This window comes from Rhagoletis pomonella, unplaced genomic scaffold (genome assembly GCF_013731165.1).
Source record: "Rhagoletis pomonella isolate Grant_MI unplaced genomic scaffold, Rhpom_1.0 Rhpom_scaffold_00468, whole genome shotgun sequence".
Lineage (NCBI taxonomy): Eukaryota > Metazoa > Arthropoda > Insecta > Diptera > Tephritidae > Rhagoletis > Rhagoletis pomonella.
In genome coordinates, this window is record NW_023459022.1 from 19,793 (window position 1) to 81,257 (window position 61,465).

Genomic DNA, 61,465 nt, shown 5'->3' on the forward strand with positions numbered 1-61,465 from the left:
CAATCTGCTCGCATACATATGTATGTGCATTAGGGTGGTCCAAAAATACACGTGCAAAAGTAAAGTCGGAATTTTTATGCTCTCACCCCTAGGATTGTTCTATACCAAAAAAAAATATATCCCAATTTTTTTATTTCAAAATTAAAAAATATTTAGAGGTCGCTCAAAGCGCCCAAAGTTTTCCATGTATTTTGTATGGGGAAAAAACAACTTTTCGTAGAAATGGTATAGAATTCTTAAAAATCAATATTTTTCTATGAGAGAACTCAATTTGTCTGCAGCAGATTCCCAATAATAATACTCAAATTTTTATTTAACCATTTTTTAATCGCAACTTTAATTTATAGGTCCGCCAAAATCCCACAAAATCCCCGAAAAATTCAATGGGGGGACCAATAAAAAATCGTTAGTATTAAAAAATGATTAAATACATAATTGGGTTTTATTACGAAAAATATTGGGTTTCAAGAATTCTATACCATTTCTACGAAAAGTTGTTTTTTCCCCATATAAAAATACATGGAAAACTTTGAGCGCTTTGAGCGATCTCTAAATATTTTTTGATTTCAAAATAAAAAAATAGGGGTATATTTTTTTTCGTAATAGAACAATCCTAGGCGGTGAGAGTATTACAATTCCGAGTTTACTGTTTTTGGACTACCCTAATGTACATACATGCATACCCACATAACCATGTACATACGAACCAGCCTTCTGCCAACGGATTCAGGTCAATAGTGGAATTGTTTTTTTTTAAGTTTCATTGACATAAAGTGTTTGGAGCGAAAAAAAATAGTACGTACCAAAGCTTTAGATTGAATTAGCTTAGCTTTTTTAATTAAATTGTATACAGAGGGCGAAGGTGTGAGTGATGAAATCATTTTCTCTGCCATCTGTTATAGACAAAATAGAGGAAATTCGCAGAGACTTAAAGCCTGAATTCGGGAAGCTTGGGATAACTGGCAAAAATTACAAATTTTATCAAAAAAAAATAATAATTAAGCAACAATCAAATAATTTCAAAACCGGGGTTTGCTCTACGGAGACGAAGAGTGGAATATTGTAACAGAGCACCAGGCCTGTCGAGATCGAGGAAAGAAAGCAGTGAACCCCTCTGGGCCCGGTCTTTTTAAGCAGACTCAATCCCTAAAAGTCTTATGTATTGCCAGTCTACAAGAAATTTAATATCTACGGGGTTCCTTCGATATACATATTTAAATAATCGATCCTTAAAACTGGTCGTCAAAATAATTTGGGGTTTTTGTTATCAACTCTCTTCTTAGCTGGTGTGATCACATTAACTTTGTAGTGAGCAAAGTATGTGGGATACTTAGAAATCTGAGGCTTTCTGCATGCTTCACTCCAGTCGGCACAAGACGAATGCTAGTAGGTCAGTTAATTGTACCTATAATAACGTACTCAGAGTTGGTATACAGCAAAGTTTATGCCGCCTCTGCCCTTAAAATTGACATTTTATTTAATCATGTTTGAATCAAATTTGACCATATACATATCTGCCTGGAGGTCTCGCTTGCTGCGGTGTGAAATCTCCGACTACATATGTACATAAAGGCCAGAAACTGCATTTTCCTTTTGCGACTTATGAATACGAAGACACCTTATTACCTATTTGAAAAAAATATCTTTCCTAAATCGGGGCGATCATGCGTTTTAATCTTACCTCTATACAGTTTTAACAATTCCACAACACTGTTTTTCATTGACGCTATACGAATCTGGAACTCCATTCCAATTAATGTTGGAAGCAAACTTAAGAAGAGCAACCTTAAAGCTATTTTCTCTTCACATTGATGAACCAATTAGAATTACTCTCGATTTTTGTGATAGATTTAATATTTTATTGCTAATAGAATAAGCCTTATTTTACTAATGTTTTCTCTGGACGGCGCTGCAGAGCAAACTTGAAATATGGTGGCAAAGAGCTTATAGGACACATGGTCCAGCTTTAAGGTAGACCTTGCTCTGATAAAAAAATGCCCAAAGAGGATTTCAGTGAATGAAAACATTACAAAGTGCCTCGTAGCAGAACACCCATTTTAAGACATAAGTCATTTTTAGCGGTCTACTACTTGCGAGCGTACCAACCTACTACGCTTTGTTTGCGTGGGCGACGGGTACCAAAGAATATAGAGGCTGAATTTCTTTATTGATTCTGAACGTTTGGAATAAACTTTTTTGTTTACTTATTCTTTAGAACGTTCCTGATTATATGTTAACGTATATTTCAAAAGCATTCTGTTCATTTCGGCTGTGAAATGGGATTATCCGGAATGTATAAAGAAACGCAGCCAGAATGAAAAAGTGAGAGGCGGAAGTTGAAGAAGGTTGTAGTTTAAAAATATTTTAAAAGAAATTCAGTGAATGAATGTCGATCGATTTTTGTCCCCGAACATTTTGTATGTTGAGCTCAGACGAAGTCTGTGTGTTTGTTGTACATAAGTGAGCCAAAGTGAGCTACAGTAATGCTGTTGTGAGCCAATTGAGCTTCGGGATGAGCACGCCTGGTTTAAAAATCAAATGCTACTCGAATTAAGGAAATTTTTTAACAGAATGTAACACAATATGGATGTCAGACGAAAGAGGTTAAAGAGGGTCTTAGTTTGAAATTGTTTTGCAGAGGCTTGCCACGAGCGTGGTACCGGATTAACTCGGACTTAATCCGGATCAACTGCAGTTAATACCCGAGTTGATCCGGAGCAATGCTGCCGTCTGTTTATGCTTTAGCGTGCAGAAGTTTCGAATTGAGTAAGGGTGAACTAGTACTAAATTCTTCAATTTTAACTAAACGAATTCAGAGCACTTGTATTATTGTTCGGTATTTCCGAGAACGTTTATCACCTACTTAATAAATCAGTACATTCCGCACATTTTTAACAATAATGACGAATATTTATTTTTATTGCATGTATGTATCTCCTACATACCTTCAACATGCACACAATGCCAAAACGTACAAATATATTTATGTACATATGCTAAGTTATTGTTAGTAAAGATATTTTTTAAGTCTTTCTGGCCTAAGTTAGTGCAACTAGCAGCCACTAATGAATCGATACAGATATATAGCGTTCAGTTGATATTAATAGTCAATAATGCTTCGGTTTCTTTTGTTGTAGTTGCCATCGTCTGCTACTAGTGTTTACATTTAAAATTCATGTCTCGATCAGCTGCTTGTTGGCCACCGACGCGGCCAACATTGTGGCTGCTGCCGTCGCCGTCATCGCTTCAGGTTTACAGCTGAAGGTCTCTAACCATAAACTCAATCAAGTATCCACTTTACCGCTCAGCTTTTGGCTAAAAAGACCAAAATCAGGCAATAGCAGCAAGGCAAAATTATCAAGCGATCAATTAGCAACAACAACAATACATTGAGACCAGCTGGTATGCAGAGGAATGCAAGAAACTGATCGAAAATGGCAAAAGCGAAAATTCGAGAGAGGGAGAGAGAGTGAGCAAAGGTATGGTTACCTTTATGAACATAAGTATGTATGTATGTCCACATGTATTAAGTGCCGGCTATGCACTTAGCCGCGTTTGTATGTACGTGTGTGTGTGTGTGTGTGTGTGTAGTTGGGGCAACCTTTGGGACGCTGAAAAGAGGCAAAATGCGCACAAAGAAAATCAAAATAGAGACTCCCACTGACAAAGGTAAGCAACAACAAAATTAGAAATTATTCATTTTCAAAAGGTATGTAGGTTTGCACATATGTATATGTAAGTGCGTTTCATAACTAAAGCACATAAGCTAAGCAGATTTAAATGTCTTATAAATCCAAATGCAATCCTGTATCCCCACACTAAAATTTTAGGTAAGAATGAGCAGGCAAGTGGAAGTTTAAAGAGGTAGAATTAAATCAGTTTCACAATCACAAGATTTCGAGAAAAGGGGTATACTAAACTAAAATCTAAACATATGGACCTGATTCTCAATGAATTGGCAGGTGTGGTTTGAAAACAGTATGACAAGAAGAGGGAGGAATAAAAATTTAATAAGGATTTTACGGCGACTCAAGGGCAGCTTAGCTGATGTGCTATAGTGACGAAACACGGTATAGTTTGTGGCTTTGCTGCTAATGAGTATTGTTGTTGTATTTGGAACTTACAACAATTACCTTTTTGTTTTGAGACATTTTGCTCTTACCTTTTCATATTATTTTGTATTTCTATACAGACATATATTTTTTTTTTGACATTGCTTTAGTGCAGTAGCTGTAACAGCAGTAGCAGCAGCAGCGCAGCGTTTCGCGGCATTTCGGCACTTTGCTCAAATCGTTTCAGCTTGGCTTGAATGTTTTTTAGTTTGGCAGTTTTAGTTTAAATTGAAGCTCAACTCTAGTCGCACACGCAAATGAGATGTTAATAAAGTGTTGAATGTTTAAGAAGAAGAAGAAAAAGACGTGGAAACTTAGTCTCAAAGTGACGAAGTGGTGCACATACGTACATAAATACATATATTTTAACGCGTAAAACGCAAAGCAAAAGTAAACGGTATGCAATACGATAGTATGTAGTGCGGTTGAGTGTTTTTTATGCTAAAATAATATACACACACACACACAAATACATAAAATCATAAAACAAGGTTAATTAGTGTAACAAAAAAAAAAGAAAAAGAAAAAAACTTAAGTGGCAAACCAAAAAATTGTGTGTTTGTCAACAAAAAAAAAAATATTTGCATGCAAACAAAACTTCCTTTCCTAGTAGTTTCAATTGGAACAAAGCGCCTCTTTCATTTATTAAAATTTCAAGTGAAATTCTTTGTGAGGCTTTGGAACTTTTAGTGAAACAAATTGATGACTGAATTAACTGGCACTTAAAAATAAGCCTTCAAATGGCTCATAGCACCAAAAAAATATCTACATACATCTTAAATGTCTATGTATGAACGTATAACGGCCCTTAGAAGCCTATGCATTAAGGCGGATCACTTAGCAAATTAAAAAAAAATTGCATTGTTTTTCCAAGGGACTAAAAGTTTTTACAAATTTTATGACTTCCAGAATAAACACTTTCGTGAATTGGAACAGAAAGTCAGTTTCAATGACAAACAATGTAAAGCGTGATAACGATTCTAAAAAAATCGACCAAATTAGTTTGAATGGATATAATGAGGAGTATTCTGGTTTTCATACGAATCGAAACTTTGAATTTTTTGTATAGAAAATGATAGGAAAATTTCATGATTTTCGATTCGTACGAAAACAAGAATACGCCCCAATCAATCTTCGTGCAAGAAAAAACAAAACGAAAAACATTATAGTACCTACTATCAACAGATATTTGTTAATAGACTACTTGTACTGCAAGCTGTGTGTTTTACTTTGTACTAGGCAGCCATTGAATGCAGATGCGAAGATAGGAAAAAGTTTAATTAAGTGGGGTTATCATAACCAGGGCAAAGAACTGCTACCCTATGCAGGATATTCTCCCGATTTAGATGAGCATTTCCTATTTCAAAGCCTAAAGGATCTGCGGTGAAAGATTGGGGTCGAATGAAGAGATCTCTACTGGAACTCCCTTTTGGAGAGCTAGTATTTGGAAGGGATAAAATAATAGAAAAAAATAGACTCAGTAAATGTATCCAGCTAAGAAAAAGTTCTGTTGAGAAATTAAACGCTTTTTTGTCCAATATAAGATATATATATCTTAGCAAGTTATTTTCTTGTATCGATGAAAAGTTTTATATAACAAAAATATTTGTGAGGCACACTCTTCAGAATATTTCTCATTAGAAATGGTGAGGTGAGGACTAACTTTCTAATTTGGTCGTAAAACCACAAGCACTCCTACTTTCGGTGACGCACCTTAATGTATGAACGTATATTTATGTACCTACTCATTGTAGGTGTAATGAATGAGAAATATTCTGAGGAGTGTGCCTCGCAAATTTTTTTTGTTATATAAAAATTTTCATCAATACAATGAAATGGAAGTTATTTAGAAAGCGGTGAGGTACTTCCTGTCGCTCAACGCTCTGATTCACAGTACTCCCGCAGCTACTACAACTTCGACACAATAAACCAGGTAAACGTTTCCATCAAGCTTCAGCCCGTCCGTGAAAAAGCTCTTTGCTCTCTTCCTCCAGACACTTGGCACCCTCAATCACCCGTTGAGGGAGTGTGCGTTGAGAAAAGGTAGCTTGGAGCCATTTGTGTGGCGTAGTGAACCGTGTAATCAGAGTGTCCAGGCGAGGAACTTGCTGAGCTGATCTCAGCCCGCGCCTGCAATATCAACATATGAGAGCAGCCCATTTTACGCGTTCTAGCCATTTAACTATTGTAGCTCTTTCACAAAACATGATTGGCTTAAATATGGTGTGATAGAGCCTAGTTATTACCTTGGACATGAGACCCAATCTCTTGGCAGCGGACAACCTCTACAGCAATATTAAGTAACTTCCATGGTCCTCAATGTTAGATTTTCACTACAGCTTCATATTTAAACTCAGGGGAAGAGTTGCTTTGGGGCTCTGGTATTTCCAAGTGAATACAGACACTCCTTCTGTCATTAACGCCGGGGCTGAAGTTAGCCGCCCATTTACTCACCAGGTATGGGTAACCTCGTAGCAGATCATATGAAAGTCTTTGTTTTCCACCTGCTCTAGGAAGTCTTCACAAACTCGAACCAGGGAAACGTCATAGTCCAAATTTTTCATATAATACTAAAATATGACACGATTTGGAGATGTTATTCATTATTGAAAAAAACATTTGCGTAGTTTTCATATCACTCTATGATCAAGGATAAATAATTAAATTTGGGTCAATATAAATATGTACTGAAAAATACCTTTCAAACACTTTGAAATTGATTTCAAATACTTCGAAATGTTTTTGTCTATGCTGAAATTTTTGTTGATGCCGAAATTCAGTTAAATAAACTTTACAAAATACGATTTTTTCGCGACCAAGCCTAATGTATGTATGTACATTCGTGCTTGCACGTGGCCACACGACAATTTGTTGTTGTTATAACTTGTGTGTTGTGTGTGTCCACATGAATGTAAGTAACTTGTGCGCCCTAAAATTGCATGCAATTAATCACCGATGTTACTCCTCATCACATGCCAGTGATGAAAAATTAGGTATTACAAGATAAGAACACAGAACAAAAACAACACAAAATAGAATTAGAATCAATAAAACTATGTAATGATGATCTGTGATAATATCTAACAGTAATTGTTGCACAGCACATGCAATTTTTCGCCACCAAAGTATTTCAACGCAATAGCCATTATAAATACTAAGCTGAAACATTCACTGCTGCTTAGTGTATTTCAATGGTCAGTTATGTGGGCAAGCGTGTTCTGTGGTCGCCAAACACTCATAGCTACTAGTAACTTTTCTACAAAAGATAACACAATCCTTACAACTTCACATTGGCCGCGCGACCACCAATTCGGAATTCAAGTTCAATTAACATTTCATTCCGTTTCAGTTAGTTTCATTTGAAGCATGCAACAAGCTGGCCACGTCTACTCGCATATAATACGCGATTCAACGCGTCCACTGCAACAACCACAATATCAGCGACCACCTCCGCAACCGCGTCGAGTTTTTGTACAAGATTTTCAGGTTGATGCAACGGCGGCACCAGCTTTCGATTCGAGTGCATACAAGTGTAAGCAAAGTGGTGTTTAACACGCACACACACACACACAAATTTTGTGTGTCAGCAAGCGGCCGCTGCCGGAGTAGGGACAAGTGCTTCTCGTTTTTTCTGCATTGCCAAATGCAATCAATTGAAAATCATCATTGAAAATCAAAAAGCCGAAACGAGCACACACACTACACCATGCGAATCGAAATCGAAAGTGTGCTGCAATATTTATGCCAATAAAGTAGTATTTTTGTCCGATAATCAGCAAGCAAAGATGGTATTTGCGGTGATGGCAATGGTTGTGTACTCTCAAACAAATTTCTTAATTATGATCAGGCAGCAGTGTGGCCAGAGTTCAAGGGAGCTCACTATTTTTTTTTTTTTGGCGAGAAAAAATTAAGTAAAATTTTTTGATATTGCAGCATAGCTTTAATTCGTGACCACACAAATAAATTGTTTTTGTGGTTTCAAGTGTTTGAGTTTCAAAGCAATAAAAATTGTAGTGAAGAGTACGGGCATACATACACATTTACATATACATATGTGGTGAAAATAAATAATTTCGATGTTCTTTTGTTCCTTCAACGTGAATTGTAAATCTGGTATAACCATGCCAGCAGAAGTCGCGCGATAGTGATGCGCCCTGTATTAAAAGTCGGTGCGTATCAAATGGCTTGGTAAAGCCATTCCCAGTGCTGACGGAGCTGCTGCTGTCATTTTAGACAGCTGTATTACTTTCGCCTGGATACCAAATTCAGTAATCGCGATTTAGTTTCAACTTATTTGCCTGCTGTTGAAAGCGGCTTCAAAATCACCAAAAAAAAGGTCATTTACATGAATTGTGCCTCATCCTGCAGGTCTTTTACAAAATTTCGCGTATGGTGAATACTTTGTCTATATTGGATTTACTATGGCTAAATAAAGCCTAATCAGAAGACAGTCGACGATGGACTTCACCTTTCACATCATACGCTCTACAATAGCGCATACACTGTTGGAGCATGCGTCGTTCTTGTTGATAGGGCAGACCATTCTTACAGTTACTTGAGTAACTAAGCCGGCAGGGCATCAGATCCAGCGGCCTTGTGGATATCTAGCCACAAAATGCTATTCTTAATTCATCCCAGTCGACTGTTAGGCCATCGACTCCGTCATTTTCAACTGTGGATTCATCTCCTCTGCAATTTTCTCAGCAAAGGGGATAAGATTTCCCTCCTCCCCCCCCATAATTTTAGCATGGACTGATCTTGGACGCCCTGTTTGTTTCTACAGCAATTTGTACTAGCGTATAAAATTGCCAGGCGTATCTCTTTTTTTGGCAGCATTTCTAAATTTCCTCACTTGTCAAATTCAATGAACCTCAAGGAAATCCGTGAAAAACTGACTGTAGCATTCTTAGGCTAAAATTACGAGCTTAGTTCGTTAACGTAAACGTCACCGTTAATCTGCTAATGGCATACATACATCTGTATGTACAACATCCATGCAGCGGCCTAGACATTCAACAGTATCTATAAAAATTAACAAACAAAAAATAATAAAAAATAAAAATAAAAAAAAATAAAATAAAAACTGGTTTTCAGATCTCTGACGATAGATATATGTATTTCTTTTTGATATTTTTTACTGTACTTTGATTTTTGCTTAAATGTTTTTTTTGTTTTGTTTTTTTTTTTTTTTTGTATTACGTCTCTATTGCTTTTATTGCCTCTTCTCTTTGTTTACCGCCGCTTTGACCTCTTCCTTAGGCACGTCTGTTCGATTCAGTCATCTATTTACATTTCTGCTAACTCTTATTTTGTTTTATAGATTTTTTATTTTCTTTTGTTTGTTTCTTTCACCTTTTTACTACTTATTTATGTGTCAAAATGTAAAGTAAGGGCCCATCTAAGCTATTCATTTGAGCGGCATAAAAAAGTGCGAAAATCAACAACCGATTTAAAAGTTTAATAACCCACCGCCAAAGTGTTTCCATACTGTTTTCTAGAACCTGCTCAAGTTTAGTCTGTAAACCTGTAGACAGTGTCAGAATGAAATAAGCAACGCCAATAAGAGGTGATAATATTTAAACAGTGACAATATAAATAAAATTAATGTGAAAATTAAAGCAACCACCAGTGCAAACAAATGTAACCAACGCTTACTCATAACGAAGAGACTTTTTCTGTTAAAGTAGTTAAATGTATTCTTTATTATTTCACAATCCATAATATTTATGTGTCTTCTTCATCATCTTCATCTAAGTGTTTTTTTTTTTTACATAGTTCTCGTTCATCATTAGTGTCTGTGCTTTTGTGTGTTAAATACATACTTTTTGGTGATACTGTAAGCTCGCCAGATTCGATTTAGTAACTTTTCGTCAATTTGCTTCTTTTGCTGCTCCCTCATGACAACAGCAAACATTGCGAAGAGTCTCTTCCCTGGCTCTGTACCTCGGTGCTCGTCGAAGATGCTTCATTGGTCGTTGATAGTCAGTTTCATTGGATTGTTAACAGCTGCTTTGGGCGCCTACTGCGGTTGGTTCCTGTTTCCCAGCATGGTGGATAAAAAGGTCGAAGAGGTGAGTATGTTTCTACATAATTTATGTATTCCTAGCACCAATATTAGTAATATTTTAATTACATATGAAAGCAAAATGGCACATCTTTGGTATATACCTACCAAAAAATTCCTCTTTTGGATTGCCCATTTCTCTGCTCCCGTTCGATTCTAAAATAAAGGAAACCTGTGACATAATTCTGTGTTCATTTCATAATCTAGTAAGGCGAAATAGAACACTCTCTATCCGTTAAAACTTTGTCGGGCGAGTAGATGGCATTGAAACCCAAATGGTTGCTTAAAACGGCAATTTAGCCACCTTGGTACACGATTTGTTCTGTTCTGGCCTTACTAGTAGCTTCTCTGCAAACCTTTTTAGGATTTAGAAGTCAGTGAAATTCTCGCTATCCACTTTTGAAGACTTTAACGTACCGCGGATATTTTCACCACAGTGGTCCGGTAAGATAAAACTAAAAGCTCAGTTAGTCAACGACGTAGCGTAATATCAAATTTACTGTTGATAGAGAGAGAGAGAGAAGCAACGGCAACGTCACCGCCATGCGGTGGTGAGTTTTCGTTAACACGCGAATCCCATAAATTTGTCCTTTTTTCTCAGTGCATACATAGGAAGTAAGAATTTTGAAATGAGCTTTCCGTAACTTAATCGTCTTCAAATTCATAGATCTCATCTAATAAGGTCAGTTGAGGGGAAGATATTTAGTTGACGTAACTAAACTCTTTTCTCAGTGTAACTTCGTCGTCGGGAACGTCTGAACTAAGTTTACAGCAGTATCTCAATTTTATTTAAGAGTATTTGTAATACTTTGGAGCTTTTCAATGATTTACGGACCAACATAGCACTCACAGATCCAAAGGTATTGGATTGAACATCTTGAAGGCCATTTCGAATACTCATGTATTTCAGCTCGTCATTGCAAGACTTAAACTTCGTTTGACCTTCATTAATTGTTGTAAAGTTTCGTTAAGTATACTGAGTTTAAACAATGAAAACTTAAGTTCAAGTTCTAGGAAATAAACTTCGTAGCGGCTTAAAACGTTGTATTTTTTTTTTTTTTTTTGAGAATATCAAATGCATTCCAAAGTTCACTTGGCTCAGTAGCAGGCGGAATATGTTTGCCTTAAAAGTTCTGAGCGAATACAAGGTACTACAAAAAATTACTTTTCATTCACTTAAAGTTACTTATTTTACTTTTTAAAACAATTAACAAAAGCAAACAATTGCTGCTATTGCATGGAGGCACTCTATCATTGCGTATGTATGTATGTATATAAAAGCACATGAATGTACCTTATAATAAGGTCCAAAAGTATTTAAAATTAAGTACATTCATCAGTTGCCATTGAACCATTTTCAAATCAGGCAATAATTACTTTCCGAAAAAAATAAAGATTATCTTCTTGGCGATGGCCTCTGCCTGACCGGATAAATCTGACTTGACATGGCGACTACAGACTAAAGTGATTGAGCATACTATGTATTTCTGGGTGTGTCAGCGGCTGGTAAACAACTTAAGCGCTAAGAACCTTAGCAATGCCCAGTGGCAGTAATTAAGTAACACCTGTCGAAAAAAAAAACAATCATAATAGCCACAAAATCTAGGGTCATTGCAAAGCAGCAAAACAAAAATTAAAAAAACGAAACAGAGGAAGCGGATGGCGCTCATTTTAAGCTGTAATTTAACGCAGACTGCAAATGTAATGTCAACGAGAGTGCTGGCAATCCCATTGAAGACAATTCAAGGACAGCGTGCGTTTTATTGCCTGTCACAATGAACAAAAAATAATAATGGCAATAGTAAATAATGATTATAAAAATATAATCAACGCAAAATTTGCAAAAAAATGTACAAACGTACATACATACATACAAGCCAAGTGGGGGAAAAATGCAAAAATTTTGCGTGCAAAAACAAGTTCATTGACAATGGCCCCAAAATGCAAGCAGACCAAAAATCATTGACTATGGAGTGTTTGGCTGAAAAAATAAACCGAGCTTCTATTTTTTTATTTACCTTTGCGAACAAAAGAAAAGCCAATTTCAAGCGCTACAACAACAAACAAGCCATAAACTTCAAATAAAAAACTAAAAAAATGCAAATTTAAAAGCATGTAAGTTCGGGCGAAACCGAATTTTCTATACCCGGCGCAGGTATCAACTTTCGTCGTTCCAACTTTCTTTAAACTACCTAGAATTCTATAACAGTCTTATTTAACGTAAAAATACTGTTGTAAGTATTAACTTGGATTAAATGAACGTCCTCAGTTATTGAAATATCGGAGTTTTCATATATCCGAAAATTACCGTTGTACGGTAAGCCGGTGCAATTTTAGTCCGATTTGAATAATTCTCAACGAATTGCTTTTTCGAACGAAGGTTATTAAATACACCGAGTTTAGTAAAAATTCATAAATCGGTTACCGAGATACACATGTGTGGTCATAAGTGGGCGGCGCTACGCCCAAAATCCAAAAATTTATAATAATCCAACTTTTTGCTCAGTGGTCATTGCAGTAATCGATTTTGAGTCAATAAACTTCAGTAGCTACTGATTTATCGCAGTTTTCGTGTTTCTGTAAATAACCGTTATATGGGAGGTGGGCGTGGCTATTGCCCGATTTCAAAGACTTTCAACAGATTTCTTAGCTAGACCCTACCCAAGCCTCGTACCGAGTTTGGTAAGGATTGGTGAAACGGCTACTAAGATACAGTATGTCATCATAAGTGGGCGGGCTGACGCCAATTTTCCAAAAATTTCATAATAATATTTTGTTGTACCAAAATTCTACTTCACATACTAATTTTGAACAATTTGGATCGAATATTTACTGAAATATCACAGTTTTTGCATTTTTCAAAAGTACCGTTATATGAGAAGGGGGGCGTGGTTACAGTGCGATTTCGCCCATTTTCAATAGCAACCTACCTTGGATAAAGGGAACCCCACGTACCAAATTCCGTTGAGATATCTCAATTTTTGCTCGAGTTAGCGTATACACGGGCGGACGGACAGACATGGCTTAATCGATTTCTTTTTTCATCCTGATCATTTATGTATACATTTGTCTATATCTATCTCGATTCGTTTTGGCTGTTACAAACAACCGTTATGCGAACAAAGTTATAATACCCTGTGCACAAGTGCGCTCGGGTATAAAAATTCAAAAACAAACCAACCTACCACAAGCATAAATGGCTGGCTAGCAGCGCCACCATGTTGCGCAACATTTGCTTCAGGCAAACGTGTTGCCAGCGTCATCGCCTTTGTTGCTGGGCTGCTGGTACTACTTTTTTTTTGTTGTTTTCTTGGCTTGGCGCGTTAATGCTTCGAAGCACGCGTTGACTACCTTTGAGCGCTACCGAAACGTGCGAAAAATTTGAATTGGAAAACAGTTACAACAACAAGAATAACAAATTTGCATAATTAGTACATATTTAAGTGTGTACAAGCAATGTGTTATTAAGTGGCACTAACCTACAGCAACATTTTGCTTTTTTCATTCCCCTTTAGTCAACCGCAAAATGTGAAGAAAAGCTATTGAAAAAAAAATGCAAGCGGTACGCATGCGCGACAAATTTTCGTATGAATTTGTTGAAAAGAAGAAAGTAAGAACACGTTTACAAATACGCATCTATAAAATGGGGAGTTAGACGGGAAATAAAAGCTCCGTGTACATTTTTAGCACATAATTTCAAAAATTACACATTTTTAATTGTATCACTTTTGAAGATCGTGTGCGATGTGATGACCAGTTTTAAGAGTGCATTGATATTTTTGAAATTCTTTTTGGTTTAAGTATGCCGCAGGGTAAAAAAGTTCCTATTTTTTACAGTTTTATGTCCTTACTTATGCATAACTCCCTTGAAAAAAAAAAACTGAAATTAATATCTCCGCAAGATCTATGGGAAGAATCATTCGCCCATACATATATGTACGTATATTGCACTGCATCACTCCCCATACAAAAACCAACAGGGTACTGTTTTTCCATTGGAATTATAAAATCTATTATATTTTAAGACGTCCACCAAAATATTTCGGAAAAATATTAAGATTTAAGCGAGCTGGACCGATTTCAAAATACCTCCAAAAATGGAGTTTTTTATGAATCGAAAAAATTTCTCTTAATGTCTTTTCAAAAAAATCCCCTCAAATGGCAAAACGGTTTAAGCTTAAAAGCTTTGCAAGTTTATTTTTAAGCTTCTTGCTATTGATCATAGGTCATCATCATCATTTTTACAAACCCGAAATCAAGTAAAGAAGTTCTAGAAAAATCCGATGCTCTTGAAATACTCCTTCAGTGAGTGTTCAAAAGCGTTTAGAACAAATTTAGTTTTTTTTTGTGATACGGTCTAATATACATTCATACATATGTACTTATGTATATACTTGTGATTACTTATACTTAAAGCAAACTTAATTTTTTTTCAAGTCATTACTGGAGTACTTAAGTAGGTGTAAATTTTTAATTGAAACTCAGCGACTGTATCGGTGGTGGTGGTGCGTATAATTTCCAAACCCTAACTCTCTATATGTATGCAAATATACAATGTGCATGTGTACATAAGTACATAAATACCTACATGCCTTTGAACCAAATCTTAACCAATTTTCAAAGTGACACCATTGCGAAGAAGCAGCCGGCAGCGCGTGTAAGTACATAATTGACTCACTAACTGTTTGCGCTTTTTTTGTATTAGGAAAGTCGCACCTTAAACTTCCACAGTCCACAGCAAATGCCGCCAGTCTGTCAACTCGACTCAGATTCACTTGTTTGACAGCCAGGTCATTTGTTGGCGTACTTTAAATAATGAGCTTTGTTGGTAGCTACGTTTCTCAACGCGTTGTGTACAAACACTATAAAGAAATATAACGATAATAATATTCCGTTAAAGTTTTTTGTGATAAGTACATATATACATACCAATGAACATAAATATGCATGTCGTTATGCATATTGGTTTATTTACAAACAAGTTACTTAAACAAGCAATTTTTAAGCAAACAACAAAACCGACTACCATTCTCATATAAAAATTTAAGATTATCGTTAATTTTTTCATGATCCAAATTAGTATGGGACCACCTGTGAGGTAACACCTTTCCTTAAAAAAAAAAAAAAAAACATTATAGAAATCGGTTAACGTGTTCCAAAGTTATGCGGTAACATATGTGCATAAAAAAAATATATTCCGACGAATTGATAACCTTCTCCTTTTTCTGAAGTCGGTTAATTAGCTAAAATAAAACGTGTCGTCAATTGTGGTATATAGTTCATACATATGTACACATACATATGTATGAACGAAAGTTACGAAACTACCAGCATACCCAAAATTTCGAGGTAGTTTTTAAAATTCCAAAATAGTCCCGGAAATCCCGCTCTAGTCCCGAAGATCCCGATATAGCCTCGAGAACCCTTCAAATCTCGAAGTACTCCCGAAAACCCTAAAAATCCCAAAGAAGTTTATAAAACTCTGACGAAGTCTGACAAATCCCCAAGTGCTCTTGAAAATCCCGAAGATTCCACGATAGTGCCGAGAATACCGAAAATCTTCAAGTAGTGTTGAAAATCCGGAAATAGTTCAAAAAATCTCCATACAGTCCCGCGAATCGCGAAAATTTCGAAAAGCCCGGAATATTGCCAAAAGTTCCAAATTAGTCCCAAAAATCTCGAAATCGTCCAAATATCCTAAAGTAGTCCCGAAGATCCCAGTATAGTGCCGAGAATCCCAAAAATCCTGATGTAGTCCTGGGAACTCCGAAAACCCCGTAATAATCTAAAAATCCCGAAGTAGTCCCGAATATATTTATAATGAGCCGAGAATCCCCGAAATATCCAGGTCGCTCTCAGAGAATTTGACAGAAGCGCTGTTTGTATGACGTCACACTTGTGCAACTTGTTTACGTTTTGCTTGCAATATTTTTTCTTCTTCTTCGATTTTTGCTCGCGTTTTGGCACTTCTCTCTCGTAAATGCACCAGTGTGACGTCGCACAAAAATTATTCTCAAAAATCCTCTCTGATGGGCGCAATCTTGTAATCTATCATTCTTGAGAGAAAAATCTCTTAAGAACAAAATTCCAGTGAGAATCAATGTGCGTGTACACACGCATGAGAATTCTCACACCAACATGGCGAAAGTCTCATGAGAGTTCCTCTTGACGTTTATGAGCACCTTTATGCAGACTACTTAGCATGCTGCACACGAACTCGTACCACACTTCGACAAACATTAATTTACCGCCTAGCTGCCAGCAATTGGCTATTTTACCTGCCTTAAATACACAATTGGTAAATGAACTTGGACTTGAAGTGTTGTGCATGATCAAAATTTCAAAATAAGTGCTTCCAATTATTCTTGTCAATTACATTTTACCTTCGACTTGATTACTGAAAATGTCTGCGAAACCTATCATAATTGCATGAATTACTTGAATTTTCTATATGCCAACCTTCTAAGTACAGTTTTCATCTGTATTGTAATGATTTATGTAACGCTTGGATCACGTAAATTCTGTCAAACTTAAGGCGCGTTCATGTCAAAAGGGCTCACCTGAAAAGCATATTAAATTATTTGTATGCCAAACACAGAGCAAACTACTGATAACGGGTGGGAAAACAAAGCTATATCAATATTTGATTTATAACTAAAACAAAGCTTGGGGTATAATTTAACAATCCATACATATTAATACCACTCCGCAGGGCCTGGGTTCAAGCACTGGTCAAAACAACAACGCAAAAAGAAAGGGAAAAGGTCTTTTCTTAACAGCGGTCGCCCCTCGGCAGGCAATGGCGAACCTCCGGTTGTATTTCTGCCATCAAAAACAGCTTCCCATTAAAACTACAATCGCGGTTTGTTTAACAACATCAAAGCGCACGCTTCAGATCGGATTAGAAGCTCGGCCAAAGACTAACACATACATATGTGTAAGCGCCAATCTCTTATTATTATTGGCCGAAAAATACGGTAATTGTGGCAAAATAAGTCTGGAATTTCTACACACAGAAACTGAAACTAATTCAAATTAAAAATTTTGTTCTCTCGAAATGAATATTCATGCGTTTCCAGTTGAAATTTCTTTAGTATTGTCTTGTGACTTCAAAGCTATTGATTTACAAACTTATAAAATAATGGCATCAATTATTAGCTGAAACCCCCAATAAAATGTATCTACATTTATTTCATATACAAATTTAGAATACTCAATAAATTCAAAGTGCTGTTACATTTACGAAAACTTAAATACTCGCATATCAGAGTATGTATGTATATGCCCGCATGTGCTACATATATATATGTATATGTATACCTAAATATGTATTTATTCACAATTCAAAAGCGCCAAATTGTAAAAATTAATTGTCTGAAGTATTTTATGCCATTAAATTATTATTATTTATGCATGTTTTGCATGCGAACAACCTTAAAATACCTTAACATAAAACTTTAGTTTCAATATTTTACACTGGCTTCCGTTGCTAACTAAATAAAAAAAGAGAGATACAACGCCCGAATAAAAAAAAAAAAAAAAAAAAAAAAAAAAAGCACCGATCGCTAAAATATACGGCAACAGAACAAAAGTGTAGGTAGTTCCAACTAATTGTAAATTAGTCAAGTTGTCATTATAATGGGCCAACAACGTGCATACATGTGTATGTATTGTTGCTGCTTCATCCACTTCTCCTTCAGGCCAGCTGCCGTGGCCCCAATTTGTATGGCTCAACGCAGACAGAATTTTAATTATGAGCATTGAGAATGCATTTGGCTGCTACTTTTGGAGTGCTGACACCTGAATTTTGTATATTTGCTGGTGTTGTTGTTTTCAATTTTTGACTGTCAATGCATTCTTGCGTCCTAGAAGAACTGAATTGAAGTCGAGGTGACGACTACACATTGTCGATTTGGCCACAAATTTGTTTTTGATTTTTATTTTTTTTTTGTTTTGAGTCACATTCGAATTGACTGCGAGGACAATAAAATTTGATTGGACATTCTTCATGCAAAGAATGTTCAAATTGCCTCATACATTTACGCATAAATTTAAGCACACATTCTTAGCCAGGTGAACGCGTAACTTATGGAGGCCTTGGACGCATGGTTGTTGAAATAAAGCAGGAGTCGACTTAGAATATTATTTTTGGACAAGTTCAGTAGGTTTTGCGACCAAAAAAAAAATGCTGTTTGTAAGTAAAGTTTAGTCAGCGTAGGCGGGTACGGTCTTTTCTAGAAACACTTCTACTTTCTAGAAAGACTAAGAATTTTCCATTTTGTACCCAAAACGACCTTTCGAATGATTGCTCTCGAAGTACTGCATTCCCAGTTATCGTCTTCATTATCATAATGCATATTATTTATATATGAAATGAAGCGCCAGAGCAATGACATCAAGTAACTCTGATGAGCGTTTTGAAAAAAAAAATAAATATTTATCACTTTTAATCAACGCAATCCAAAGTTGACAGTTTGCGTGACGTCGTTGATATACTTTAAATTAATTCAAAAGTCACTGTGCTACGAGGTCAACAATTTGACCCTACTTACTGTGTAATTAGGGTGCAAAAATATGATAATTAGTCCCATAATGATTGTGTCGCAATTCCTGCCGATATCATTTTTATTATTTCGCGTCAAAATTTTAAGCAAATTGCATTATTTATTACTTATATCGGAATGCAATAAAAGTATGTGAGAGGGTGTGTGCATATGTGTGTTAATATATTCGCCGTACATTAATTTTTTGCAACATTAGGGTTGCTCTATTAATTGAATTCTGAAAGTAAAACTTCGTAAAACAACTTTTGCAATACATTTGGGCCGTTGTTTGCCTTTGTCTAAAATTCTTCGCCCGATCGACGCGGCGCACAGTGGGCTGAAACGAGACCCTGCGGTCAAAATAAGATGCCCACTATTGGGATTAACCCTTGGAGATTTTTTTATTACAGGTAAATAAATTTTTTTCCAGGGGAAAATTATGTAAAAGGACTGACTGACTCAGAGATATCGGTTGGCCTCCGGAGTGACTCAGCGTCACCCGGATGCAAAGACTATTTTCTTTCAGAAAAGTGGAAATAGCCGGGAGGTCTTAAATGCAAACACCGTAGTAGGCTCCCTGCCATTTAATGAATAGCTGCAAGAGAGGATCATCTTTTAGATTTGTGTTAGAGTCAAGAACTTCACCTTCTAAAACCACCTACGGAGCCACCTCGCCGATCAATGGGGGATCAGGAAGACGGAAACGTTCTTTGTGCTCGAAGAGTTTAACTCAAGCATACCTAAATACTGTTGCAAAATATTTCTTTGGAACAAAGTCATCGAACAACAATGCTGGTGATCTTGCGAAGAGCGGCAACTTCTAATTCTACAAAACTGACACTGACAATTAAGCTTTTAAAGGCATGTAAAAGATGTTAAAAAAAAAACGGAAAACGACCTTCGAAAATCTATATGTTTCAATATCCTTGAAAAACTGAATTTCTATATTTTCTACGATTGTTTTTCTGCTCAAAAAATACCAAGCAATTTTTTTTATTTTGTATGTTTTTTGCATCAAAATAAAATGCAAACAACTATCAGCTTTTTTGCTAAAAAAAAAAGTAAAAAGCCAAGTTTTTTAACGTTACGACAATTTGTTATCAAGTGATCGAAACGGCGACTAAAGTATAATTGATTGGCTTTTTTATAAATTCTCTTGAAAAAGAAAACATGAAAACAAACTAAACTACTTTTTCTCAACCATTTAGGATTCTTCTTTATTTGTTATGCCTTGAATGTGAGCGCCTACTTTTCTCGCATTAATTAGGCTACCCTAATGCATACACTTCATTAGCGTGTCTCGTTTATCCCCCATTACCGTGTCCATATATCACAAACTAATTACAGATAATGACCCCGTTTTGATATCAGGTAGATCACATTCCTATTTAATTAATTGCATTAAAAATTTATTCAGTAATTTAAATATCGCACAATTGATTAAATTTTCACCACTCAAATTCTCAACCTCTTCTCTCCCCAGAATGTAATTATTGCTGATGGCTCGGAGCAGTATAAGCGATTCGTACAACTCCCACAGCCATTGATCTTCAAAGTGTACATCTTCAATGTGACCAATGCGCAGAAGGTACAACAAGGCGCCATACCAATTGTACAGGAAGTAGGACCCTATGTATACAGGTAAGTGGTAACCCAGTGCGACTGTGGGTTAATAAATATTTACTACGGCCACTTTAATTTAATTCGTTTGCTCAAATTTCTAGGCAATATCGACGGAAAAAAGTAAAACACTTTTCGCGCGATGGCTCTAAAATCAGCTATGTACAGGACCAGCATTTCGAGTTTGATGAGGAGGCGTCAGCACCATACACCCAATCCGATCATATTGTCGTACTCAATATGCATATGAATGTAAGCTACTATATTTATGTACATACATATACGATTGGCAATAAATGAAGTTCTATTCCCAAAGCTTCACTTTACATTGGATCTTGAAATTAATTTCTACTGGCATTGTTTACATTCAACTTAAAGCATTTTGAGGAAATTATATAAATAAATGATCACTATTCATATTGAACATTTATCTATATTTGGAAGCATGATGCCAATAATCAGTGTTACCGCTGAAAATTTTTCGAAAGTGGCAAAAAAGGTGTCACAGCCGAAAAAAAGTGTCTTCAAGTCATTCGAATCGTTTATACCATTGTATGTAACGACTTTCATTATTTTACCTTTCGAAACTCATTAGGGCATATTCATAGTCGAAATAAAATCGACCCTAACGTTATTTTTAGCTTTTTTCAACGGAAAATCTGCAAAAAAAGCTACTTAGAGTAGGCTTTATTGCATCTGTGACTATGCCTCATTATTTTTAATAACTTATTAATGATGATCATCATTTTCTGCCAAAAATAGTTTTTTCTCTTAAAATAATAACCCATTGATGAGGGACATATTAAAAAGACGCAATATGCATATTTTGCATTTAGTATGAAAACCAAATTGCAGTTAAAAAAGTACTTACATCATTAAATAAATAATAAATTTAACACAAATAAATTGGGGGAAATTCTAAGCTACAAAAACGGGGCATTAATTCATTCTACTTCGGGACATTTATTCGGAAAACGTTTGACATAATAAAAAGGTTGAACTCAGTACAAATTTGGCCAGAGGTGTAATTTTTAAGTGCCTTTGAAAAGTAAATACTAAAACATTTTTAAACACGTAAGAAAAAATCTAATTTATGAAGGAATTGTCAAAATGTGTATATGGAATTTTAAAACAAAGAAAAGGAGCAAAGGTCGCACGATTTTTTGGAAAAGTTTTAAAATAAGCCTAATGTTAAAAGTCGGTGTCAGGGCGCATCGATCTCCAAAAAGTGTCAATTTGACACTTTAGTCGCACAACGGTAACACTGCCAATAATAATATTTCTTTCGAGCTCCAATGTTTGGTAGAGCATCTAGTACCCTTGCTAGCAATTCAATAAAATAAGTTCTTTGTCTGTATATTATTTGCAGGCATTTTTACAAGTATTCGAAAGGGAAATTACTGATATCTTTCAGGGTTTTGCGAATAGATTAAATCACAGGCTCAACCATACGCCAGGCGTTCGTATATTGAAACGTCTGATGGAGCGCATACGTGGGAAACGTAAAGTAAATTTTTCTTAAATACATACAAAGAAATGGAAAATTCAATTTAACATTTAATATACATACATACATATTTAATTGTAACAACAATTGGTTATTGCATTGGCTCACATACTAATCATTACTACCTCTCTGTAGATGTATTTACTTAACATACTAGACATATCATATCAAGCGTATCAAAACATATTCGCATAACCCGTAGAATTAGGAAATTTCATACGTAAATATGTACATACAGTAGCGCTTTTGGTATGGTAAAGGTAGTCAATCATACAAATAAACACTCGCATTGCTTAAATAATTATATATACACGTACATACGTACGAATAATACCAGTAAACTTCCGAATTATTAAAGAAAAAGTTATAAAAAAAATTCGAACATACTTTGCATGGCAAAACCCAGCAGAAAAAAGAGTGAAAATCAACAGTATTTCGTAGCCACTTAAATCTTGCTCTTTGATGCGTTAAAATCGAATGAGCTATAAATCTGCATACCAGAAAATTTTCTAAAAATTTTGAGTAAAAAGTTTAAATTTTGGTGAATATTTGTCAAATTCTTATAATTTTTGTACCAAGATTGAAATGTGGATTTATATGGTGTTTGTTGTTTAACTACTGCTACTTTTTTTTTAAGATATTAAACATTAAAGCCAAATCTGGTCAAAATAAGGCGAGCCTATTATTTCTGTCACTGTCACTATTATGGTCTGTCAGGTAATATTTGCTGGTCAAAAGTCAGTTCTGCATTTTCTGTTCAAACTTTTACGTTACGTTATTTGTTTAACTTAATACCTAGCCTAATTTTAAGTAATATACTTGTTGTGCTAGTGTCCTTTCATATAAATAAGTACAAATTAATGCAAATACACAAACACTCGTGATACTTATATCTAAAGGAACATGCTTTTATTTGAAGCAACTATGATAAGAAAAAAAATATACATATAGCAAAATTATGGTATGCTATTTCAAACTTAAAATTATTTCGATTTTGAATTTGGAATTTCAAAATTCTGATATCAGATTTGAAATCAGCCACTTTGATCAAATCAGTTGGTTACTTCCCGACTTTTGGCCAGCAAATAGTATTCGCCAGACCGTAGGGCTTCGGCATAGGAACATTTTTACACTTTTGCTTATAAAACTAAAACTATTAAACTGCTTTTCAAGTTTTATAGCTCAAATTATAGGTAAAGCCCCCCAAAACTCGTTAAATCGGAATTATTTTTGGAATTAATTGATCAATGCCGTCGTCTAACTGTGCTTTTAGATATGTAACTACGTACATACATAGGTACGTTCTTTAGGCCAAAAGTCTCAGTTGAAGTGAAGTTTTTACTTGCCGGCGCCATTACAGCTCAATAGCCAGTGCACTGCAAATGTTTTCTATATTCCACTTCTACCACATATAAATCCAAAATATCTCAAAACAATAGACAATTAGAAATCTTGAAATTCAAATTCTGATCTTTCGAAAACAAGCTCAAATAATTTCGCTTTCATTAGATCTGTCATACTTTCATTTTAAAAAAAAAAAACAGCGCTCTATTTTCAATAAATAATTTTTAAATATCCATACATACATACATACATTGCAGTCAGACAAACGTATTTTTTTTTTTAATTGAAGAATAGCTTCCTATCCTTCTTCTACTTTAAATGCTAATTCGTATGCCACATCTGGACAAACCAGCTGAAGTTTATACAAAACTCAAGCACCATAAAAACGTGCAAATGCAAATTGTGATAAATAAAAATATCCTAATTTACATTTTAATAGTATCTACTTGACTATTATGTCTGTGTTTTAAATATACATATACCGACATTTTAAATGGATATATTTCGCTTGGCCATTTTGTTGAAAATAGCCAATAAAGAAAATAAGTTCAGGAGTAACTTAAAAAAAAACTAAAAATACAATACGTATGATGGAATCGGGTCAAGAATAAATTGTTAGTTTTAAAATAAACTTCGACTCTATAAGTTAAAATTTTAGCTGTGATGTTTTTTATGAAGTTATATATCGATGGCTGAGTGGAAGATCGACCTACATATCTCGGCAGCCAATAGAAAACGCTCTCTCTCAAAAAACTTTTCGAAAACGTCCTATCTCAGCTGCCGATTCAAAAACGCCCTATATCAGCATATTTTCAATACATTTTGCAGTGAGGTAGGGCGTTTTTGAACCGAATTTTCAGATAGGGTGTTTTTCAATTAAATTCTGAAATAGGGCGTTCTTGAAAAGTTTTTTGGAGATAGGGCGTTTTCGAACTGGCTGCCGAGGCAGGTCGATCTTCCACTCAGCAGTCGATATGTACCTACATAGACAACCTGGTATCTAGGAAACCTACTCAGCCCCTCAAATTTTCTATGAAGTTCGCTTTATTAAGATATCCTATTTATCATTTTCTCTGGTTGAAGCTATTCTTTTCTCGCTTTAATTCTCATTTATAAGTGCATACGTGCTTACATAAATATTATTCCGGATGCATACATTAATGTAGCCTCAAAAAATAGTACTTCGCTCACCCTCTTCAGAAGAGGCATAACTCAAGAATCAGATCTGGAAACATAAATGCTTGTGGATCGTACAGATTCAACGCAATTAAAACCAAAACAGGTATACCAGTACTTTCTATTTAGTTAGAGAATATAATTTTGAAGAAAAAAATACTTTTATTAATTGTGGATAAATCCTACGAATTGATTTATGCAAAAATTTTGAATTGTGCCCCTTTTGAGGAGGGTGTGCGCGATATGCACCTCTGTTTTTGTTGTCTAATCACTACTTATGTAAATCCATGGGCGTAGCCAGGTAGGGGCGGGGGGGGGGTCGATCCCCCCCCCCCCCCCCCACTAACTTTCAAATTTTCCTTATATACATATAAAATAGTACCCTGAAATGCCAGCTTAATTGGGTCGAGAATCCCCCCCCCCCCCTAAATTTCATTCTGGCTACTCCGATGTGTAAATCCTTTACCAAAACATAATTAAAAAATAATTATGCTGCCATTTAAATAGCATTAATCAATTTGCGACACATCGTAACTCATTTTTGACACTGAACAAATTAAGAATACTCTGAAAATTGCAAAAATTATATAATATCATTTTTTATTTTACTTTTTATGCTGATTTTGTAAAAAAAAATGTATAGAACCCTACAAGTGGCTACACAGCCTATTCGTCGATATATTAAATGATGTAAAAGTAAGTGGTTGACGAGACTCTCTGTTTTTTAGTTGATGAAGTTCAAGTTTTCTTCAAGTTCAGCTGTCACCCGAAAACACAGTTACCTGCTTGTCAGCCGTCCTGATTAATTTTAATTGCATACTCACATGCAAAAACTTTGACATCTTCATTTCTATATACATACATACATACATATTACCTACAAATGTCATAGATGTGAAACTTTGATTCCCAAGTGGATACCCTTGATTGGCGTATCCATTTGTTTCAAGCACGTATACATACAAATTATTTGAAAAAAAAAATAAACAACTAATAATTGCTAAAATCGCCTATAGCATTTGTTGGACACATGCCAAGTTGTTGTCTTTGCATAAACAAATACGTATATATAAAAACATGGAAATGTTTGTTTCAAAGGCTATCACACTCAAATCCCGCCTTAAATGCGAGAAATCGTTTAATTCTATACCGTAATTAAAATATTAAGTATATGCTTTTTTACTAAATTGAAATTGCAATTAACACGCTTGCGCGCCCCTGCCCCATCCCACACTTATGCCCCCCGCCCCCAATTACATATTTACTCTCGTTTGCTTTGGTTACGGTGCTCGGTAGATTGATTGAATGCTTGGTAATTAAACGCTTTGATCGGAAATGAAACTGTAAATAAGCATGAAAATGAGGCATTTAGAAGTAATAAAGCTCGAGCTTGGCTCTCTTTTGAAATATGTACTAAAAAACGCAATAATTATCTACTAATTAAGTTTTGTATAATCATGCGGCACACGCATACACCCGCACACCACGATGCATAAATGAATGTGTGTGTATGTATGTACATTTAATCGATATAAATTTCAGTCGGTGCTGCAGATTTCGGAAAACGATCCGGGCTTATCGCTGCTGCTCGTCCACTTGAATGCGAATCTGAAGGCTGTCTTCAATGATCCGAAGTCAATGTTTCTCGATACAACAGTGCGCGAATTCCTCTTTGACGGCGTGCGCTTCTGCATCAATCCGAATGGCATTGCCAAGGCCATCTGCAACCAGATCAAAGAAGGCGGCTCGAAGACAATACGCGAAATGAGTGATGGCAGTTTGGCGTTTTCGTTCTTCAATCACGTGAGTACTTATAATTACAGTAGTACATATTTGCATGCTTCAATGGCCGATGCTAATGTTTTTCTTTTCATTGTTTTTTTTTCATTTTTTGATGTTACAGAAAAACGGCACAGGCAAAGAGGTGTACGAGGTGCACACCGGTAAGGGAGATGCCCGGCGCGTCTTGGAAATACAAAAATTGGACGATTCACATAATTTGCAGGTGTGGCTAAATGGTTCGGAGGGCGAGACTTCAATGTGCAATCAAATTAATGGCACTGACGCTTCGTCGTATCCGCCATTCCGCAAACGCGGTGATTCAATGTACATCTTCAGCGCGGACATCTGTCGTTCGGTGGAATTGTTCTATCAGAGCGACATACAATATCAGGGCATACCGGGTTTTCGCTACTCAATCGGTGAGAATTTCATCAACGACATTGGTCCAGAGCACGACAACGAATGCTTTTGCGTGGACAAGCTGGCGAATGTGATAAAACGAAAGAATGGTTGCCTATACGCAGGCGCTTTGGATCTAACAACGTGTCTTGGTAAGTGTGAGCTCTATTAGTGGTGAAAGAATATATTTTTGGGCGAGTGGCAAGAATGCTCTCTACATCGTGATATTTTGGAAGATAATATAAGATAAGGAGAGACAAGATAACACTAAGAAATTATGGGACTGGCATGAGGAGAGCTATATAGATACATATGTATGTACATATGTATATCTCAATCCTTCATATTTTTCTTTTATAAGCACTGTATCTTTCTGTTTTTTTTTTTTTTTATTTTACTTATTTGTTTTACAACACAATCATTAACGTATGATAGAAAAGTTTAGGTAATACAACAGCTAAATACTGCGTTTTGTAGCAACTTATTCACGCAATTTAAAAAAATATTTCTCTGCTGAAACTTGTTTTTATATTTGCACGTCGTTATTCATGATAATACGATATATATTCTCTACGATTTCCACGGTTTCGCTTAATAAGAATTTATCAATTTAATTTAAGGGTAGCAGGTTAATGAATAAATGCTTTTACTATTCTTGTTTACCAAATTAAGAACAATTAACTTGTGTTAATTAAAATGAATTTCTTCACAACTTTGTTAATTGATTTAAACATCGCAAGAAATTCCCTAAGGTAACATGAGCTATTGACTTTTTATAGAAAATTCGTAACAACAAATTTTTAGATAATTCTACAACCGATTTCAAACAACTTATAATTTTAGTTTTAACAGAAGTAGTATATGTACCGCATATATTTTTTATGGAATGAGTAAAGTGACTCGGTAGCGAAATTGAACGAATTTCTTAAGCAGGGATCACCCTATTTGTAAATTTGGCAGTCACAGAGTGGTGTTGTCTAGAAAGTTTTATCGAGAATGAGTTCAATAATAACATTCCAAACAACACCACTCCGTAACGGTGAAAATGGCAAACTCTCTACAAATGTACAAATTTTGTGATCCCTGCTTTACTGACTGTCGAAATTACCAATAAACACAAAAAACTTTATTTTTTTAATAATCCTGGTTCAGGCGGCATTCATGGACCTCAAAGTAGTTTCAGTATCTTCTTCTTATTTGGCACTACAACCGTTTGTCGGTTTGGGTCGGGACCAAAAATCTTCTCCAATTGCCTCTCCCCTATACGAATTTGAGCCAGTTGCTCATCCCGAGGGTGGACATCGTGCATAGTAGAGCGTAATTTTTGTTCGTCGAGAGAGGGCTCTACTTTGCAATAGCCTACCGAGCCGAAAGCAGCACTTGCAAGGCAAGAGTTATTCTTCGCTTGATCGCCAGGCTGACGTTATTGGTGGTGTTTATGCTGGATACTAGGTAGACAAAGTCCTTCACTACGTCAAAGTTATAGCTGCCAACAGTGAAGTGTGTTACGAAACGAGTGGACATGTTGCCAGAAGGTACTTCGTCTTGTCTTCATTCACCGCTAGACCAACTTCTCTCTTTTGCCAAACTGGAAAATGCTGCGGTTACGTACCTTTATTTCAGACCGACGATGTTGATATCATACGCCAGCTACATCGTTCTTTTGGTATATGTATATGGTGTATATGGTGTCGTAATTACGCTTTCCAGCATCAGATTGAAAAAGTCACCTTGTCCAAAACCTCGTTTGGTATCAAACGGCGCGAACAGGTCCTTCCCAATTTGTACGGAGCTGAAGCTTGTGTTCAACGTCACTAGCTGTACATAGCCGTATTAGTTTCCTAAATTTCGTTGTGAAAAAATAGACGTCGTACAGTCAAACTTCTCTACAACGAATCCGCATAAAGCCTATTATATAAGAAATTTATTGCATGCGAAATTACGATATTTTCAACTCTTAAGTTAACTTAATTTATTTAACAAAATTTCTCATATATCCAGGGGCGATGACCTCATACATAAGTATGTCATTACAACGCGGCAGTTAATTTCAACAAAATTCAGTAAGTTTCAATTCACCTCAGCACATTATGAATTTTCAACTTCAATATTCGTTAAACTTCTTCTAAAGATTGGAGAAAAGATTCATTCTGCTATTAGTTAAGGTATTAAAATATTCCAGAGAGGAATTCCTCTCCAAACTTTATTATAAATAGTTCTCTGAAAATAAAAGTTAAATTTGAAATCGGTTTATATATAATAAAACTTAGTTCAAAGGACAAAAAGAGTTACACTCGCACTGAAAAAATGGCCCCTAAGTACCTCTAATAAATGTTTTGTTTATGAAACCCCACCTACATATCGTAACCCGTTAGAAAAATTCACACGGCAGATGCCGGGTTAAGAGATACCAAGTACAATTGCAATTAACTCGACCGGTTTATATCAGAGGTGCTTTACGTGCTATTCATGACTTTAATGCTAAATAAGTTTAAGCCGTAGACTGCAGTTTCGCGCGTCAATGCTCTTATGACGCGGTTTTGGGCTCGTTCTCGCTAGCTGGCATCTATTAGAAACATCTTTACTCGCTGAGTCCCTCTTCATCTGATCTTTCCAAGCCAGAGAAGACCTTGTGCTTTCTCTGTCACTTTGCATCCATTCGTACCAAGAATGATAGAATACAAGATTGCGTCGATCAGAGAGGATTTTTGAGAATAACTTTTGTGTGACCTCACACTGGTGCAATTGCGAGAGAGAAATGCCAAAACGTGAGCAAGAATGGAAGAAGAAGAAAAAATGTTGCAAGGAAAACGTAAACAAGTTGCACCAGTGTGACGTGATGCAACAACGATTCTGTCAAATTCGTTAAGAGAGGAATAGCGGTCCGAGATCGGCGCAACCTTTCTATTCTCTCAATCGTGCATTCGTAAGATATGACCAAGCCAGCGGAACCGTCGTATTTTGATTCGTTGCACCGCATCGATGTTGTTGTAAAGGTCCTATGGCTTATCGCTACATCGTCTGATTGATGGGCGTTCATGATGAGAGACTTATAAAGTGTGATTTTGGTTCGTCGGGAGTAGAATTTACCGCTCAAGTTATACTTCAGAGTAGCACTTCTTGATAAGAGCATTTTCTTCGTTTAATTTCGAGTTTGATATGATTATCAGTGTTAGTAGTGGTTCTCAAGTATACGATGCCCTCAACAACTTCAAAATTACAACTGTCCACAGTAACATTAGTGCCTAGACACGCATGTGCTGACACTTTACGACCAGAGCCATTTGCTTTGCTTCACTATCTAATTTCTACTTAGAACAATGAATAGGCTGCCATAAAAAAAAACAAATTTTAGCTAAAATCCAGCCTTACTTAAGTGTAGGCAGGTAAAGGTACACAACCTTTACATCATTCCAATGCTTTCTACAATTTGGGGCTGCGATTACGGATACATTTACTATACATACCTTAACATGTTCTAATGTAAAAATAAAAATCGATTTGCATCACACATCCAAATTTTACAACCAAATTTTGCATAACACGTGTCTCCCTATCCTGAAAAATATTAATTATGTTTGGTTTTGAAGATACACGTTGCAGCTGCTAGCTGTATCCCATTAGCAACGATAATCGAAGCAATCGTAGAATTAGATTCGCGGAATTAGTTACGACATAGGCAGCAAAAAGAGTTTGAATAATTAACATAATCTTTAGTCATTAAATTGTTTCTACTGAATTACTTAAAAAATAATTTCGCTATGATAAAGCAGCGCGCAAAGACAATTCCCACAATCTCATAGAGACTCCTTCATATATGTATGTATGTATGTATGTACATACATATGACCAACATCTCTAAAGGCCTGTATGCAGCTCTCAAGAAACCGGTCAAGAAAAATTTGCCATTATTTCGTGTGTGTGTGTCCAAGGAATTTTGACATCATCTGATACTTCATCAGCCTGTTGCCTCACTCTTTCCTCAAGAAATAATGGAACGGGCATATAATTTCTGTTGCAAGCCTGGGTTGCCTTGTACCTTTTTTCACAAAAAAACTTTACAAAAACCGTAGTAGAAAGCGTAGTAAATTTCTTAAGAACTGCGTACTGCCTTAAGGAAATTTGACTCAAGAAAATTTCTTAGCCAATTCTTGTACGTCATTTTATACACTCAACTAATATCCAAAATATTAGTAAATATGTATAATGCAAAGGTTTATTGGTCTTGTTGTGCTACATATGTATGTATATGTATTTGTGGAGAGGGTTGACCTCCGGTGATTTGCCTTTGAACTATTCAAGGCTAGCCAGTGCAAATTATCACATTATACATTTGGGGTGTTCACAGTTCGTTCCAAATTGTGTCTGAAAATGTAGACGTCTACATTTTGAGACATCTTTAGCATCAAACTGTGAGCACCCCTTGTGTTGCCTTGTGTTGGTGTTGCCAGACATTTCTTCCCTGCGTGCATTTTTTATATGCCGCCTTTCGATTTTGTTTCTGAAAAATTGTAATTATTTAACTTAATTACCAATTCGTAATATTTGTTATTTCTTTTCCTTGATTTGTTTCTTTTCCTCTGAAATTGCGCTCAAATTAAATGCAAATACAGAAAACGTGCCCAATAAATAAAAAAAAATGTGATTAGTATTGCCATAATGCAACCCTGCTGCGAGGTTGCAAAATGTAGACGCGTAAAAAACATACCTTTGAGTGTGACAAAATGTAGACGGCGTCGTTTTCCAATTTTGTATGGGAAACAACAACACCACAGATTTTACGGTTAGAAAACGTCTTAAAATGTAGACGTCTACATTTTGAGACACTATTTGGAACGAACTGTGAACACCCCAATTGATATTAATAACACATTTCTCTCTTCACGCTATTCCCTTCAATGCGAAATTAGATAAGATAGGTAGACATCAAAGAAATTTGCAAGTCAAATTGGCATATATTTAAATGTTTCAACGATACCATGCGTGGTATCGCCACTCTCGCCTGCCTTAATCGACTCATTATTAACGTGAGCAAAATGATCAATATAAAGTAAAGAGAAGAAACGGTATTAGAGAGGGCGTTAACTATCTGCGCTAAGCAACAAAGCGTATTTAGTCGATTTGCAGCGAACGCCCGCTATTTAATGAAAAACGTCGAAATAAATCAAACATACTATGTACGTATGTAGGTAGGTATGTATATTTGTTAAGCCATAAAACAATGAAGCGCGCTTTAGTACTTAACAACAACTGAGAAAACAAACAAATTAGCTAAACGCAGGCGCAATAATAAGAAAAATGATTAGATGCTCAACTGCAAATTACTAGCTTATACAAGTCATTAATTCATAATTTGTGCGGAAATAAAATCTAATTTTTGTTAAACAACCAACTAGCCTACACATAGACAGACGGACGGACGGACGGACGGAAGATGCTGGGAGAGAGACAGAGGTAGAGGGAAGAAGTATTCACAAAGAATTCGCATCAGCATGCTTAGAATGCCACTTGAAATTAGACTGGTTAGGCAGGCGGCTGTCGACGTGCAACCAAATAAAAGTGTAAAAAGACGATACAAGTGGCCTATATATAATTGAACACCCACAGCACATACGCACGCGCACAACACTCAGCCTATTGCGACGATTTGCTGTAGCAACAAAAATATTTGTGTCTCAGAGATGTAGCGGCACAGGCTCAAATACAGCACTCGTGCTGCTCTTCAGAGACTGATTGGCATCGCTGGCCCCCCCAATGGGTAGCTAATCATCACCAACTAACAAAGACACACTCGCGCTCATACATACATACATACATAGATACATGTAGTATGCCTTCATACTCGCTAGCACACCTCAATTATAACTGTTAGTTCGGAAGACGACTTATAACACAAATCAACTGCTAACTAGTAGTAATGCTTTCAACCGTCCTAGAAGCTTACCGCTGAGAGCTGTCTGTCATAAGTTATGAATCAATTCATTTATTTAGATACAAATGTACGTACAAGTATGCATATGCATATGAAGTGTTTACAGCTTAAGTGTTGAGCGTTGAATTGTGAGCTTTTCTACGGCAGACGGCATAGAGTCAAAGGCGATAATGAATGCGACTGTTGTGCAAACTGGTTATTTTGCTCGTCTTCGATTAGCAAAAGATTGGTTATTAGCGGTTCTTAGATTTGGCATTAATAATCCGCTTAGAATAAATAGATATGGAAGAAAACACTTTCGTGAAAGTATTAAAACTGAAGAGCATTCAATCTGAAATAAATATAGAACGCTAAGGAAATGCGCTGTGGAGTAAGAAAAAATTTAGCGAACTACTTGAGACACATATATTCACTTCAAGCTTCTGAACTGGGTTCTACTTTGTATTGCAAATCCATATAATTCCAATAATTGCACTATGCATTTGTATAAGACCGTGTCGCCTTTCAAATCGCAATACAGAGTAGACCGCCTGATTTAGGATTGTCTACAAAGCATTAAAAAGTAGTTGCTTAAAGTATTTATAAATGAGCCTGAACTTCTTATTAGGAGCCAATTAACGCAAAGTGGCGCCAGTCTATTCCACTTCTGGCGAACGATGAAACCGGTAGCGCATTAATCAAAAAAATTAAGAGCGCCTGGGCCACACTGGAGAAGTGAAACTTACAAATCTGCGCCTTATTAACTTTAGTCCTGAAACTGGCACAGTGACATATCAGGAAACTTAGAGGGACACGCAAGTGTAGGAACTAATTTATCTTCAGTTAACTGTATGCCTTGAGTAATGTCCGAACGGGGGCGACTGTCTGTTAGCACGACATTCAGCATCCTATGGTGGCATGAATTGACTCCATGCTAAAAGAAGAATAATTAACGCCACCATAGGCACAGGATCTGTTAGAAGGAAAACCTCAAGAAGGCGTACTATCCCCTCTATGCTGGCTCCTAGTGGTGAAAGAAATTCCTGAGACTTTCAAACCTAAAATGACAAAGGTTGTCGCCTACGCCAACGATTTTGTGACACTCATCACTGGCAAATTCCTGTCAACGATAAGTGAACTAATGGGGAGTGCACTAGGTGATAACTCTAAGTGTGCCAACCTGCATAGATTGGGTGTAAACCCCTCCAAAAGAGAACTGGTATTGTTTACAAGGAAAACAAAAGTACCCACTTTTCCTCCGCCGAAATTAGGGGAATCTTCTTTAAAACTCTCCTCCGAGGCAAAATGCTTTGAAATTATTCTGGGTTCGAAGTCGAAATCGAAGCTGATATAGAAGGCAGCACTGACAACATTACGCCTGTTTGGGACTTCAATACGAAGATATTAATTAGGTTGCCGACCCGAGAAGAATGGGATGCGGGACTGTCAGTAGCAGAAAGGCTGGTGGTTCAAACATGGAACAAGGAACCGGAGCCGGTGTCTACTCGAAAGACCTGCAGATCAACCGGTCTTTTCGTCTACCGTACAACTGCACTGTCTTCCAAGCGGAGATCTACGCTATAGAGAGGGCGGCAAGTCTTTTACGTAATTTTTTTTGTCTACAGTCAGGCACAACTGAAGGTTATAGGATCTAAAATAGTGAAATCGGGAATCGTATGGCAAGGTCGCACCACGCTACCGTCACTGAGCCGCATCAAAGTCACTCTATGCTGAGTACCCGGATATAGCAATATTGGAGGGAATAAGTTGGCTTATTAGTTGGCCAGATGCAGCTCAGAGATGCTTATAGTAGAAGCGGGTGCTACCACAGTTTAGTGGTTCTAAGAAGATCTGGTCAAGTATCAAAAATATATGGCTAATCTGACTTAGTAAGTAAAACCACTTGAGAGTCTAATTAAATACCCCGAAAGGGATGGTTTCTACTCAAGACTCCTCTGAATAGAACCCCACATTTTTCGCTGCCTTGTTATTAGATTTTCCTAATACGTCTAATGCTGGATTTCCACTAGGCATTGAATGGCTAAAATGACAAATGACAAAGTTGGGCATTAAAAAATTATCGTGCCATTATGTGAAAAAAATTGTGAAATAGTCATTAAGTCCATTTCCACATGGCATTTTCATAAATGGCATAATTTTTTGTCATTTCAATGCCTAGTGGAAAATCGGCATAACTCTAATCAGGCCTCTAAAATGAAGATAGTAAAAGCACAAACTATATTGTTGAGTTCAGTGGTAAGTCAGTGCTTTAAGATTTATTTGTAAATTTTTGTAAATTTGTATAATTTCAGTTATGGACTCTGTTACCAATACATTATCTACTTTTGTTATCTCTAAGTGAAAATAATGATCATAGTATCAGGTTTTACGCAAGTATACTCTTAACTGACATACTTTGGCGTCAAACTTGAATTGGATAACATCAAAATTAAAGAGTGCGAATAAAAATAAATAATACAAAATAAACTAAAATTTCTTTCGATAGTAATGAAAAGCCAAACTTCAAAATTAAATGTACACAAGTCCAAATTCAATGTCTTCCCTTAATCTCATATCGACGAATAAAAGCAAATAGAAAAGAATCAACGATATTATGCAATATGAATAAATCAATGGCCACGCCAACAACACGATATCCATATCAAGATATCAATTGATAAAGCAGACAGTTCGCCTATCGCGCTTCGCTTGCTGATTAACCAGTTTTTTTTTTTTTTTTGTTATTCTGTGTTTATGCGCATTGCGCGCATCTCTACAATGCTGCCCCACTGATTGGATTGACTGACTGCCTAATTGAACGCCTGTTTGACTGGTGGCTAGCCACAAATACGAACAACTCCGTGGCTCAAACTCTGAGCGTGGCTGAATTATAAATAATCTGAGTGTACCTGAATGGCTGGACATATAGATGGCAGTTCGATGCGATGCGATGCGATGCGATGCGCAAAGTGAGCTGGACATATAAACGCGAGACATCACTGAAATCAGTATTGAACGAGACGCGAGCGTGAAAACAAGCAAACGTGAAGAAAGAAGCCCTGGCATTAGTAGCCAATAAAACATAATAAGCTTTGGGGCGATTAAAGTTAGCTAACCCACTTCGTCAAATTACCCTGAATTTATTAGCTAATTTATGTGCGCAGTGAAAAGAGTCGCCTAACACCTAAAGAAACTAGTCGAAATCGGTGAAAGATTTTGCGCCAAAGGCGACTGTGCGCGCGAGCATACGCACGGCGTTCGTGGCCGCTTTACGGGAATATTAAAAGCTGCTTCCGCGCTCTTTGGTGCCACTTTCAAAATGATAGCGTATCGTACGGCAGCTACGCGCGCACGCAACTCTCTGTTCATTGGCGAGTTTTTCGCGCGGGTTTTTTGCTTCCTTCTAGCTTTTGGTGCCAGCGTCAATGCCAAGGTGTTCGATCGTTGCGAATTGGCGCAAGTTCTGCACAACAAACACCGCCTGGATCTGCACGAGGTCGCAACATGGACTTGCATCGCTCAGCACTCGAGCGATTTCAACACAGAGGCCTACGCGGGAGGTCTGGCTGGTGGTTCGCATGGGCTTTTCCAGATTAGTGATGTGTTCTGGTGTTCGCCACCTGGTAAGGGATTCGCCTGCAATCTGCCATGCGAACGGCTGCGTGACGCTGATTTGACCGATGATCTGAGCTGCTTGCGTATTATTTACGACGAGCATCAACGTCTCTCCGGAGACGGCTATAACGCGTGGAATGCATACCAACAGTTTTGTCGCCATGGTGTCGAGGCCTACGTACAGGATTGTTTTTCGAATCAACGCGTACTGCCTTCGGCGCAACAACCAGTTGCAAACACCCCCTTCGCAAGCGCCCCAGCCCCATTCTACACACCCACCGCGCTGGCAGTACACTCGAACTCCATCAGCAGTAGCTATTCAACACATAAACGTGGTAAGGTCTATGATCGCTGCGAGTTGGCGCAAGAACTCTACTACAAGCATAAAACGCCAATGGACCAAATTCCTACATGGGTCTGTATCGCGCAGCATGAATCTCACTTCGACACCTCAGCCGTGGGACGTCTGAATGCGGATGGCAGCGCCGATCATGGAATCTTCCAAGTCAGTGATCTCTACTGGTGTTCGCATGATCGCTACGGTAGTGGCAAGGCTTGTGGTCTGCAGTGTACCAAGCTCCTGGACAACGACATAACCGACGATGTTCGTTGCATCAAGCGCATACACGGTGAACACGCGCGTCTTTCTGGTGATGGCTTCACCGCCTGGAGCGTCTACAACCAACACTGCCGCAACCAACAGTATGAGTTTGTATCCTCGTGCTTCAAGGATCAATACTCAACGCTTCAACAGCCAGCTAAAACGCACGTTTTTACTTCACCCGTAACATTCTCCTCCCAAACACCACACGCACACGCTTACCAAGTCAACCCCTTCCTCAAACACAGTGGCGTCCCTCCAAAATCCATACCTACACTTCAACAATACACATCCCCAAACACTTACACACAGCCACACCATACACAACAACACAAGGGTAAAGTTTATAAACGATGTGAATTAGCTCAAGAATTGTATTTTAAACACAAGTTTCCAATGCAGGATATACCTACGTGGGTGTGTATCGCCCAACATGAGTCCAACTACGACACATCAGCAGTTGGGCGTCTCAACGGTGACGGCAGCGCGGATCACGGGCTCTTTCAGATAAGCGATCTCTACTGGTGCTCACCCGACAACTTTGGCGGCAAGGCGTGCAACATTCCGTGCGCGAAGCTACTCGACTCCGACATAACCGACGACGTCAAGTGCGTCCGCACAATACACGAGGAGCATACGCGCATCTCGGGCGATGGTTTCACAGCGTGGACGGTGTACGACAGGAATTGCCGCAATCAGCAGATCGAACAGGTCTCCGCCTGCTTCGAGAGCAATGAGTTAAGTAAGACCGAACAATTTCTAACTACAATGCAGGTGGGTGGCTACAAGGATGACAACAATACGCACACAACGACAACTGGGCTGGCGGTGGCGAAGGGTAAGATTTACAAGGAGTGTGAACTGGCGCAGGAGCTGTACTACAAACATGGGATGCGTCTGAATGATATACCAACCTGGGTTTGTATTGCTAAGCACGAATCTAGCTTCAACACGGCAGCTGTGGGACGACTAAATGCAGATGGCAGCGCAGACCACGGACTTTTCCAGATCAGTGACCTCTACTGGTGTAGCCACGAGGATTCCGGCGGTAAGGCATGCAACATTCCATGTCAAAAATTGGTGGACTCGGATATCAGCGATGATGTGCAGTGCATCAAAACTATACACGCGGAACACACGCAAATTTCAGGTGACGGCTTCACAGCTTGGGTTGATTACAACCGACATTGCCGCAATCAACAGTTGGAGCGTGTGGCTAAATGCTTTCCAGCAGACGACATACAGAAAGCACTTCACGCTGGCCCAGTCATTGAGACAAATACAGTTGGAAGTGGACAACAAGCCAGCGCTGTAGTGGGTAAAGGCAAAATATACAAGAAATGTGAGTTAGCGCAGGAGCTGTACTTTAAGCACAAAATGCCCATGGAAGAGGTGCCCACCTGGGTTTGCATAGCCGAGCACGAGTCGAGTTTGAATACGGCCGCTGTGGGACGCCTCAATACGGATGGCAGTGCGGATCATGGCCTTTTCCAAATAAGTGACCTGTACTGGTGCTCACACGATGGCGGCGCTGGCAAAGCCTGTCAGATTTCCTGCAGCAAACTGTTAGACAACGACATAACCGATGATGTGCGATGCGTGAAAACCATTTACGAGGAGCATACACGTCTATCCGGCGATGGATTCACTGCGTGGACAGTTTATAATCGGAACTGCCGCAATCAGCAATTGGAGCAGATAAGTTCCTGCTTCGATAGCAACGAATTGCAGAAGGCACATCAAGTCAAACGAGTTGGACAGAGTGAGAAACCAATTCATGTGGGTCAGACCCACAGAATTAAGCAAATGCCAATAAGCTTACCCAAGAAAATCAAACACAAGGGCGAATTAAATCATCCATTTGTAAATAACCCATTTTTAAATCAGTACAGTGCTTTAAAATGTATGCCTACTACTACGCCGCCTAGTGCAACTACCGCTTCCAATTATGCGTTTAACGGCATTGAAGCGGTTCCATCAAAAACAACATATATTAATAATCCATTTTTAAGCCAATTTATGCAAACCCTTCAACCTATTAGCGAGGAAGCATCGAAGCCTAAAATCCATACTAACATAGCAAATTCTATATCAACACCCGCTTCATACGCTTCCAACCCCTTTTTTATTAATTACCAAAAAACCGATACAGCGCCGCAAAAGCCTCAGAAACTTAAATTTAACTCCAACCCATTTTTAACTAAATACATTGACCAATCGGCAAGCTTAACTAACATTAAAACAGCCAGCAAACAAACTTCAACTGCCTCCCCAGAAAGAAGGCAACAAACCGCGCAGTTTCAAAATAATCCCTTCCTTCAAACTTTGTCAACCGCAACGCAAAGTTTGAGTGACAAGCCTAGTATAAAACCAGAGTGGCAACAATCGCCTACAACACCGAGTAGCATAGAAAAAAAGAAGCTACATATCTATCCAGCAAAGCCTTATGTGAACAGTGATGTCTTCCGTACAACGCCAGTAAAATCGCAAGCTGTCATCATCCCGCTTGAACCGAGTCAGGAACCTCACACGCCAAGCACCAAAACCCGTACTAACATTGCAACTTCATTATCAACACCCGCTTCCCAGGCTTCTAACCCCTTTCTTAGTAAATATGAACAAGCTGATACATCGCCGCAGAAAGCTGAGAAACTAAACTTTAACTCCAACCCATTTTTAACTAAATTCATCGACCAGTCGGCAACCTTAACTCACATTGAAACAGCCAGCAAACAAACATCAACGGCTTTCCCAAAAATTAAGCAACAAAGCGCCCAATATCAAAGTAATTCTTTTCTTCAAAAATTTTCAGCCACAACGCAAGGTTTCAGTGCCGAGCCAAGCGCAAAACCTGATCGAGAACAATCGCGTACCACACCGAGTAGCACGGAAAAAACAAAGCTGCATTTGCATCCAACAAGACCCTATGTGAACAGTGACGTATTCCGTACGACCCCTTTGAAATCAAAAGCTCCAACCACCGCGCTTAAACCAGTTGCTGCGTATGCGACACCTACCACAACTGCCAAATCGATTACCCAAAATCCTCAATTGCAATATTATTCGAGTCTGCCCACAATTACAACAAAGAAACCTACAACAATGGCAACAGTTATACAAAAGCCAAGTGTCGGAGCGCAGAATAAAAATCAGCCAGCAACACTCGCTGGAATATCCACAACGAAACGGCCGAGCACAGCCCCAACTTGGAACTGGCATCACCAACCACAAGTGCAACCTACAAAAGTGGCTTCCACTCAAAGAACGACAAGCACAACTAAGTCACAAATAACAACGAAATCTACAACAAGTGCTCCTCTTGCTACGCCAAGGACCACAAAACTGCCGAACACCCAGAGGCCAGTTACAGCAAAAAGCAGCAACTCTAAAAAAGCAACGGTAACTACAACGCAAAGACCATTGACCACAAGAAATACCGATATATCCCAACAAAGAAAAAACCGCTCAGACTGCAGCCACTACGAACAGGCCTAGAACAACAATGTCAACCAAAAAACCGCTGACCACAAAAAATGCAGGTGTTTCACAACGACAGAACACTCCATGGACTACCACAACAACAACTCCAATCCCTAAAACACTGGCCATAAATGGTTCACCAGTGACCCAACGAAAGACCACCAAGACTTCTGGCAACACGAATAGACCAGCGACAACCACCACAACAACTAGAAAACCAACAACCAAACAAAGTCCAACAAAAACTACCTCAAGAAATATTGTCAGCGCTACTAAAACTGCCTCCAACCATGAAAATACAGCTGTCACGCGAAGACCTTCAACAACAGTGAGATCGCCTACAACACAAAGAACTCCCGTTGCAGCAAAAACTACCACACGACCGACTACAAAGACAACTCAAAGGACGACAAAACGTACAACAACGACGACAAAAATGCACCTAGATTACTATCCTTCCACGACTACACGGCAGCCAAGAACTACTGTAAGAACGCCGATAACTACGAAGGTAACGAAGCGTCCTACATCAGGTATTCCGAATACTTTCACAACTACAAGAGTGCCATATACAACCAGGAAGGTTACCACGACTCCTCCGATTACAAGGTTTAAAGTAAAATCACAAAATAGCACCACAGCCACAACTAGGGCTCCGACTAAAATACAGCCAGCGACGACAACGAAAAGTGTAAACACTGCCCGTGTAACTACGCGAAGACCCGCTTTGTATGCAACGAGTGCTGCGGAAGCAACTACTACAACACTTAAACCGAAATTTACCGGGTCTTCAACCATCCGAACAACAAATCCGTACCGCGACGACCCCTTCAGTCATCCATTTTTTGCGAAGTACAAAGAGCAGTTCACAGTTTTTGCCTCGACAACTACACGCAAGCCAGCGAGTACTACTAACAAATACGAGTACCGGCCTCTGGCAAAGCATGGTGAAGAGAGCGAATACTATCAGCAGTTCAGGAATCATACAGCTGGTAATGTGAAGACCGTTTATGCCTATGCGTTTGGCCAAAACGGCGCGCTAACTGGACACTAATTGCAGACGCTGGGAGCAAACAAAAGCTATGTATGTATGTAGCTCCTCGCATGCGGACAAATGAATACTCGTTTATTGAGATACATACAACCGAAAGTGGAATTCAAAGTAGTATTAAGAGCCTAGTTAAGGAAGGAAAATCGTTTGCGAATTTTTGTGATGCTGTCAAAATGTGATTTTTTTTTTATAAACTACACTTTAAACGAGGACACGAGTATACTACATAATCATAGATAATCAAATACACATACATATTCAGATAAGTACATCGCCATGGCACTGGATGCAATATTAAATAAATCACATCTCTAGTTTTAAATTTGTTAAAAACAATTATAATAATCGTTATGTTTTCTACAGTGTGTATATTTTTTATTGAACTATACTTACGAACTTACTTTATAGATACACGAAAATTATACGTACTAGGTTTGAACTTTATGTTATACTTAATTGTATATGTAATTGAGAAAATATAATAATAGTTGCATTAGAAAATTATTAATAAAATGTTGCAATAATTCAAAACATTTTTTTCCATATTGAATTTTTAGTTTCATTACTCATCAATTACTTCCTTGAGATAGAGTAGTTTCGGAATTTTCAGTTTTTCTTTAGAGATCTTACAAAAATACAGTATCTGGAACTGCTTAGAAAGTATTAAAACGAATTTAGAAAATGGATGTTTTCTGGCCTCCGGCATTTCGCGTAAATAATCATACGAACTTAATTCTAAATTCTTAAAAATAAACTTGTTTCTTAGATTAAATGGATTTATATGAGGATCACTCTACATCTGAGGCAACGAGAGCCAGATTGGCCTAACATTTTGAAAAAAGTATGCAGTCGAAAACTACCCCTAAATAAATATAGCTTGTGTATTTTCCTTTTTCTGGAGAAAAAACGTTGATGCTGATGGGGTCTTCTAACCTACCCTGAACATCGAAGTACTTGCGTATTTATGCAGAGGATTTATCATCCGCGATCCTCTCTGCAACTTTTAGTAGGAAGGATGTAAAGCTGCCCTTGGTTAGTATGACAATTTCCCTACTACCCTGAGTATGTTCATGACCATCACTTCCTGCCATTAGAGCACTAAGAATTCCCAAGCTTAACTCTGCTCTGGATAGCGATTTTATAAAGGTTAGAAGGTTGAGTAGCTTTTGTAGCGACGAGAGAATAACATAAGCGCCAGAAGCTTTGAGGCAGATATACCCCAGTTTATTATATCGTGAAATAACAGGCTGCAGGCGACTTTCCAGCTCTCTGCTCATGGTTGTTTAGTCACAGTCCAGTCTGCATGTGGATGGTTCGGGTAGTGCTCAGAGATGAGCAGCCAGTGAAATGCGCCTCGGCTAGAAAGTGCCGTGACTCCTTGCAGCTGTCCATGAGTTATCCATCAGGTCGTCTTAGCAGATCTCTGTATGTGTTTAAATGCTTTGCTTTTTAACAATGGACATCGAGGGAATTTTTGTGCATTTCCTTTTCATCGATCCTTTTAGCTTCATTAAAGAGCTATTCCCCCACGGAGTCCCTCTTTTATTACGCTTAGTGACTTCTGAATAGCACCTACTGTAAGAGTTATTAATAAGTAGCTTAGTTCAAGATCGATTAGATCACTTATTTTAACCTTTCATCTATTCAGTGAGAGCCCCGTAGAAGCGCTCCCAGTCTGTGGCTTTCCTGTCGTTAAGCATTTCTAAGATATTTAAGCGAATAAACTCAAACAGGTAGTCAGCTCTTAAATTGGTGTCACAGCAGTCCCAGTTGCCAATGCTACCTACTCCAGTGGTCTGTTTGTCCCTGTTTTGGAGTTTCTCAGTGCCCAAGCTTGCCTCTATCTCGCAACGATTATATTAGACTAGACAAAATTTAATAAAACTATCGGATTGCACAAGATTGCCTTAATATGCCCTAAACTGTTTACAAATGCATCCAAAAGTATACAATACAGTCGTACATATTTCTTTTGTTTACCAAAAAAAAACCGGTCAACAAGGTGTTGGCAATTGATTAATGTCACTGACGCTTTGTCAAATAACTTGAACATTTAGCCTTGTCAACGCTATATACATATGTATATGTATGTAGATAAATGGTTGTTTTCATAGAAATTCACACGTACACTTATACACTATACACATGTTTGTACGTATGTATGTGAATGTTAACATTAATGCATACATATACAATATTAAGCAAACTATAATTATTAATTATAAGTGCAAATTAGCTAAAGATGCCACATTGGAAACGTTTTTTTTTTTCTTTTTGTATTGCAAAAATTCGAAGTATTCTTCTTTTCTTAATTGACTGCTGCTCGGCTATCATCGATAAAAATCAACTCCAAGTTCGCACAGCATGTACACGTGTTGCTAATCTGAGCGCTCTACATGTCAACTTAACATGACTAGGAATTATGCAAACGACACTTAAGTACGGGTTTGGGCGTATAATTTATTTGATGAATTAAGAGAGGCTCGTCGATCAGCAACTGACAGTGAATAACACTTGCCACAAAATTCTAACACGATCTGTGATCTATGTAGTGTAATTAAGATTTTGAGTGAAGGTCATTTGCTTGCTGAGAGCTCAAGGAAACAACGTGTCTCAAATTTCACTTACAAAAATGATCTCTTTTTTTTATCTTTTGTTTATAAAGCACTCAATCGATTGTGTGTACGTACATATTTATGTATGTAGTGTCTAAATGATGGCAAACCAAACATAATAATGAGATGGTGCATAAATTCAATAGAATCTCAATTGGAGCACTTGAACTAAAGCACTTAGCAAAAGAATCAATCCTCCATTCGGCAACGTCCGCATAAAAAAATAGTATATGAAGATGAACTTCATTCAATACCAACACTTTGAAAGACAAACATTCCATAGTTCAAAAAATTAAATCGACGGCTGAGTTCGATATTATATTGCAGCAAATATTTGTATGCTAGGAGTATTCTATACATGCATATAGTACCCCAGACATGTTTGTAAATAACTTTTCTGGTTCCTCGCATGTTTGTAATTATGTATGTATATTGGCCACTAAGCGTGCTAAAAACTGCTAAATAATACAATTTTATGCAAATATTTTGGTTGATTTTTTTTTCTCTATTTTCGGTCGGCAGTCGCGTCGCTTCATAAATATGTATGTACTAGATGGTAGGTAGTATTTTGAAAACCGGAAAGGATCAATTAAGTCGCTTTTATACAAAAAAAAAAACAAAATTGATTATTTCTTAGTAGTCGTATGCTGCTTCTTCTAAGCTATTAACATACTTTTATGATTTTACGCTCACTTATGCTTATCCACGTATGTATGTATGTATGTGCATTAGGGTGATCCAAAATAATCAACCTAACGAATTTATAGCCATAAAAGGACCTATTTACTGAGAAGAAAATTCTCCCATTAGCAAAAATTTTTTTCCCGATTTTAAAAGCTGTCGATGAAATTTTCCATGTAAATAACACGTAAAAAAAATTTAGTTTGCGTTAAAAATGTCATAACTATTGAACCGTTTTCTTGGCATGTTCTTGGAGGGCATTGAACTCTTCAAAAAATTACTCTACATTTGATTGTCTATATTCAAAAATGTATAAACTTACAGTCAATGAAAGTCGAAAAAAGCAGAAATATCGGTACAGTTTTAGGACTTTATGATTGCAAATATTCATGCTAAATAAACAAACCTTACACTAAAATGATACAAAATATGTACAAAATGTTGATTATAAACTAGATTAGTCAGAGAAGAGAGAGTTTTAATCTATTATTTATTTTTTATTGCATTTTAAAACATTAATATTCTTGAAAATTATTAATGAAATTCAGTTTATTGCAATTAGGATATTGCTGGCGATGTACATAATTGCACTACCGCAAAAGAAATTGATTTTGCTCTTCGTCTTTCGTCACAGTTCGATTACAATTTTGTATGCCTAGAAAAAAAAATGTATCCCAAACTTTCAATAGTTATAACATTTTTAATGAAAACAAATTTTTTACATGTTATTTACATGGAAATTTTCAAATGCCCACTGACACCTTTCAAAATTGGACTACAAAAACGCCCTTTTAAGGCCATAAATTCGTTAGGTTAGTTATTTTAGATCACCCTAATGTGCATATGTATGTATGTACGTAAATGAAAAATGCTCCGGCAAGCAACGTGCGAGTTTTAGCTACATACGAGTACTTTGATTCTTATTTAACATTTAAATATTTGTCAAACCATTTAATGCCAGTAAAAGGGCCTTTTATTTATTCCATTATTATTTATTTATTCCATTACAAAAAGTAGACAATATGGACACTTATTGGAGTGAGAAACTGTTTGTTAAATTAAATGCAAAACAGGACAATGACCTCCTCATAATGAAACGATTCTACTTTGGTATGTTCTCATTTAAAGTGAAATTGAATACAGCTGCAGAATACAGAATACAGATTTTAGCACAGAGGTGGCAAATCTAAAAAGGCTTGAAAACTAACCATCATACCTCCTGGGAAACGGGAAACAGTTATTCGGATATGACAACTAAGCCTAGGTGTCAACCGGGTAATGCGTTCCGGCAGCGCAATAAAAGCTGGATCCGAATTCGAATACGAATTATTATTACAGAGACAACGAAATATGAAGCATTAACATCTCTCTCTACTGTATAATGATAGCACAACCGTTACTGATAATGAAATTTGATGCGAAAATATGGCGATAAAGACATGAATAATTATGTATATCAATGAAATGCTACACAGAGTACCCAATCTGGAATTTACTGTTCAAAGTAGTTGCGAGCCTTAATTTTTCAACCGATTTGACTAATTTTGTTTCAATAAAAATTTTCAAAATTTTCACTTGAAACTTACACTTTATTTTACTTATTATAAAATTAAATCGGCTTTAAAATTGCACACCTTAAAATTTTCTTGAACCCCTATAATTTTTTTCAAATAGTTATTAGTTCTGTTAGTCAAACCAAAATGTTTGACGAATTATCATGGTTTTTGCCCAAATCGCGTGAACTGTACTCGGCGGAGGAAAAATTGTATTCGCAATCGGAATGCAATTGCAACCAGAGTCGATTTAAGAAACCCGCTAGCCAGTACGATAAATAAATTGAAATGTTTGTTGAAAAAAATCAGAACAACAAGAAATATATATGTATACATATCCTGTTTTTTGTCCATCTGAAAGAATTTTAAAAATTCTGTAAAAGTTTTGTTTTTATGTTTGAAATGCAACCATGGATACCAGCTGACAGGGAGACTTGCAAATTCCTGTAAATTTGCGTTCGTGCAGAAGTTTGCAAGTTTCTCAACATGAGAGAGAGTTTAGGAGAATTTTCTTTTACTCTCTGATACTTTGAGTGCTGGATACATCTTTTGCTGGATTTTCGACAAACAAACCTATTATCAAGATTTTTTTTCTTGAAGTTTTCCAGCATTTTACCTACCAGGCACTTTTGTTGCTGGCAATAAGAAAACGTGTCGTCCTCAGCAATAAATTTATTGCCGGCAATATTGCCAAAATGTCCGCCGAAGGCAACTCGCCAGGTCGAGAATTTCAAAAGTGCCTCTCAGCGGTTCTACCTTACTATGTTTATACACTTAGATCTCTTTTTATGCGGATTTGAATTTAATCAAATTTTTTCAACCATTTTGTCGCTGTAGCGATTTTGCTTTTTTGTGAGTTTTTATTACTTTTTTCAGTGTGTAAGAGACAGTGCTTCTGATAAATAATTTGTCTTTGTATTGTTACATAATTCATGTATTTATTGTGGTATTTTCTTTGTTTTGGGTTAAAATACAGATACAATTTTATTCATTTCATTAATGTTTAGTTTTACATGGAATAATAAAGGTTGAACTTAAGAAATGAGTGCTTTTTTTGCTTAATACTGCCTCACTGGAATTTTTTTTTATGCGGTTTTGTCTGAATTTATGCGTTTTGAAAATGCCGAAACGCATTCTCTGTTTTTTTGTATTGAAGTAAAGAACTTGTTTATGCGGTTTTTTTTTTATTCGGCTTTCGGAGGAACGCATGTACCGCATAAAAAAAGACATACCTTAGGTCTTTGTTTTATTATGAAACATTTATTTACAGCAACAGTATAATCGATTCTCTTCTCTCTCTTCTCAAAATTGGTACTTTCTCTGCACTTTAAACTAAAAAATTTTATATCAAAAAATCGACATATCTATTCCCAATTTTATTAGCTTTCGTTAAAAAATAAATAGTCAAATTGTTTGAAAAATGAAAGCTCTGGAGCTTTTCTACCCTCACTGTAAACCAAAATTTTCCAGAGACAGAGACAATCAGAAAGAGGTTAGTAAAATCTAGAGGTATTTGGTTTATATGGTTTGGTCGTGACTAATATTGATATATGATTGGAAGCGAGTGGTTTCAAACCACTAATATTGATTCATGATTTCTTCATGCAGCTCCTTAACGAAGTAGAGACAGAACTTTTTACCATCGGGCCTTTCAGTTTGTACGTGAGCATTCTTGCTTTCTTTGTCCACCGTTGGCTGTCGAATAAAAGGTTCTTTCACTGCGGATCGTTATCATCTATAAGTGCAACATATTCGAGTTAGCGCAGTCCATTTCCCCATAAAGCTCGTATGATCCGTGGTTCCATCTTCTACGGAGCCCATAACCAATGTGCGAAAAGGTCAATAGATCTTTCGTAGAATAGATTTCTTCAATATATTCAAACCCTTTTCATTTCTGTTCCATATTAACGGGCGGTTATAGGTTAGGACATTGATGGAGCATGACTTCTGTTAATCGGGGGCCCGCTCTGGTTTTCAGTTGCCTACCTTTCGGGACTTGAATCGTATCGCTTCAATTCTGCCACCATACATAAATATCTTTAAATTAAAGTTCTTTGGCTCTCAATTTTTTCAAATCCACTTACATACATAATAAAATTTGTTAATGGCCCATTAACAACTTAAATTTTATTCAAAACACACCTGCTTTAAGAAAGTATTGACGTAAATAACATCAAGTTTCTTCATACATAAAAGTCGTTCTACACTTTGCTGTGAACTTAAAAATTTGCATAGATTATCGAAATTAAAAAAAAAAAAAGATAGAACTACTTAACACGTTTTGTCTTGTTAGCAATTGTTTTATTTCGTATCTGACACGCGTTGAAATATTTATTTATTTTACTCATGAATATGGCGGTACATATAAACTGTTATATGTAGATATGTAAAAGATTACGTAAAGAATTCTAATGGCTCAGCGACGGCGGCTGATATAATTACATAATTTGGAAGGAAAGCATAATTCCATAAATATGTATACAAGCACATGCATATTAGGGTGGTCCTTAAAAGTATTAACATCTAAAATTTGGTTATCTAGTCGCGTACATAATAAAGACATCCAAGAAAATGTTAAACTAATTGTATGGGTCGTTGCCAGGCCTTGAAAATATTTAAATTAACCAATTTGATATATTTATTTTGTTATCATAGAAAAACGTGAGTTTCTTGGTATTTTTCCAAGACAACTGTTTGTGAACCAGTGTTATTTAGTTTTGGGGAATAATTTTACAAATTTGACACTTATTTTGAAACAAACGTTATCAAATAACAGTCTTTGAAGCTTAGTATTACATGTAATGAATTAATTTTTAGTAATACATCAAATTTTTTGAAATTTTCAAATTTTCATAGGAGTCCTTATCAAAAAAAAAAAAACTAAGATTTGAAGCAAAATATATATCTAGCAATGTGTTTTACAACTAATTGCTTTAATTTAAAATACTTACAGGGATACCACTGTCGAAAAAAATAGTTATCATCCACTTGAAAAAAAATCTACCAAATCTGGAAAATATCTACCAATTACCTTTTTTGAGTCATTTTAATAAAAACTATATTTGTGTTTTTTTTGTTTTTTTTTTTTTGTATAAGAATTTATTTGCGCTTTACTAAACTCATAAAAATCAAGCACTCAAGCTATATACCAGGGTTGTTGCGAATATTCGCATTCGCAACCGCGGTGCTTCCGCATTAATTTTAACATTCGCATTCGCTTTCGCATTCGCAATAATCAATGCGGATCTTTTCCGAATATCTTTCATATGATATCAAATTTGCTTAATTTGGATTAGCGCTTTGTTTATTATCAGGAAATGACTTTTATTTCGGAATAAAAAATATTTGGCTAAGTTTAACTCGTAAAAAAATAACTGTTATTTTCGGTACCTGGAATGTTGTGAAAGTGCACTGGTAAAACGTATATCTGGCCAGTCACAGAAGAAAGGATTAAAAATGAATTATAAAAACTAAAACCGAAAAACGCTGATGATGTTACAAAGTAATTTTCAAATGAATAATATGTATGTATGTTTTTCTGGCTCTCAATATAATATTTTCTTCTTTTCCCTGTGCCTGTCCAAGTGAATCATAACAAATAATAATAGCAAATTTTTCGTGTTGTCTAATGAATAGTCATTATATACTTCTTATATATGAAATTTTTTTGTTCTTACTCACTAGTATCTTTTTCAAATCGATCTTTATTTTTGGTGTGACTAAAACAAACGCTTCCCCGATATCTACAAGAAGTATATATGTATACAAAGTTCTTGAAGAAAAATTATGTACCTACTCAAATAAACGGACTATGTACATTAGACCGTACCGCCTTACAAGCAAACAAAAAAGCAGGGACGGATAATAATCTTATTTTTTTTTTATTTGAACCAAAAAAAATCGACAAGCTGTAATCGTCGTAAAACAGTTTTAACAATACTGACGTATTTGTATTCGTACGTCGGTTGCTCACACTTTTTATTTGTTCGTTTTATCGTTTATTATATCGATAAGTTCCGAAAATATCGATACCAAAATCGATAACATCATCGATAAAAATTTTGATAACAAAACCGATAAAATGTCGATTATTATACCAAGAATTCCGAAAATCTCTAAAATCCCGAAATAGTCCCCAGATTGAGTATTTGTCCATTTTCACTATAATTACCTTTATTTTAATCTTTTTTCCTCTATCTTCATCTTTACTTTTACCGGTATTCTCATCCTCAGCCTCATATTTTTCTTTGTATTTATCTTTGTTTTTACTTTTATGTTTATATATTCTTCATCTACATATTCCTCTTCACCTTTGTCTTTTATAAATATTCAAATGCCGAAATACCTATGTACACACACATACTTTTTGTCTCCTTCTCTCACTTCCAGCGCATGCACGTGCTTGCAAAATGATGACGAAGTGATTTGGTATGGAAAATCATTTATGCCCATATATTTGAATAAAATAAACATACTTAGAGGATATCAACCAATACTTCCCATATACCAAATGAAAGGAAAAATCTTAAATTTTTGATTAAATGAAACAAAAGCAAAATCATTCGAGCGATTTTCGAGAATTTTGTAATAAAAAAAAAATGTTAATTTTTTCAACAATTTTTTGCCTTAAAATGCTTGATATTTGTTGAATTTATCCCCCCTATTCTAGAACCCGAATTTTCGTAATTCGTAATTCGCAACCCTTGCCGAAACATGTGCAGCATTGCCAGCTATCAGTTGTTTTTCGAAGATAGCTGAATAAAGGAAAACAAAGTCGAAAGGAATTTAAAAAAAAAACACTCACCATGTGCTTGTTTATTGTAAAATTGGTTAATTTTACATATTTTGAGGAAAATTATGGATTGTGATGTATTTGCAATTAAAGCAGCAGAGTAAGCGGGCGCTATGCCAATGGATTCACAAAGGTATGCGGAGCTGTCGGGCATAGTAACCATGGGCGCATCTACGTGTTACTCGTTCGTTTTTAGGCATGCCATTGTTACGCATTTCGAAAGTTCGAAAATACGATTCGAATTGCAGCATACTATTTCTACGATTCGTAGCAAAATCCGAATACGAAACAGTTGCAGAATAGGGGTGTATATAAAATTTATATACGATAATATTTGTACTGGTCCAAAGAACCTATATCTAGAAAATGAAATATATGTATACCTGCAAATCATAAGCTGCCGGCGCACTTTAAAGGCTCAAAATTGACGCCAAATTAAGCCGATACATACCTTTGTTTCTACGATAGATACCGAATCGGTTACTTACAGAAATCTATCTGTCGATAGGTTTGGAATTTTGTCTTTGAATCGCCACACTTTTCTTCGAAATCGCTTCACTAGTTCTCGTGTAATAAGATTTTTCGTGAAGCTCTAAAAATTACAAATACAACATTTGAGCATAGTCTCCATATCGAAACGTTGGATGTAACTAGGGTCCTTTTCAACATTTTTCATGGCAACTATGTAAAGAGTTCTACTGGAATAATCAAAAGACTTTCTTAGCAAACGTGTAATGATTTTGGTGAGCCTAAATTTACCGACATTGGGGAGGTGGGAACTGAGATCGGACAAAAAAATTGTTTAACAAGTTCTACTGGAATAATCAAAATAGTACTTTCTTAGCAAAAGTGTAATGATTTTTAGTAAGCTTAAATTTTCTGACATAGGGATAATAAGAACTGAGATATGGTGAGTAGTAAAGCAGCGTACTTGAGGTCAATGAACTTTGGCATAAAAAAAAATACTCTCATCGAGGTTAAACTGGCTATTTTTGGAAAAGAAAAAACTAAGAAAAGTTTCCCATGTTGAAGGGAACTTGAATTTTTTCCTTCTACATATATTTATTATTTGTGAACTACGACGTAAACCATAACATATCAATGCAAGTATCACTCTCTCGTAGTTGTGGCTTCGATTGGCAACTATACATATGTACATATATTATCTATATATTAAAATTAATCCAATAATTTATAAATATATTGAAAATTTGTTCTCTTGTTTTTTTTTTTAGATGCACCTGTAATATTAACATTGCCGCATATGTTGGGTGCCTCAAACGAATACACAAGGATGATACGTGGTCTGCGACCGGACGCGAAGAAGCATCAAACCTTTGTAGATGTACAACATGTAAGACCGATAAATGACAAGAAAAAAATGTTTAATACAATGAACTAAAATAAAGTCAAACAAAGTAAAATTTAGTAAAATCAATTGAAGTAAAATGAAAAATGAAAAACTTACACTTATACTTACTTGCAACAGAATCCCTATTCGCTCTCATCTAATTGCAAACATTCCAATTTCTTCACCAATTTCAGCTCACTGGTACCCCGCTGCAGGGTGGCAAACGCGTTCAATTCAACATGTTCTTGAAGACTATTAACCGCATCTCCATAACCGAAAACTTAACCACTGTGTTAATGCCGGCGATTTGGGTTGAAGAGGTAACGACGAAATGATTTATTTTTTTTTTCTCCCTCATATTCTCTACACTTGTCTGATCTCTTTGCGGTTTGTCAATTCCAGGGCATTCAACTGAATAGCGAAATGGTGGCTTTTTTCAAAAAGAAACTTATAAACTCGCTCAAGACCCTCAATATCATTCATTGGGCATCGTTGTGTGGCGGTATCGGCGTTGCAGCTATATGTCTAATATATTATGTTATACAACGCCGAAAGCCGGAAGCGGAAGTCGCACCGCTCAAATAATTAGATTTTAGTCAGTTGATGTTTGTTATGTATGCATACGATATATTTAACATCGATATATAACATTTATTATTCATTATTTAATTTTATTTACAACTACATATTTTTAAAATACCCTTTAACCTTATTATTTGTTATGTTTTGTTTAAGTATATGTACAGGCATGCGTATGTACATATGTATTAATGTACTACATAATATTTAATATATGTATATGTAAATATGGTTGTTTCTTTGTAAATATTTCAAATATATGTATGTATATATGTAAATGTGATTGTAGCACATGTATTGTGATTTAGTATCATACGAATTAAAAAAAAATTATGAAACCAAATATAAAATACTTTCTTATTTTGATAGGCGATTTATTGCATTAGCAAAGAGCAAAGAGATTAGTACAGATGATATTATCCATATAGTAAAGAAGTTCAAGATAAAAATTGGTGGAAATAATTTATTATCCGAGGGTGTAACCAAAAAGACTCCGTTGAATACATGGGTCAATTTTTCGCCCTATTAGTAAATAAGAGCCTTCAGTTGGGAATAGTTCCGACAGAATGAAAAACTTCGGCCATTGTCCCTATAAAAAAAAAGGTCAAAAACACCATAAAATCGGAGGAGCTCAGGCCAATAAACACCCTTCCCAACTTAGAAAAAATACTGGAAACGGTTGTAAAAAATCAACTATTAAACTATATTGAGTCAAATAAAATACTCATTAAGGAGCAATCAGGTTTTTAGGCTAACCACTCATGCGAAACAGCTCTAAACTTGATCTTATCACAATGGAAGGAGGACCTGAACTCCAAGAAAACTATCTTGGCGATGTTTTTTGGACCTTAAGAGAGCCTTCGAGACAATCGACAGGGAAATAATGCTAAAAAAAACTCGAATATATTATAGTATAGATAACATCGAACTTACATGGTTCCGTAGTTTTCTTTCTGATAGAAAGCAACAAACGGTGATTGACACAGCTCTATCCACAAAGGTAGCAGTAGATATTGGTCTACCACAAGGGTCGGTGTTAGCTCCAATACTCTTTAATATTTATATCAACGACATAAACTCTAGAGCAGCTAACGTTAGCTCCCACGATTGAGAGAATACAAAGGTTGCGCCGATCTCGGACCACTATTCCTCTCTTAACGAATTTGACAGAATCGTTGTTTGCATGACGTCACACTTGTGCAACTTGTTTACGTTTTCCTTGCAACATTTTTTCTTCTTCTTCCATTCTTGCTCACGTTTTGGCATTCCGCTCTCGCAATTGCACCAGTGTGACGTCACACAAAAGTTATTCTCAAAAATCCTCTCTGATCGGCGCAATCTTGTATTCTATCATTCTTGGTTAGCTCCGATAATTACAGTTTAAAAATTAAAGATGAAGTAATTGAGAAAGTGAGAATCATTAAATATCTATTTAGGTATATATATCGATGATAAGTCAAAATTTGAGGAACATATTGACTACACAGTAGCTAAAATTGGTAAAAAAAAATTCATCTCATGAAAAGATCATGTAAGTACTTAGGAAGGAGGTATAAGACTCTGGTCTACAGATCTATAGTTGAACCACATTTCATATACTGTCCAACAATCTTTTTTATAGCAAGCGACACACAAATAGATAAGCTTCAAAAAATGCAAAATAGGGCTATGCGATTTATCTTGAACAAGCGGTACGACACAGCCATACAGAAAAAACAGCAAAATTATGAAATTTGTGTTTAACATAAAACAAGGTAGACTCCTAGATTATCTGAGTGATATCCTACGATATAATAGTGAAACCCATTCGTATTTACTCAGTGGAAATAATAGCTTCAGGCTGCCGCTGTATAAAACGGAAATAGATAAGTAGAATATCTTTTATAAGGGATTAAAATGTTATAATGAACTTCCAGCTCAAATACAAAATTGTGAAAACGTTGGTACCTTCAAAAGGCTGCTACTTGATCACTGTAGAACATTGGCTATCAGATAGAAAGGTCCGGCATGGGAACTAGTCCTTTCCATCCTTACTAGCTGGATGACGCTGGATCTGGATTAGTCCATTCAGATCACCCATAATGTATGAAATAAGAAGGTCGGCATGGAAACTAGTCCTTTCCGTCCGATCAAATAGCGCGACTCTGGATTTCGTCCATTCAGATCGCCTGCCGGTAGAGAAGTTTATAAGAAGCCGCTTGGAAACTAGTCCTTTCCAACCGCTCAGTTGTGGCGGCTCTGGAAATTACACTCTTAGACCGCATCTCGTACGTGATATATTTACGGTACTGCTTGGAATCCCGTCCATTCCAAAAGCATCGAGGATATGCTATCTTAGTTAAATATATGTACATACTATTATATAGCTTAGAAGGAAAAGTATAACAGGTTAACTTATTTTAAGCATTAAATTTAACTTTACTTTAATTATATAGTGCAATATTTACATAATTCAAATGTATATACGTGAATGTATATAGGTCAAATGACTGTAATAAATAAATAAAAAGAAACATGTGTGTTGGTTCTATGGTACCATGAACCTTTGTATAATGTGTCGTTCGTTCATGCTAACATCGGTGTCTTCAATTCGAAGCATCGAATAATGTCCCATTGTTCGATACATCGGGATTTATTCGATGCTTCGAATTGAAGACATCGATACTTCCGATGCATCGGTTAACATCGCACATTCCTAGCATGAACGAACGACACATTTTTGCTTCAAAAATGTATCGAAAACCAGAACTTGCAGCTTAAAATGCTTAGCAACCGTGCCTCTGCAACTATGGGCAATTTATAGCGGTTCTTTCCCTTATTGGATTATCGACACAAAAATATCAGATTTCTATAACTAACTTCAATCGAAATATTTTACCAAAGCGCCACAATAGCATAATAAGCATTGAAAGTTGTATTTGCATATTTCGTCCTACAAATAATTTATTTTATGCAAATATATATAAAAATATATAGTGACAAACGAATTCATACACAAACAGATATTCTGCCATTGTTTCTTTTAACTTGCTATAAATAAATATTTAAATGAATATTATCTCGTATAATGCAATTTTTTTCCCATTTAGTGAGGTCATTTCTGAAATTTCTTTATCCTCGTGCTAGTAGTATAAAATTACTAATACTGAGATCGATAACCAAAGAAAACACGACTATTGTCGCAAGTGTTAGCGAAAGGGGAGTATGGGGCGTTCATGTAACGGAGTGCTTAAATTTATAAGAGTATCTGTTTGATAAAGTTATCGGTTTAGATGGATACCACTATTATATTCTAGGTTAAATAAAGAAAAAATTAAATCCATATTCTTATAAGCATTTTTTATTTATTACAATTTATTCCCAAATGAAATTTACAAAGAGAAAAGCTAATTCTCATATAGCCCAATTCTCAAATTTTGAAAAAGCATCGATGTTGCCAAACAGCAATGTTTCTCCAGTTCTACCCACTAGCGGTTAGGTCCAGCAATAGCCGTTTTTGGGATGCCCTATCGCTAAACCGGTTAAAGATTTTTATCTCCATTGCAACAATAATGTTGTAGTGCATTTTCAACGGAGTAATTTATGAGCGTAAAATCTCCAAACGAAAATCGCAGTCTGGTAGCACGCTTTTGACGTTTTGCCTTGACCACTCCGCTCGACAAATCTATTACAAAATAAAATTTCGCCGTTTGCAAAGCGAGTGCGGGCTGCGACGGAGCCGAGCATAAACAAATTTTATCGAAATTACCGCGGAAATCTCAATCAAATTTCCACAAAATTACGCAAAACGTGTTACAGAGTGTTTAAATATTAAGTAAAAAGTGAATGTAACAACTCATCGATCGTTGGGAAGCCGTAAAATTCATACAAAATATTTGCTGTCCCACACGGTGTGTTTTTCGGTGAAATACGAGAAAAGAAGTGTCACAGAGTGAAATTTCCTCCCCTCTGCCGTCTTCGTTGGGTTGCATTCGTATACCTATCGCATTGTAACGAAAAGATTTCTATACTTTAATTTCATTTAATAAGTAGGATCGAAAAATGTGCAGTGTATTTAATTAGTTTCTAAAATTTCCAGTAGACAAGAAAAAAGTGAAAAAGACGAAATTTGGTATGCGACTTCATATCTCGTCTGTATCGGCGATCATAAATCTCAACCACATTCAGTCCGCAAAATCAATTGTGTGGCGCTCCGTCTGTTTCACGAGCGGATGTATGTAACGCGTTAACGAAAACGAAATCTCCGACTACGTTCAGAAAAAAAGGTAGCCAGCTAGTAGCTATTAACGCTTTCTCTGTTAATTATTCTTTATCGGCATGTATGCTTCGAGTGGTTCTTCGTAGGATTTTTATTGGCAGGCTTTAAGAGCTGCCAGCAAATTTAAAACGACATCGGCACTTAGATAGCAGTCAAAAATTTATGGGAAGTGTATGGTAAGAAACACTTAAAATTTTAAATTTTTTTGAAATGTATTTTAATATTAGCCACCTTTATGTGATAGTGAGCGGAGTTGACAGATTTTAAGCCATTCTTAATAAAAATTACGCTTCTGTGCTCTCGCTTCCACACACACAGGAGTATGTAAATATTTGTTATGAGCCGTCGGGGAAGGAGATGGCAAAATTGCGTCTTACAGCCCTATTCGCGTGTTGTCGCTGTCGTCAATTGTCATTGGCCCGTAGTCATAGTCAAAATAAAGTCGACTTTAAAGTTAGTTGCAGCTTTTTTGACAGATATCCCATTGAAAATTATGTCAAAAAGCTGCAACTAACTTTAAAGTCGACTTTATTTTGACTATGACTACGGGCCATTATCTTGTCATCAACTTTAGTCATAGGTATGCACAGTCAATAATGACAAGCAAAAAGCGTGTTTTGTATTGAAATAGCTTTTCTTAGTTTACATTTTAATTGTTCTTTTTGACCGCCACTGCAACATACTTGATTTCTTTTAAATAAAATCCACCGCCATAGATTACGAAACGCCGGAAATGTGAGCAATTTTATTATATGAAAATTCGTTTCATTGTATTATGATTTCGTGTATTAACGGAAGTTGAAAATGTGTATGCACCCCACAAGAGCAGCTGCAATACTATGTGCCGTTTTGTCTCGGAGTTCCCTCAGAAGTCGTCTATGCATAATTTCTTTTTGCCCCACAATAATAGCCGCGCACATAATAATTATTTCTTCAATAATTAATATTCCGCAATTGATATAATTATGATATGCAAACGCCAATACTAACTTTTTAACACTCCTATTTATGCAAATAAAATGGTTTATCAGTTTTTATTTAGTAAAAAATTTAACCTTTTTTCTTCCAAAGTAGTAAAATTGAAAATATCAACATATGTTTTAGCGTTGTCACGAGCTCAATAGGTCATCACAAAAATAATAGCAATTGTCACCGTCGAAGCTTGACAATAGTTACAGCGGCGAGTTTTGTCATTACACGCGAATATGGCTGTTAATCCCTAAATTGTTTTCTATTTCTCGCATGTGGAATTATGATTATGGGTAATGCCATAATTTCACCGTGGGGTAAAATTGTTATGTCACCTGCATTTTTTTTATGTAATGAAAGTAGACATCGCTTTTGATATTGATAACTTCGATAATTTTCGTTAATGTTAAGGATGTAAACAAGTCTGCAAGTCATTGTCGCATCTTTTTATGATTTATATGCTTTAAAATTACGATGTGGCAACACCATCAGACGATTGACATTTTACATCGCTTATCTATTCTACAGGCTAATCTATTACGATATGAAATTTCGCCGTTTTTCCTTTTAATCGTTTTTCGAGAAAATGGCGGCGTCTTCTGCCAAATTTTTTGTACACCAAAATCAAAATAAAGCAAATTCTTCTAGTCCCCAAACTATTATCGCTAGCCAATACAAGGAAATTAGTGAGGACGACGGAACTCAATACCCCGAATTCGAAACTAGGGATTTTGGAGGGGATTTTACGTATACAGATGGCGGAGATATAGTGAATGAAGAATATGATGATAAAATTTGTTATAAAAGCGTCAGTGACAGAAGGTCAGCAACAACTGTGGCCGCATTTGGTGGTGGAGAAGGCAATGAAGCCTTTGTTGACATTGAGGAGGTGATTTCCACAAAGACTGTAATCGTGAGCAGCAATTCTGGTAACGGCAGTTGTAGTGACAACAAACGTGATCCTCTGCAGCGCCATTTATCAAGTGCGAACTTCACAGCTGTACCTGAAGGTAGCAAACATAGCGAGTATATCGTGTTCGTTTTATGCTACATTCGCCTAGAGGGGGTTTTAAAAGTGCAGCATTTAGGCCTGGTCGGGCGGGTGACTGAATGAAAGTATGAAAATAACGAAAACAAGTAAAGATTGGGATGATTGTAGTAGGATCTGGCTAGATAGCAAGACTCTACTAGGTTCGTTAAATAATTCGATTTGTGTTGTTAACCAAAATAGCGAAATTTTCAGCAAATGCATATTATAATGAATAAATCGTAATAAATTGTCTTATATGTATTTCTAGAAATCAACAACAATTGGAGTGATATAAAAAATTCATCTGAGCAAACACTAAATATACCAAAGAAGTCTGAAAGCGACGACAATTCGGGTGAGGGGATAGGTACGAAGTTCGCATATCAATTACAAACACAAAACTTAGATCAACATACTTCGTGGACCCCCAACGAAGAAGCGTCTGGGCTGCAGCCTGTTGCGAAAACGTCGGATCAGCATAAAAATCTGTGTACCGATAAATCAGCGAATAAACTACCAACAAAAATACTCAACATACGAGCGCCGTCATCGTCATTGGCGTTAACGTCGTTGTCGTCACCGGCATCGTCGTTTGCAAACTTCGCCATGAATTCCAGCCAACCAACGCAAGCGCCGGGCAATCGCATAACCTTTACAAGTCAAACTCTTCCTAACGGCACTATAAATATTGGAGGAGCCGCTGGTCATCCCGCAGGCTCAACAATTATATCGACCTCCCAATTGCCCAATACGACCACAATTAAGACAATAACGTCAAGTGGAGCAGGAGGCGGTCAACAGCACCATTCTCTGCCGCAGCAAGTACAGGTACAACATCATCAAGTGCTTCAAACTGGCGGACAACCAGGTGTGGCGGGTCAACCGTCGCAGCAACAGCACAATGCAGCTAGCCAGTCAGTAGGTGCAACACAGACGCAAACCTTAGTAATAAAATCAAACAATGCGGTATCATTGCCAGCGGGTCTGGTTTCAAGTGCACCAGGAATAGTTACAATGACCAAAACAATCAATCAGGTACGGCGACCCGATGTGGCGCCCATACCGAGCCAGGAGAGAACTGCTATTATTTATAATGTCACTAGGGCAGTCAGTAGATGTTCAGTGCTCGGTGCTGCTAAGTTATATTATTTCTGTCGAGGCGCCCTAACATTTTATTGTAGATATGTATTGTATGTATTTCTAATGAGCAGTAGAATACTTATGGGTATTTTGTACCTTGTGTGTTTTATGATTATTTGATGAGCGCTTCGGTCCTTCAAAGTATCACAAAAAAATTAAAATGGCGATCAGCATGAGTATGCGCTACGTAAAAAAAAAATTATGCTTGACCAAAGTTTATTTCTGAATGTTTTTTTTTTATTGTGACAACAAATTTATTTCGAATTTAGTAGATAGTTTTCTTTCATTTGTCCACATTTATTCTAAATTTTGAATGCAGCTCAAAAAGGAAGTTAATTGTGCTCTTTTTCGTTTATAGCTTGTGAAGGGCTTGTTAAAATTTATCCGTCCGCGAGAAAGTTGCTAATGAGAATCAATAGCATGCTTTATTACATAATCTCAATTTAAGTATTTACAATAGTATACCCATTTATTAAAACTTTACGCTTGTTCCTGATATATCTAAGTAAGCATAGATGACATTTATAAGCTTTTAGCATCTTGCTTTTGGTGAATCTGTGTGACTGGTGAACCGATTCTTCTTACCAACGTTGTCCTGCTAGACGCTTCGTTATAGAAATTCGATAAAAGAGAAGAAATATTTATTTTAAAGCGCTTTTAATTTGATTACAATTTTATTGGTTCCAGAAGACTTTTGCACTTCTGACTTTTTTCTAAAGCTAAACTTTCTTTAAAAAAAACTGGTGAAGTGCATATAACTCTTGCATGCTGTAGTAGTGTAATGCATTGTTTTTAGTTTATCTTCCACTCTTGCCTCACTTTACTTAAACAGTTCTTTTTTACCATATAGGGAAACCAGCAACCATTGCTGAATTCCATGATTCCCGCGAGTGTAGTGGTGGGCATGCGTCCACCCAATGCACAACAACAACAGAAGAATGTCCAGGGCAACACATTGGGACGTGTAGTAATTGGCGGTCCACACATGGTTGGGGCAAGGCCCCAAAATCCGGCGGTAAGATTTATTTATACATCAAACATTTCATACATACATACATATGTATTTATTACTTTGTTTTGTATTACATAGTTAACCATTCATTAGTTTAAGCTAGTAAGCGTTCACTCATTAAAACACTTTTCCGTACATACATACATACATACATACAGTCAGTCAATAAAGTTTAGGTACAGCGATTTTTTTACAATACGAGCAACTATTTTTTAAATATTTTATTTTTCGCAAAAAAAAAAATTCAAACATTATTTTATATGGAGAAAAGGAGCGACAC

At 36.6% G+C, this 61,465-nt stretch overlaps 2 protein-coding genes across 4 annotated transcripts; both read left to right on the forward strand.

Moving 5' to 3' along the window:
- The first annotated feature begins 4,311 nt into the window (after positions 1–4,311).
- LOC118750945 (sensory neuron membrane protein 2) lies at positions 4,312–52,893 on the forward strand. 3 transcript variants are annotated; one of them, XM_036485697.1, is made up of 10 exons: positions 4,312–4,509; positions 9,888–10,183; positions 20,203–20,360; positions 20,444–20,591; positions 21,709–21,846; positions 25,909–26,169; positions 26,270–26,699; positions 52,082–52,200; positions 52,392–52,517; positions 52,600–52,893. In XM_036485697.1, exons 2-10 carry the CDS (start codon positions 10,010–10,012, stop codon positions 52,780–52,782), a joined length of 1,737 nt encoding a protein of 578 aa, XP_036341590.1. In that variant the 5' UTR covers positions 4,312–4,509; positions 9,888–10,009; the 3' UTR covers positions 52,783–52,893. The 3 variants fall into 3 exon arrangements, with proteins under 3 accessions (XP_036341590.1, XP_036341589.1, XP_036341591.1); XM_036485696.1 differs by lacking the exon at positions 4,312–4,509 and adding an exon at positions 7,310–7,644; XM_036485698.1 differs by lacking the exons at positions 4,312–4,509; positions 21,709–21,846 and adding an exon at positions 7,310–7,644.
- On the forward strand, positions 36,453–41,499 carry LOC118750944. Its single transcript, XM_036485695.1, is given in 4 exon segments — positions 36,453–38,436; positions 39,487–39,801; positions 39,832–40,111; positions 40,113–41,499. Coding segments are annotated over 4 exon segments (3,660 nt in total). The 5' UTR covers positions 36,453–36,467; the 3' UTR covers positions 41,209–41,499.
- Positions 52,894–61,465: the final 8,572 nt, after the last annotated feature.

Bases quoted from the DNA above. Each gene is read 5' to 3' on its own strand.
- LOC118750945 (XM_036485697.1), top strand. From the start codon at position 10,010: ATGACAACAGCAAACATTGCGAAGAGTCTCTTCCCTGGCTCTGTACCT. The intron at 21,847-25,908 runs GTAAATTTTTCT...TATAAATTTCAG, and splicing joins GCATACGTGGGAAACGTAAA to TCGGTGCTGCAGATTTCGGA. The intron at 52,201-52,391 runs GTAAGACCGATA...CACCAATTTCAG, and splicing joins CCTTTGTAGATGTACAACAT to CTCACTGGTACCCCGCTGCA.